This window comes from Pleurodeles waltl, chromosome 1_2, assembly GCF_031143425.1.
Source record: "Pleurodeles waltl isolate 20211129_DDA chromosome 1_2, aPleWal1.hap1.20221129, whole genome shotgun sequence".
Lineage (NCBI taxonomy): Eukaryota > Metazoa > Chordata > Amphibia > Caudata > Salamandridae > Pleurodeles > Pleurodeles waltl.
In genome coordinates, this window is record NC_090437.1 from 119,978,990 (window position 1) to 120,051,078 (window position 72,089).

Consider the following 72,089-nt stretch of genomic DNA (forward strand, 5'->3'; position numbering starts at 1 on the left):
TAGATACAAAGGTATGATGGGAATGAACAGAAGGAGACCTGTCCCTTACAGAGGGCACCCTAACAGCTTGGCTGACAGTGTAATGTGAGAGCACATCATCTGTATGATGTGACTCCACCTCAGTACCAACTATGCTAGACTGTCTTGTAATGGGAAGGCTAAGAAGTTTCTTTCCTGAACCTTTTCCTGGGGGATTCCCTGGATCAGATTGAGAACCATTAGCTACTTTTTCAACAGATGGGGCACCTTTAGCCTTATCCTGTTCTCTAAGCATATTAAGTAACAGTTCCAAGGAAGGATTCTTCCCTACACTCAAACCTCTCTCTATGCAGAGACTCCTTGCTCCTTTCCAGCTAAGGTGATCATATGCAATCTTAGACAGGTCAACATTTTGGCCTGTGCCAGACATTTTTTTAGAGATAGTTAAAGTGATAGAAAAAGAGAGAAAAGTTTGTCAGAGCTTTTAGAAAGACAGAGAAAAAAACTTTTTAAACTTTTAAGAACTTTTTGAAAGTTTAGAAGTACTTTTCAGCACTTTAGAAAAGAGTGAAAAGAGGAAATGCAAAACTTTTTAGCTATGTGTATATACACTGAACTTGTTTTGTATATTTTTCTCTTATGAAAAGTACAATGACAAGAGTGGTAAGTAGTCTCAAAGCACTTATCCCACCTCTGCACAACCAATGTAGGAGGCTGGACTGGCTTGTAGTGAGTACCAAGGGGTACTTGCACCTTGCACCAGGCCCAGTTATCCCTTATTAGTGTATAGGGTGTCTAGCAGCTTAGGCTGATAGATAATGGTAGCTTAGCAGAGCAGCTTAGGCTGAACTAGGAGATGTGTGAAGCTACTACAGTACCACAAGTGTCACTTGCACAATATCATAAGAAAACACAATACACAGTTATACTAAAAATAAAGGTACTTTATTTTTATGACAATATGCCAAAGTATCTTAGAGTGTACCCTCAGTGAGAGGATAGGAAATATACACAAGATATATATACACAATAGCAAAAATATGCAGTATAGTCTTAGAAAACAGTGCAAACAATGTATAGTTACAATAGGATGCAATGGGGACACATAGGGATAGGGGCAACACAAACCATATACTCCAAAAGTGGAATGCGAACCACGAATGGACCCCAAACCTATGTGACCTTGTAGAGGGTCGCTGGGACTATTAGAAAATAGTGAGAGTTAGAAAAATAACCCTCCCCAAGACCCTGAAAAGTGAGTGCAGAGTGCACTAAAGTTCCCCCAAGGACAAAGAAGTCGTGATAGAGGAATAATGCAGGAAAGACACAAACCAACAATGCAACAACGATGGATTTCCAATCTAGGGTACCTGTGGAACAAGGGGACCAAGTCCAAAAGTCACAAGCAAGTCGGAGATGGGCATATGCCCAGGAAATGCCAGCTGTGGATGCAAAGAAGCTTCTACTGGACAGAACGAAAAGGAGGTTTCTGCAGGAACGAAAAGGGCTAGAGACTTCCCCTTTGGTGGACGGATCCCTCTCGCCGTGGAGAGTCGTGCAAAAGTGTTTTCCCGCCGAAAGAACGCCAACAAGCCTTGCTAGCTGCAAATCGAGCGGTTAGCGTTTTTGGACGCTGCTGTGGCCCTGGAGGGACCAGGAGGTCGCAAATTGGACCAGGAGAGAGAGGGGACGTCGAGCAAGACAAGGAGCACTCTCAGCAGCAGGTAGCACCCGGAGAAGTGCCAGAAACAGGCACTACGAGGATGCGTGAAACGGTGCTCACCCGAAGTTACACAAAGGAGTCCCACGTTGCCGGAGCCCAACTTAGAAAGTCGTGCAATGCAGGTTAGAGTGCCGTGGACCCAGGCTTGGCTGTGCACGAAGGATTTCCGCCGGAAGTACACAGGGGCCGGAGTAGCTGCAAAAGTCGCGGTTCCCAGCAATGCAGTCTAGCGAGGTGAGGCAAGGACTTACCTCCACCAAACTTGGACTGAAGAGTCACTGGACTGTGGGAGTCACTTGGACAGAGTTGCTGGATTCGAGGGATCTCGCTCGTCGTGCTGAGAGGAGACCCAAGGGACTGGTAAGGCAGCTTTTTGGTGCCTGCGGTTGCAGGGGGAAGATTCCGTTGACCCACGGGAGATTTCTTCGGAGCTTCTAGTGCAGAGAGGAGGCAGACTACCCCCACAGCATGCACCACCAGGAAAACAGTCGAGAAGGCGGCAGGATCAGCGTTACAGAGTTGCAGTAGTCGTCTTAGCTACTTTGTTGCAGGTTTGCAGGCTTCCAGCGCGGTCAGCAGTCGATTCCTTGGCAGAAGGTGAAGAGAGAGATGCAGAGGAACTCGGATGAGCTCTTGCATTCGTTATCTAAAGTTTCCCCAGAGACAGAGACCCTAAATAGCCAGAAAAGAGGGTTTGGCTACTTAGGAGAGAGGATAGGCTAGCAACACCTGAAGGAGCCTATCACAAGGAGTCTCTGATGTCACCTGGTGGCACTGGCCACTCAGAGCAGTCCAGTGTGCCAGCAGCACCTCTGTTTCCAAGATGGCAGAGGTCTGGAGCACACTGGAGGAGCTCTGGACACCTCCCAGGGGAGGTGCAGGTCAGGGGAGTGGTCACTCCCCTTTCCTTTGTCCAGTTTCGCGCCAGAGCAGGGCTAAGGGGTCCCCTGAACCGGTGTAGACTGGCTTATGCAGAATTGGGCACATCTGTGCCCAAGAAAGCATTTCCAGAGGCTGGGGGAGGCTACTCCTCCCCTGCCTTCACACCATTTTCCAAAGGGAAAGGGTGTAACACCCTCTCTCAGAGGAAGTCCTTTGTTCTAACATCCTGGGACAAGCCTGGCTTGACCCCAGGAGGGCACAAACCTGTCTGAGGGGTTGGCAGCAGCAGCAGCTGCAGTGAAACCCCAGGAAAGGCAGTTTGGCAGTGCCAGGGTCTGTGCTACAGACCACTGGGATCATGGGATTGTGCCAACAATGCCAGGATGGCATAGAGGGGGCAATTCCATGATCTTAGACATGTTACATGGCCATATTCGGAGTTACCATTGTGAAGCTACATATAGGTAGTGACCTATATGTAGTGCACACGTGTAATGGTGTCCCCGCACTCACAAAGTTCAGGGAATTGGCCCTGAACAATGTGGGGGCACCTTGGCTAGTGCCAGGGTGCCCTCACACTAAGTAATTTTGCACCTAACCTTTACCAGGTAAAGGTTAGACATATAGGTGACTTATAAGTTACTTAAGTGCAGTGTAAAATGGCCGTGAAATAACGTGGACGTTATTTCACTCAGGCTGCAGTGGCAGGCCTATGTAAGAATTGTCAGAGCTCCTTATGGGTGGCAAAAGAAATGCTGCAGCCCATAGGGATCTCCTGGAACCCCAATACCCTGGGTTCCTCAGTACCATATACTAGGGAATTATAAGGGTGTTCCAGTAAGCCAATGTAAATTTGTAAAATTGGTCACTAGCCTGTTAGTGACAATTTAGAAAGAAATGAGAGAGCATAACCACTGAGGTTCTGATTAGCAGAGCCTCAGTGAAACAGTTAGTCACTACACAGGTAACACATTCAGGCACACTTATGAGCACTGGGGCCCTGGTGAACAGGGTCCCAGTGACACATTCAACTAAAACAACATATATACAGTGAAAAATGGGGGTAACATGCCAGGCAAGATGGTACTTTCCTACATCTAGTGACCAATTTCACCAATTCACATTGGCATACTGGAACACCGTTATAATTCCCTAGTATATGGTAGTGAGGTACCCAGGGTATTGGGGTTCCAGGAGATCTCTATGGGCTGCAACATTTCTTTTGCCACGCATAGGGAGCTCTGACAATTCTTACACAGGCCTGCCACTCAGCCTGAGTGAAATAACGTCCACGTTATTTCATAGCCATTTACCACTGCACTTAAGTAACTTATAAGTCACCTATATGTCTAACCTTCACCTGGTGAAGGTTGGGTGCTAAGTTACTTAGTGTGTGGGCACCCTCGCACCAGCCAAGGTGCCCCCACATCGTTCAGGGCAAATTCCCCAGACGTTGTGAGTGCGGGGACACCATTTCACGCGTGCACTATACATAGGTCACTACCTATGTATAGCGTCACAATGGTAACTCCGAACATGGCTATGTAACATGTCTAAGAACATGGAATTGTCACCCCAATGTCATTCTGGCATTGGGGAGACAATTCCATGATCCCCGAGTCTCTAGCAGAGACCAGGGTACTGGCAAACTGCCTTTTCCGGGGTTTCACTGCAGCTGCTGCTGCTGCCAACGCCTCAGACAGGTTTCTGCCCTCCTGGGGTCCAGCCAGGCTTGGCCCAGGAAGGCAGAACAAAGGACTTCCTCAGAGAGAGTGTGTTACACTGTTTCCCTTTGGAAAAAGGTGTCAGGGCTGGGGAGGAGTAGCCTCCCCCAGCCTCTGGAAATGCTTTGAATGGCACAGATGGTGCCCATCTCTGCCTAAGCCACTCTACACCGGTTCAGGGATCCCCCAGCCCTGCTCTGGCGTGAAACTGGACAAAGGAAAGGGGAGTGACCACTCCCCTGACCTGCACCTCCCAGGGGAGATGCCCAGAGCTCCTCCAGTGTGCTACAGACCTCTGCCATCTTGGAAACAGAGGTGTTGCTGGCACACTGGACTGCTCTGAGTGGCCAGTGCCAGCAGGTGACGTCAGAGACTCCTTGTAATAGGCTCTTACCTGTGTTACTAGCCTATCCTCCTTCCTAGATAGCCAAACCTCATTTTCTGGCTATTTAGGGTCTCTGCTTTGGGGAATTCTTCAGATACCGAATGCAAGAGCTCACCAGAGTTCCTCTGCATCTCTCTCTTCACCTTCTGCCAAAGGATCGACCGCTGACTGCTCAGGACGCCTGCAAAACCGCAACAAAGTAGCAAAGACGACTACTGCAACCTTGTATCGCTGATCCTGCCGCCTTCTCGACTGTTTCCTGGTGGTGCATGCTCTGGGGGTAGCCTGCCTCCTTTCTGCTCCAGGAGCTCTGAAGAAATCTCCCGTGGGACGACGGAATCTTCCCCCTGCAACCGCCCGTAACAAAAGACTACATCACAGGTCCTGTGGGTCCCCTCTCAGCACAACGAGCGTGGTCCCTGGAACTCAGCAACTCTGTCCAAGTGACTCGCACAGCTCCTACTATACCAAGAGTTTCATATGCACAATATCATAAGAAAACACAATACACAGATATACTAAAAATAAAGGTACTTTATTTTTATGACAATATGCCAAAAGTATATCAGTGAGTACCCTCAGTATGAGGATGCCAAATATACACAAGATATATGTACAGAATACCAAAAATATGCAGATAATAGCAAAAGGAAGTAAAGCATGCAATGTAAAGTTACAGTAGATTGCAATAGGAGCACATAGGTATAGGGGCAACACAAACCATATACTCCAAAGGTGGAATGCGAACCACGAATGGACCCCAAACCTATGTGAGCTTGTAGAGGGTCGCTGGAACTGTAAGAAAACCGTGAGGGTTAGAAAAATAGCCCACCCCCAAGACCCTGAGAGCAAAGAAGTCGTGATATGGGAATTCTGCAAGGAAAACAAACACCAGCAATGCAACAACAGTGGATTTCCGGACCTGAGTACCTGTAAGACAAGGGGATCAAGTCCAAGAGTCGCGACAGTGTCCCAGTGACATGCCAGGCAAGATGGTACTTTCCTACAGTCACTAAAATAAAGTAACTTTATTTTTAGCAACTCTGAGTATTGTGTTTCTTATGACATAGTGCTAAGTGATATAAGTGGTATAGTAGGAGCTTTGCATGTCTCCTAGTTCAGCCTAAGCTGCTCTGCTATAGCTACCTCTATCAGCCTAAACTGCTAGAACACTACTGATCTACTAATAAGGGATAGCTGGACCTGGCACAAGGTGTAAGTACTACACGGTACCCACTATAAGCCAGGCCAGCCTCCTACATTTATCACTTCATATTTGTGGTTCAAAGTCCAGGCACTCCAAGATTAAATATCTATGAAATACTCACTGATGAACCAACCGCTTGCTGCTCAGTGAGCTCTGTGGGGCAGGGGGCACGTCTTGACATATGGCAATCAAAATTGGGTGTGGGATCTAAAGAAAAGGGTTTCTTGTCATCCAAAGCAGGATTCACTTTTTTCACCTTTCCGAAGAGAACCTGAGTAAAAAAAGGTAGAAATTGTTGCGCTTTGAGAAAGACAATTGTTGATTTCGAAAACAGAGGTTAAAGAACAAGGTACAAGTCAAATAAGCTAACTTGAGATTGACGCAAGATCGGCTCAAATATAAGAAAATAATGTAAGCAAATATGCTTTGGCTTTAAATCCATTTTCAGGTTAATCTATCACATCGATTACTAGTTGACTTTTACTGCATAACGAATGTAACTCCTCAGATGACACATTCACGAGCTATTAAACAAAGTAGGCAATCAAATGAAGCCTTCTTTGGCACTGCTTCAAGTTCATTATGATTATGAGCAGAGTTTTAGGAGGCATTGCTGGATGTTGTAGGAAAGTACCATCTTGCTTGGCATGTTACCCCCATTTTTACTTGTGTGTCAGTTTGTTTTTGCCTGTGTCACTGGGATCCTGCTAGCCAGGACCCTAGTGCTCAAAGTTTGTGGCCTATATGCATTCCCTGTGTGGTGCCTAACTGTATCACTGAGGCTCTGCTAACCAGAACCTCAGTGTGTATGCTCTCTCTGCTTTTAAAATTGTCACTGCAGGCTAGTGACTATTTTCACCAATTCTGATTGGCACACTGGAACACCCTTATAATTCCCTAGTATATGGTACCTAGGTACCAAGGGTATCGGGGTTCCAGGAGATCCCTATGGGCTGCAGCATTTCTTTTGCCACCCATAGGGAGCTCTGAAAATTCTTACACAGGCCTGCCACTGCAGCCTGAGTGAAATAATGCCCACATTATTTCACAGCCATTTTACACTGCACATAAGTAACTTATAAGTCACCTATATGTCTAACCTTCACCTGGTGAAGGTTGGGTGCTAAGTTACTTAGTGTGGGCACCCTAGCACTAGCCAAGGTGCCCCCACATTGTTCAGGGCAATTTCCCCGCACTTTGTGAGTGCGGGGACCCCATTACACGCGTGAACTACATATAGGTCAATACCTACATGTAGCTTCACAATGGTAACTCCAAACATGGCCATGTAACATGTCTAAGATCATGGAATTATCCCCCCAAGCCAAATCCGGTATTGGGGTACCAATCTCATGCATCCCCGGGGCTCCAGCATGGAACCTGGGTACTGCCAAACTAGCTCTCTGGGGTGTTCTCTGCAACTACTGCTGCTGCCAACCCTCAGACAGGTTTCTGCCCTCCTGGGGTCTGGGCAGCCCAGTCCCAGGAAGGGAGAACAAAGGATGTCCTCTGAGAGAGGGTGTTACACCCTCTCCCTTTGGAAATAGGTGTTAAGGGCCTGAGTGGAATAGCTCTCCTGGCCTCTGGAAATGCTTTGAAGGGCACAGATGGTGCCCTCCTTCCAGAAGCCAGTCTTCACCAGTTCAGGGATCCCCCTGCTCCTGTTTTGGCGCGAAACTGGACAAAGGAAATGGGGAGAGGTGTGAGGGCACAATGGAGACCTCTGAGTGGCCAGTGCCAGCAGGTGAGGTTAGAGACCCCTCCTGATAGGCTCTTACCTGGTAGGTAGCCAATCCTTCTCTGAGGGCTATTTAGAGTCTCACATGTGGGTTCCTCTCGGGATAACGAATGCAAGAGCTCACCAGAGTTCCTCTGTGTAGGAAAGTACCATCTTGCCTGGCATGTACCCCCATATTTCACTGTATGTATGTTGTTTTACTCCTTGTGTCACTGGGACCCTGCCAGGCAGGGCCCCAGTGCTCATAGTGTGTGCCCTGTATGTGTTCCCTGTGTGGTGCCTAACTGTATCACTGAGGATCTCCTAACCAGAACCTCAGTGTTTATGCTCTCTCTGCTTTCCAAATTTGTCACTAACAGGCTAGTGACTAAATATACCAATTCAAATTGGCATAATGGTACACCCATACAATTCCCTTGTATATGGTACTGAGGAACCCAGGGTATTGGGGTTCCAGGAGATCCCTATGGGCTGCAGCATTTCTTTTTGCCACCCATAGGGAGCTCTGACAATTCTTACACAGGCTAGCCACTGCAGCCTGAGTGAAATAACGTCCACGTTATTTCACAGCCATTTACCACTCCACATAAGTAACTTATAAATCACCTATATGTCTAACCTTCACTTAGTGAAGGTTGGGTGCCAAGTTACTTAGTGTGTGGGCACCCTGGCACTAGCCAGGGTGCCCCCACATAGTTCAGGGCAAATTCCCCGGACTTTGTGAGTGAGGGGACACACTTACACGCGTGCACTATACATAGGTCACTATGTATGTTATGTATGTATGTTAACCCCATTTTTCACTGTATATATGTTGTTTTAGTTGTATGTGTCACTGGGACCCTGTTCACCAGGGCCCCAGTGCTCATAAGTGTGCCTGAATGTGTTACCTGTGTAGTGACTAACTGTCTCACTGAGGCTCTGCTAATCAGAACCTCAGTGGTTATGCTCTCTCATTTCTTTCTAAATTGTCACTAACAGGCTAGTGACCAATTTTACAAATTTACATTGGCTTACTGGAACACCCTTATAATTCCCTAGTATATGGTACTGAGGTACCCAGGGTATTGGGGTTCCAGGAGATCCCTATGGGCTGCAGCATTTCTTTTGCCACCCATAGGGAGCTCTAACAATTCTTACATAGGCCTGCCACTGCAGCCTGAGTGAAATAACGTCCACATTATTTCACAGCCATTTTACACTGCACTTAAGTAACTTATAAGTCACCTATATGTCTAACCTTTACCTGGTAAAGGTTAGGTGCAAAATTACTTAGTGTGAGGGCACCCTGGCACTAGCCAAGGTGCCCCCACATTGTTCAGGGCCAATTCCCTGAACTTAGTGAGTGCGGGGACACCATTACACGCGTGCACTACATATAGGTCACTACCTATATGTAGCTTCACAATGGTAACTCCGAACATGGCCATGTGACATGTCTAAGATCATGGAATTGTCACCCCACTACCATTCTGGTATTGGGGGGACAATTCCATGATCCCCCGGGTCTCTAGCATAGAACCCGGGTACTGCCAAACTGCCTTTCCGGGGTCTCCACTGCAGCTGCTGCTGCTGCCAACCCCTCAGACAGGTTTCTGCCCTCCTGGGGTCCAGGCAGCCCTGGTCCAGGAAGGCAGAACAAAGGATTTCCTCAGAGAGAGGGTGTTACACCCTCTCCCTTTGGAAATAGGTGTGAAGGGCTGGGGAGGAGTAGCCTCCCCCAGCCTCTGGAAATGCTTTGATGGGCACAGATGGTGCCCATCTCTGCATAAGCCAGTCTACACCGGTTCAGGGATCCCCCAGCCCTGCTCTGGTGCGAAACTGGACAAAGGAAAGGGGAGTGGCCACTCCCCTGACCAGTACCACCCAGGGGAGGTGCAAAGAGCTCCTCCAGTGTGTCCAGACCTCTGCCATCTTGGAAACAGAGGTGTTGGGGGCACACTCGACTGCTCTGAGTGGCCAGTGCCACCAGGTGACGTCGGAGACTCCTTCTGATAGGCTCCTTCAGGTGTTGCTAGCCTATCCTCTCTCCTAAGTAGCCAAACCCTCTTTTCTGGCTATTTAGGGTCTCTGCTTTGGGGAATTCCTTAGATAACGAATGCAAGAGCTCATCAGAGTTCCTCTGCATCTCTCTCTTCACCTTATACCAAGGAATCGACTGCTGACCACGCTGGAAGCCTGCAAAACTGCAACAAAGTAGCAAAGACGACTACTGCGACCTTGTAACGCTGATCCTGCCGCCATCTCGACTGTTTTCCTGGTGGTGCATGCTGTGGGGGTAGTCTGCCTCCTCTCTGCACTAGAAGCTCCGAAGAAATCTCCCGTGGGTCGACGGAATCTTCTCCCTGCAACCGCAGGCACCAAAGAACTGCATCACCGGTCCGCTGGGTCTCCTCTCAGCACGACGAGCGAGGTCCCTTGAATCCAGCAACTCTGTCCAAGTGACTCCCACAGTCCAGTGACTCTTCAGTCCAAGTTTGGTGGAGGTAAGTCCTTGCCTCCCCACGCCAGACTGCATTGCTGGGAACCGCGTCTTTTGCAGCTACTCTGGCCTCTGTGCACTTCCGGCGGAAATCCTTTGTGCACAGCCAAGCCTGGGTCCACGGCACTCTAACCTGCATTGCACGACCTCCTGAGTTGTCCTCCGGCGGCGTGGGACTCTCTTGTGCAACTTCGGGTGAGCACTGTTTCACTGCACTTTGTAGTGCCTGTTTCGGCACTTCTCCGGGTGCTGCTTGCTTCTGAGAGGGCTCCTTGTCCTGCTGGGCGCCCCCTCTGTCGCCTGACGCAATTGGCGACATCCTGGTCCCTCCTGGGCCACAGCAGCATCCAAAAACCCTAACTGCACGATTTGCAGCTAGCAAGGCTTGTTTGCGGTCTTTCTTCAGGAAAATACTTCTGCACAACTCTTCACGACGTGGGACATCCATCCTCCAAAGGGGAAGTTTCTAGCCCTTGTCGTTCTTGCAGAACACAAAGCTTCTTCCATCCGGTGGTAGCTTTCTTGCACCCTCAGCTGGCATTTCCTGGGCATCTGCCCGCTCTCGACACTGTCTCGACTCTTGGACCTTGTCCTACAGGTACTCAGGTCCGGAAATCCACTGTTGTTGCATTGCTGGTGTTGGTCTTCCTTGCAGAATCCCCCTATCACGACTTCTGTGCTCTCTGGGGGTTGTAGGTGCACTTTACACCTACTTTTCTTGGTCCCCTTGTTCCACAGGTACTCTAGTCTGGAAATCCATCGTTGTTGCATTGCTGGTGTTGGTCTTTCCTGCAGAATTCCCCTATCACAACTTCTGTGCTCTTTGGGGAACTGTAGTGCACTTTGCACTCACTTTTCAGGGTCTTGGGGTGGGCTATTTTTCTAACCCTCACTGTTTTCTTACAGTCCCAGCGACCCTCTACAAGCTCACATAGGTTTGGGGTCTATTCGTGGTTCGCATTCCACTTTTGGAGTATATGGTTTGTGTTGCCCCTATACCTATGTGCTCCTATTGCAATGTACTGTAACTTTACATTACTTGCATTACTTCCTTTTGCTATTACTGCATATTTTTGGTATTGTGTACATATATCTTGTGTATATTTGGCATCCTCAGTCTGAGGGTACTCACTGAGATAATTTTGGCATATTCCCACATCGTGAAGAAGCTTGCAGAGGAGTTCCCACGCAGAAAGACCGCAAACAAGCCTTGCTAGCTGCAAGGGTCGCGGTTAAGGTTTTTGGATGCTGCTGTGGCCCAGGAGGGACCAGGATGTCAACACTTGGATGAGGAGACAGAGGGGGCACCCAGCAAGTCAGGGAGCCCTCACAGAAGCAGGCAGCACCCACAGAAGTACCAGAACAGGCACTTGGAAGAGGAGTGACCCAGAGTCCACCTGAAGACACAAAAGGGAGTCCCACGACACCGGAGGACAACTCAGAAGGTTGTGCACTGCAGGTTAGAGTGTTTAGGACCCGGGCTTGGCTGTGCACGAAGGAAATCCTGGAAGAGTGCACAGGAGCCGGAGCAGCTGAAAATCACGCAGTACCCAGCAATGCAGTCGAGCGTGGGGAGGCAAGGACTTACCTCCACCAAACTTCGACTGAAGAGTCACTGGACTGTGGTAGTCACTTGGACAGAGTTGCTGAGTTGCAGGGACCACGCTCGTCGTGCTGAGGGGACCCAGAGGACCGGTGATGCAGTCTTTTGTTGCCTGCAGTTGCAGGGTGAAGATTCTGTCGTCCCACAGGAGATTTCTTCAGAGCTCCTGGGGCAAGAAGGAGGCAGGCTACCCCCAGAGCATGCACCACCAGGAAACAGGCGAGAAAGCCAGCAGGATGAATCGATACAAGGTTGCAGTAGTCGTCTTTGCTACTTTGTTGCGGTTTTGCAGGCGTCCTGAGCAGTCAGCGGTCGATCCTTTGGCAGAAGGTGAAGAGAGAGATGCAGAGGAACTCTGATGAGCACTTGCATTCGTTATCTGAAGAATTCCCCAAAGCAGAGACCCTAAATAGCCAGAAAAGAAGGTTTGGCTACCTAGGAAGAAGGATAGGCTAGTAAGAAAGGTAAGAGCCTATCAGAAGGAGTCTCTGACGTTACCTGATGACACTGGCCACTCAGAGCAGCCCAGTGTGCCAGCAACACCTCTGTTTCCAAGATGGCAGAGGTCTGGAGCACACTGGAGGAGCTCTGGGCACCTCCCCTGGGAGGTGCAGGTCAGGGAAGTGGTCACTCCCCTTTCCTTTGTCCAGTTTCGCGCCAGAGCAGGGCTGGGGGATCCCTGAACCAGTGTAGACTGGCTTATGCAGAGATGGGCACCATCTGTGCCCATCAAAGCATTTCCAGAGGCTGGGGGAGGCTTCTCCTCCCCAGCCCTGACACCTTTTCCAAAGGGAGAGGGTGTAACACCCTCTCTCTGAGGAAGTCCTTTGTTCTGCCTTCCTGGACCAGGCCTGGCTGGACCCCAGGAGGGTAGAAACCTGTCTGAGGGGTTGGCAGCAGCAGCAGCTGCAGTGAAACCCCGAGAAAGGTAGTTTGGCAGTACCAGTGTCTGTGCCAGAGACTCGGGGGATCATGGAATTGTCTCCCCAATGCCAGAATGGCATTGGGGTGACAATTCCATGATCTTAGACATGTTACATGGCCATGTTCGGAGTTACCATTGTGACGCTATACATAGGTAGTGACCTATGTATAATGCACGGGTGAAATGGTGTCCCCGCACTCACAAAGTCCGGGGAATTTGCCCTGAATGATGTGGGGGCACTTTGGATAGTGCTAGGGTGCCCACACACTAAGTAACTTAGCACCTAACCTTCACCAGGTGAAGGTTAGACATATAGGTGACTTATAAGTTACTTATGTGCAGTGTAAAATGGCTGTGAAATAATGTGGGCATTATTTCACTCAGGCTGCAGTGGGAGGCCTGTGTAAGAATTGTCAGAGCTCCCTATGGGTGGCAAAAGAAATGGTGCAGCCCATAGGGATCTCCTGGAACCCCAATACCCTGGGTACCTCAGTACCATATACTAGGGAATTATAAGAGTGTTCCAGTATGTCAATGTGAATTGGTAAAATTGGTCACTAGCCTGTTAGTGACAATTTGGAAAGCAGAGAGAGTATAACCACTGAGGTTCTGGTTAGCAGACCCTCAGTGAGACAGTTAGGCATCACACAGGGAACACATGCATATAGGCCACAAACTTATGAGCACTGGGGTCCTGGCTAGCAGGGTCCCAGTGACACATAACAAACATACTGAAAACATAGGGTTTTCACTATGAGCACTGGGTCCTGGCTAGCAGGATCCCAGTGAAACAGTGAAAACACCCTGACATATACTCAAAAACAGGCCAAAAGTGGGGGTAACAAGGCTAGAAAGACTTTCTCACAAAGGAAGAAACAGTTTCAGAACTTTTTAAATAACAGAGAAAAAACTTTTTCTAACTTTTAGAAAACTTTTAGAAGTTTAGAGAAACTTTTCAGAACTTTGTAAAAAGTTTTAGAGAAGAAAAGCAAAACTTTTTGGTTAGGTGTACATGCACTGAACTGTTTTGGATATGATTCTCTTAAGAAAAGTACACAATGACGAAGTGGTAAGTAGTTACAAGTACTTATCCCACCGCCACACAACCAATGTAGGAGGCTGGCCTGGCTTGTAGTGGGTACCAGAGGTACTTACACCTTGTGCCAGGTCCAGTTATCCCTTATTAGTGTAGAAGAGGTGTTTCTAGCAGCTTAGGCTGATAGAAGGTAGCTATGGCAAAGCAGCTTAGGCTGAACTAGGAGACATGTAAAGCTCCTACTATACCACAGTATCATAAGAAAACACAATACACAGAGTTACTAAAAATAAAGGTACTTTATTTTTATGACAATATGCTAAAAGTATCTCATTGAGTACCCTCAGCATGAGGATAAGTTATATACACAAGATATATGTACACAAACCAAAATTAGGTAAGTAATAGCAAGAAAAGTAATACAGTGTAGAATTACAATAGATTGCAGTAGGAGCACATAGGGATAGGGGCAACACAAACCATATACTCCAAAAGTGGAATGCGAACCACGAATGGACCCCAGACCTATGTGAGCTTGAAGAGGGTCGCTGGGAGTGTAAGAAAACAGTGAGGGTTAGAAAAATAGCCCACCCGAAGACCCTGAAAAGCAGGTGCAAAGTGTACCTACTACCCACACAGAGCACAGAAGTCGTGATAGGGGGATTCTGCAGGAAGAAGAAACACCAGCAATGCAACAACAGTGATTTCCGGACCTGAGTACCTGTAAGACAAGGGGACCAAGTCCAATAGTCGCGACAGTGTTGAGAGTGGGTAGGAGCCCAGGAAATGCCAGCTGAGGGTGCAAGGAAGCTGCCACTTATTGGAAGAAGCTTGGAGTTCTGCAAGAAAGAAAAGGACTCAGGGGGCCCTCACAGAAGCAGGCAGCACCCGCAGAAGTACCCTAACAGGCACTTGGAGCAAGAGTGAACCGGAGTCCACGCAAAGTCACAAAAGGGAGTCCCACGACGCCGGAGGACAACTCAGAAGGTTGTGCACTACAGGACGGAGTGCTGGGTACGCTGGCTAGGCTGTGCACAAAGGAATCCTTGCAAAAGTGCAGAGAAGCCGGAGCAGCTGCAAATCACGCAGTACACAGGTTTGCTGTCTGGTGTGGGGAGGCAAGGACTTACCTCCACCAAAGCTGGACTGGACGGACGGTGGGGGTCACTTGGATCCAGCTCCTGTGTTCTAGGGACCACGCTCGTCAGGATGAGAGGGGACCCAGAGGACTGGTGATGCAAACGTTTGGTGCCTGTGTTATCAGGGGGAAGACTCCATCAACCCACGGGAGATTTCTTCGGGATTTCCAGTGCACGGTGAAGGCAGACAGCCCTCAGAGCATGCACCACCAGGAAGCAGTCGAGAAAGCCGGCAGTATTAGGTGCTACAATGTTGCTGGTAGTCTACTTGCTACTTTGTTGCGGTTTTGCAGGTGTCCTGGAGCAGTCAGCGGTCGATCCTTGGCAGAAGTTGAAGAGGGAAGTGCAGAGGAACTCTGGTGAGCTCTTGCATTCGTTATCTGAGGAATATCCCAGAGGAGAGACCCTAAATAGCCAGAAAAGGAGGTTTGGCTACTAAGAAAGGAGGCTTGGCTACTGAAAGAGGTAAGCACCTATCAGGAGGGGACTCTGACGTCACCGGCTGGCACTGGCCACTCAGAGCAGTCCAGCGTGCCCCCAACACCTCTGAATCAAAGATGGCAGAGGTCTGGGACACACTTGGTAGCCAATCCTCCTAACCTGGTAGTCAAACCTCCTTTTCTGGCTATTTAGGGTCTTTGCTTTGGGGAATTCTTTAGATAACGAAAGCAAGAGCTCATCAGAGTTCCTCTGCATCTCCCTCTTCACCTTCTACCAAAGGATCGACGCTGACTGCTCAGGACGCCTGCAAAACCGCAACAAAGTAGCAAGACGACTACTAGCAACATTGTAGCGCCTAATTCTTCCATCTTTCTCGACTGTTTCCAGGTGGTGCATGCTCTGTGGGTAGCCTGCCTTCACCCTGCACCAGAAGCTCCGAAGAAATCTCCTGTGGGTCGACGGAATCTTCCCCCTGCTAACGCAGGCACCAAAAGACTGCAACACTGTTCCTCTGGGTCCCCTCTCATCCTGGCGAGCGTGGTCCCTGGAACACAGTAACTCTGTCCAAGTGACTCCCACAGTCCAGGGACTCTTCAGTCCAAGTTTGGTGGAGGTAAGTCCTTGCCTCCCCATGCTAGACTGCATTACTGTGTACCACGTGATTTGCAGCTACTCCGGCACCTGTGCACTCTTCCAGGATTTCCTTCGTGCACAGCCACGCCCGGGTCTCCGGCACTCCTTCCTGCAGTGCTCAACCCACTGAGTTGGACTCCGGCGTCGTGGAACCCTCCTTTGTGACTCTGAGTCGACCGCTGTCCCCAGATCTTCCAAGTGCCTGCTCCGGTACTTCTGCGGGTGCTGCCTGCTTCTGCAGGGGCTCTCTGAGTTGCTGAGTGCCCCCTCTCTCTCCTCCTCCTACAGGCGACATCCTGGTCCTTCCTGGGCCCCAGCAGCACCCAAAAACCTTTACTGCAACCCTTACAGCTAGCAAGACTTGTTTTCTGTATTTCTGCGTGTAAACACTTCTGCAACATCCAGCACGCCATGTGACATCTTCCGTCCAAAGGAGAAGTTCCTAGCCCTTTTCGTTGTGCAGAATCTTTGGCTTCTTCCACCCGGAGGCAGCCCTTTTGCACCTTCATCCGGAGTTTCCTGGGCTCCTGCCCCCCCGGACACTATCGCAACTCTTGGACTTGGTCTCCTTTCTTTACAGGACCTCAGGTCCAGGAATCTGTCTTCAGTGTTTTGCTAGTGCTTGTGGTTCTTGCAGAATCCCCTATCATGACTACTATGTCTTTCTGGGGTAGTAGGGTAATTTTACTCCTACTTTCTAGGGTCTTGGGGTGGGGTATTTTCAACACCCTTACTGTTTTCTCACAGTACCAGCGACCCTCTACAATCTCCCATATATCTGGGGTCCATTCGTGATTCGCATTCCACTTTTGGAGTATATGGTTTGTGTTGCCCCTAGACCTATGTTCAGCTATTGCATCCTATTGTGATTCTACATTGTTTGCACTACTTTTCTTACTCTAACTTACCTGTTTTGGGTTTGTGTACATTTAATTTGTGTATATTACTTACCTCCTAAGTGAGGGTATTCTCTGAGATACTTTTTGCATATTGCCACTAAACTAAAGTACCTTTATTTTTAGTAACTCTGATTATTGTGTTTTCTTATGATATTGTGCTATATGATATAGGTGGTATAGTAGGAGCTTTGGATGTCTCCTAGTTCAGCCTAAGCTGCTTTGCCATAGCTACTTTCTATCCACTTAAGCTGCTAGAAACACCTCTATTCTACTAATAAGGGATAACTGGACCTGGCACAGCGTGTAAGTACCACAAGGTTCCCACTATAAGCCAGGCCAGCCTCCTACAGCTACCCCCAGAGCATGCACCACCTGGAAACAGTCGAGAAAGCCGTCGGGATTAGGCTCTACATTGGTGGTGCAGCAGTGGGATAAGTACTTGTAACTGCTGTACCACTTTGTCATTTGGTGCTTTTCATAAGAAAATCATATACCAAATAAGTTCAGCATATGTACACTTAACCAAAACTGTTTACTTTTCTACTCTAAAACTTTTAACAAAGTTTCTGAAAAGTTTTTGAAAACTTCTACAAGTTTTCCCAAAGTTTGAAAATGTTTTTTCTCTGTGCTTTCTAAAGTTCTAAAACTTTTTCTCTCACTATCCTTAAACCTTTACTATTATGTCTGTAGTAGAGCCCACTCCCAAAACTATTAATGCAACATATGAGAGTTTGAAGTATAAAAGTTTGAGGGGTCTCTACCAGGATAGAGGTTTGTTTATAGGTAAGAATCCTACAAAAGAGTTTCTCTTTAACATGCTCAATGTAGATGACCAGAACCAGTCTTGCCCATCTCAGGAGAGGGTAGAAAATGGGGAACCTTCCCAGTCAGACTCAGAGGAGTTCCCTGAAGAAGCTTGGGAGGGTTCTTACAAGGTCCTGCCCCCCAGCAGGGCACCTAGTGACACTGGTAGTGTTAGAGGGTCACACATCAGTAGGACATCTTTCACTACTAGAGGCCAGGTTACTCAGGTCCAGACAGTTAGGGACAGGTCCCCCTCTGAAACTTCCCACATTCCCTCCGTGTCCAAACATTCCCAACCCACCCACTCTTAGGATAACTTAATGGAAAGGGAACTCAGAAAGCTGAGGGAAGAAGAGACCAGACTGAAGCTAAAACAGCAGCAGCTGGCCTTGGACAGGGAATCCCTGGACATAGAGAGGGAAAGACAGAGGTTGGAGTTAGTTCTCCATGGTGGCAACAGCAGCATTTCAGATAGTAATCCTGTTAGAGAGCAAGATTCCAGAAACCTGCATAAGATAGTCCCCCCTCACAAGGAGGGGGATGACAATAATAAGTGGTTTGCTGCACTTGAGAGGACCTGTATGGTACACTTGGTCCCTCAAAGGCAGTGGTCTGCTATCTTGTGGCTATCTTTCACTGGAAAGGGTAGGTATAGGCTCCTTACTGTCAGACAAAATGATGCCAATAACTACAAAGTGTTGAAGGATGCATTCTTGGATGGATTTGGCTTAACCACTGAACAATACAGGTTTAAGTTCAAAGACACCAGAAAAACGTCCTCTCAAGACAGGACAGATTTTGTTGACTGTTCAGTGAAGGCCTTGGAGGGTTGGTTACAAGGCAGTAAAGTATCTGACTATGAAAGCCTGTATAATCTGATCCTGAGAGAGCATATTCTTAACAATTGTGTGTCTGATTTGTTACACACGCTTACCTGAATCGAAGGGGAATACATATCACAGACTGCCTAGAGGCCCCAGTAGGCGGCCATCTTTGCATCACCTGCTCCCACTCTCATTCCAACGAGCACTATAAAGCGCAGGGGGCCCAACCGCAACGCGGGGCGCGCTTACCTGAATCGAAGCGGACTACATATCCCAGACTGCTTAGAGGCCCCAGGAGGCAGCCATCTTTGCATCACCTGCTCCCACTCTCATTCCAACGTGCGCTACAAAGCACAGGGTGACCAACCGCAGCGTGGGTCGCGCTTACTGGAATCGAAGGGGACTACATTTCCCAGACTGCCTAGAGGCCCCAGGAGGTGGCCATCTTTGCATCACCTGCTCCCACTCTCATTCCAATGAGCGCTATAGAGCGCATAGGGACCAACCGCAGCGTGGGACGCACTTACCGGAATCGAAGGAGACTACATATCCCAGACTGCCTAGAGCCCCCAGGAGGCGGCCATCTTTGCATCACCTGCTCCCACTCTCATTCCAACCAGCAGTATAAAGCGCAGGGGGCCCAACCGCAGCGTGGGACGCGCTTACCTGAATCGAAGCGGACTACATATCCCAGACTGCCTAGAGGCCCCAGGAGACGGCCATCTTTGCATCACCTGCTCCCACTCTCATTCCAACGTGCGCTACAAAGCACAGGGGGACCAACCGCAGCGCGGGACGCGCTTACTGGAATCGAAGGGGACTACATATCCCAGACTGCCTAGAGGCCCCAGGAAGCGGCCATATTTGCATCACCTGCTCCCACTCTTATTCCAACGAACGCTATAGAGCGCATGGGGACAAACCGCAGCGAGAGACACGCTTACCTGAATCGAAGGGGACTACATATCCCAGACTGCCTAGAGGCCCCAGGAGGTGGGCATCCTTGCATCACCTGCTCCGACTCTCATTCCAACGAGCGCTATAAAGCGCAGGGGGACCAACCGCAGCGCGGGACGTGCCTACCTGAATCAAAGGGGACTACATATCCCAGACTGCCTAGAAACCCCAGGAGGCGGCCATTTTTGCATCACCTACTGCCACTCTCATTCCAACGAGTGCTATAAAGTGCAGGGTGCCCAACCGCAGCGCGGGACGCGCTTACCTGAATTGAAGCGGACTATATATCCCAGACTGCCTAGAGGCCCCAGGAGGCGGCCATCTTTGCATCACCTGCTCCCACTCTCATTCCAACGTGCGCTACAAAGTGCAGGGGGACCAACCGCAGCACGAGACGCGCTTACCTGAATCGAAAGGGACTACATATCACAGACTTCCTAGAGGTCCCAGGAGGCGGCCATCTTTGCATCACCTGCTCCCACTCTCATTCCAACGAGCGCTATAAAGCGCAGGGAGACCAACCGCAGCGCGAGACGCGCTTACCTGAATCGAAGGGGACTAGATATCCCAGACTGCCTAGAGGCCCCAGGAGGCGGCCATTTTTGCATCACCTACTCCCACTCTCATTCCAACGAGTGCTATAAAGCGCAGGGTGCCCAACCGCAGCGCGGGACGCGCTTACCTGAATTGAAGCGGACTATATATCCCAGACTGCCTAGAGGCCCCAGGAGGCGGCCATCTTTGCATCACCTGCTCCCACTCTCATTCCAACATGCGCTACAAAGCACAGGGGGACCAACCGCAGCGTGGGACGCGCTTACCTGAATCGAAGGGGACTACATATCACAGACTGCCTAGAGGCCCCAGGAGGCGGCCATCTTTGAATCACCTGCTCCCACTCTCATTCCAACTAGCGCTACAAAGCGCAGGGGTACCAACCGCAGCACGGGACGCGCTTACCTGAATCAAAGGGGACTACATATCCCAGACTGCCTAGAGGCCCCAGGAGGCGGGCATCTTTGCATCACCTGCTCCCACTCTCATTCCAACGAGTGCTATAAAGCGCAGGGGGACCAACCGCAGCACGGGACTCACTTACCTGAATGGATTTTGACTACATATCCCAGACTGCCTAGAGGCCCCAGGAGGAGGCCATCTTTGCATCCCCTGCTCCCACTCTCATTCAAACGAGCGCTATAAAGCGCAGGGGTACCAACCGCAGCACGGGACGCGCTTACCTGAATTGAAGCGGACTATATATCCCAGACTGCCTAGAGGCCCCAGGAGGCGGCCATCTTTGCATCCCCTGCTCCCACTCTCATTCAAACGAGCGCTATAAAGCGCAGGGGGACCAACCGCAGCACAGGACGCACTTACCTGACTCGAAGGGGACTACATATCACAGACTGCCTAGAGGCCCAGGAGGCGGCCATCTTTGCATCACCTGCTCCCACTCTCATTCCAACGAGCACTATAAAGCGCAGGGGGACCAACCGCAGCGCGGGACGCACTTACCTGAATCGAAGGGGACTACATATCCCAGACTGCCTAGAGGCCTCAGGAGGCAGCCATTTTTGCATCACCTACTCCCACTCTCATTCCAACGAGCGCTATAAAGCGCAGGGGGCAGAACCGCAGCGCGGGCGCGCTTACCTGAATCGAAGGGGACTACATATCCCAGACTGCCGAGAGGCCCCAGGAGGCGGCCATCTTTGCATCACCTGCTCCCACTCTCATTCCAACGAGCGCTACAAAGCGCAGGAGGACCAACCGCAGCACGGGACGCGCTTACCTGAATCAAAGGGGACTATATATCCCTGACTGCCTAGAGGCCCCAAGAGGCGGCCATCTTTGCATCACCTGCTCCCACTCTCATTCCAACGAGCGCTACAAAGCGCAGGGGGACCAACTGCAGCACGGAACGCGCTTACCTGAATCGAAGGGGACTACATATCCCAGGCTGCCTAGAGGCCCCAGGAGGCGGCCATCTTTGCATCACCTGCTCCCACTCTCATTCCAACGAGCGCTATAAAGCGCAGGGGGACCAACCGCAGCGCAGGACGCGCTTACCTGAATCGAAGGGGACTACATATCCCAGACTGCCTAGAGGTCCCAGGAGGCGGGCATCGTTGCATCACCTGTTCCCACTCTCATTCCAACGAGCGCTATAAATCGCAGGGGGACCAACCGCAGCGTGGGACGCGTTTACCTGAATCGAATCGGACTACATATCCCAGACTGCCTAGAGGCCCCAGGAGGCGGCCATCTTTGCATCACCTGCTCCCACTCTCATTCCAACGAGTGCTACAAAGCGCATGGGGTCCAACCGCAGCACGGGACGCGCTTACCTGAATCGAAGGGGACTACATATCCCAGACTGCCTAGAGGCCCCAGGAGGCGGCCATCTTTGCATCACCTGTTCCCACTCTCATTCCAACAAGCGCTATAAAGCGCAGGGGGCCCAACCGCAGCACGGGACGCGCTTACCTGAATCGAAGGGGACTACATATCACAGACTGCCTAGAGGCCCAGGAGGCGGCCATCTTTGCATCACCTGCTCCCACTCTCATTCCAATGAGCGCTATAAAGCGCAGGGGGACCAACCGCAGCGGGGGACGCACTTACCTGAATCGAAGGGGACTACATATCCCAGACTGCCTAGAGGCCTCAGGAGGCAGCCATTTTTGCATCACCTACTCCCACTCTCATTCCAACGAGCGCTACAAAGCGCAGGGGGACCAACCGCAGCACGGGACGCGCTTACCTGAATCGAAGGGGACTACATATCCCAGGCTGCCTGGAGGCCCCAGGAGGCGGCCATCTTTGCATCACCTGCTCCAACTCTCATTCCAACGAGCGCTATAAAGCGCAGGGGGACCAACTGCAGGGCAGGACGCGCTTAACTGAATCGAAGGGGACTACATATCCCAGACTGCCTAGAGGTCGGAGGAGGCGGCCATCTTTGCATCACCTGCTCCCACTCTCATTCCAACGAGCGCTATAAATCGCAGGGGGACCAACCGCAGCGTGGGACGCGCTTACCTGAATCGAAGGGGACTATATATCCCAGACTGCCGAGAGGCCCCAGGAGGCGGCCATTTTTGCATCACCTACTACCACTCTCATTCCAACGAGCGCTATAAAGCGCAGGGGGCCCAACCGCAGCGCGGGACGCGCTTACCTGAATCGAAGCGGACTACATATCCCAGACTGCCTAGAGGCCCCAGGAGGCGGCCATCTTTGCATCACCTGCTCCCACTCTCATTCCAACGAGTGCTACAAAGCGCAGGGGGACCAACCGCAGCACGGGACGCGCTTACCTGAATCGAAGGGGACTACATATCGCAGACTGCCTAGAGGCCCCAGGAGGCGGCCATCTTTGCATCACCTGCTCCCACTCTCATTCCAATGAGTGCTACAAAGCGCAGGGGGACCAACCGCAGCAAGGGACGCGCTTACCTGAATCGAAGGGGACTACATATCCCAGACTGCCTAGAGGCCCCAGGAGGCGGCCATCTTTGCATCACCTGTTCCCACTCTCATTCCAACGAGCGCTATAAAGCGCAGGGGGCCCAACCGCAGCAGGGGACGCGCTTACCTGAATCGAAGGGGACTACATATCACAGACTGCCTAGAGGCCCAGGAGGCGGCAATCTTTGCATCACCTGTTCCCACTCTCATTCCAACGAGCGCTATAAAGCGCAGGGGGACCAACCGCAGCGGGGGACGCACTTACCTGAATCGAAGGGGACTACATATCCCAGACTGCCTAGAGGCCTCAGGAGGCAGCCATTTTTGCATCACCTACTCCCACTCTCATTCCAACGAGCGCTACAAAGCGCAGGGGGACCAACCGCAGCACGGGACGCGCTTACCTGAATCGAAGGGGACTACATATCCCAGGCTGCCTGGAGGCCCCAGGAGGCGGCCATCTTTGCATCACCTGCTCCAACTCTCATTCCAATGAGCGCTATAAAGCGCAGGGGGACCAACTGCAGCGCAGGACGCGCTTACCTGAATCGAAGGGGACTACATATCCCAGACTGCCTAGAGGTCCCAGGAGGCGGCCATCTTTGCATCACCTGCTCCCACTCTCATTCCAACGAGCGCTATGAACCGCAGGGGGACCAACCGCAGCGTGGGACGCGCTTACCTGAATCGAAGGGGACTATATATCCCAGACTGCCGAGAGGACCCAGGAGGCGGCCATTTTTGCATCACCTACTCCCACTCTCATTCCAACGAGCGCTATAAAGCGCAGGGGGACCAACCGCAGCACGGGACGCCCTTACCTGAATCGAAGGGGACTACATATCCCAGACTGCCTAGAGGCCCCAGGAGGCGGCCATCTTTGCATCACCTGCTCCCACTCTCATTCCAACGAGCGCTATAAAGCGCCGGGGGCCCAACTGCAGCAAGGGACGCGCTTACCTGAATCGAAGGGGACTACATATCCCAGACTGCCTACAGACTCCAGGAGGAGGCCATATTTGGATCACCTGCTCCCACTCTCACTCCAACGACCGCTATAAAGTGCAGGGGGACCAACCGCAGTGAGGGACGTGCTTAACTGAATCGAAGGGGACTACATATCCCAGACTGCCTAGAGGCTCCTGGAGGCGGCCATCTTTGCATCACCTGCTCCCACTCTCATTCCAACGAGCGCTATAAAGCGCAAGGGGACCAACCGCAGCACGGGACGCGCTTACCTAAATCGAAGGGGACTACATATCCCACACTGCCTAGAGGCCCCAGGAGGCGGCCATCTTTGCATCACCTGCTCCCACTCTCATTCCAACGAGCGCTATAAAGTGCAGGGGGACCAACCGCAGCGGGGGATGCGGTTACCTGAATCGAAGGGAACTACATATCCCAGACTGCCTAGAGGCCCCAGGAGGCGGCCATCTTTGTATCACCTCCTCCCACTCTCATTCCAACGAGCGCTATAAAGCGCAGGGGGACCAACCGCAGCGCGGGACACGTTTACCTGAATCGAAGGGGACTACATATCCCAGACTGCCTAGAGGACCCACAAGGCGGCCATCTTTGCATCACCTGCTCCCACTCTCATTCCAACGAGCGCTACAAAGCGCAGGGGGACCAACCACAGAGCGGAACGCGCTTACCTGAATCAAAGGAGACTAAATATCCCAGACTGCCTAGAGGCCCCAGGAGGCGGCCATCTTTGCATCACCTGCTCCCACTCTCATGCCAACGAGCGCTATAAAGCACAGGGGGCTCAACCGCAGCACGGGACGCGCTTACCTGAATGGAAAAGGACTACATATCCCAGACTGCCTACAGGCTCCAGGAGGCGGCCATATTTGCATCACCTGCTCCCACTCTCATTCCAACGAGCGCTATAAAACGCAGGGGGACCAACCGCAGTGCGGGACGCGGTTACCTGAATCGAAGGGGACTACATATCCCAGACTGCCTAGAGGCCCCAGAAGGCGGCCATCGTTGCATCACCTGCTCCCACTCTCATTCCAACGAGCGCTATAAAGTGCAGGAGGACCAACCGCAGCGCGTGACGCGCTTACCTGAATCGAAGAGGACTACATATCCCAGACTGCCTAGAGACTCCAGGAGGCGGCCATCTTTGCATCACCTGCTCCCGCTCTCATTCCAACGAGCGCTATAAAGCGCAGGGGGACCAACCGCAGCGCAGGACACGCTTACCTGAATCGAAGCGGACTACATATCCCAGACGGCCTACAGGCCCCAGGAGGCGGCCATCTTTGCATCACCTGCTCCAACTCTCATTCCAACGAGTGCTATAAAGCGTAGGGGGACCAACCGCAGCACGGGACGCGCTTACCTGAATCGAAGGGGACTACATATCCCAGACTGCCTAGAGACCCCAGGAGGCGGCCATCTTTGCATCACCTGCTCCCACTCTCATTCCAACGAGCGCTATAAAGCGCAGGGGGACCAACCGCAGCGCGGGATGCGCTTACCTGAATCGAAGGGGACTACATATCCCAGACTGCCGAGAGGCCCCAGGAGGCGGCCATCTTTGCATCACCTGCTCCCACTCTCCTTCCAACGAGCGCTATAAAGCGCAGGGGGACCAACCGCAGCGCAAGACGCGTTTACCTGAATCGAAGGGGACTACATATCCCAGACTGCCTAGAGGCCCCAGAAGGCAGCCATCTTTGCATCACCCGCTCCCACTCTCATTCCAACGAGCGCTACAAAGCGCAGGGGAACCAACCGCAGCGAGGGACGCGCTTACCGGAATCAAAGGGGACTAAATATCCCAGACTGCCTAGAGGCCCCAGGAGGCGGCCATCTTTGCATCACCTGCTCCCGCTCTCATTCCAACGAGCGCTATAAAGCGCAGGGGGACCAACCGCAGCGCAGGACGCGCTTACCTGAATCGAAGGGGACTACATATCCCAGAATGCCTACAGGCCCCAGGAGGCGGCCATCTTTGCATCACCTGCTCCAACTCTCATTCCAACGAGTGCTATACAGCGCAGTGGGACCAACCGCAGCACGGGACGCGCTTACCTGAATCGAAGGGGACTACATATCCCAGACTGCCGAGAAGCCCCAGGAGGCGGCCATCTTTGCATCACCTGCTCCCACTCTCATTCCAACGAGCGCTACAAAGCGCAGGGGGACCAACCGCAGCACGAGACGCGCTTACCTGAATCGAAAGGGACTACATATCCCAGACTTCCTAGAGGTCCCAGGAGGCGGCCATCTTTGCATCACCTGCTCCCACTCTCATTCCAACGAGCGCTATAAAGCGCAGGGAGACCAACCGCAGCGCGAGACGCGCTTACCTGAATCGAACGGGACTACATATCCCAGACTGCCTAGAGGCCCCAGGAGGCGGCCATTTTTGCATCACCTACTCCCACTCTCATTTCCACGAGTGCTATAAAGCGCAGGGTGCCCAACCGCAGCGCGGGTCGCGCTTACCTGAATTGAAGCGGACTATATATCCCAGACTGCCTAGAGGCCCCAGGAGGCGGCCATCTTTGCATCACCTGCTCCCACTCTCATTCCAACGAGCGCTACAAAGCGCAGGGGGACCAACCACAGAGCGGAACGCGCTTACCTGAATCAAAGGAGACTAAATATCCCAGACTGCCTAGAGGCCCCAGGAGGCGGCCATCTTTGCATCACCTGCTCCCACTCTCATGCCAACGAGCGCTATAAAGCACAGGGGGCTCAACCGCAGCACGGGACGCGCTTACCTGAATGGAAAAGGACTACATATCCCAGACTGCCTACAGGCTCCAGGAGGCGGCCATATTTGCATCACCTGCTCCCACTCTCATTCCAACGAGCGCTATAAAACGCAGGGGGACCAACCGCAGTGCGGGACGCGGTTACCTGAATCGAAGGGGACTACATATCCCAGACTGCCTAGAGGCCCCAGAAGGCGGCCATCGTTGCATCACCTGCTCCCACTCTCATTCCAACGAGCGCTATAAAGTGCAGGAGGACCAACCGCAGCGCGTGACGCGCTTACCTGAATCGAAGAGTACTACATATCCCAGACTGCCTAGAGACTCCAGGAGGCGGCCATCTTTGCATCACCTGCTCCCGCTCTCATTCCAACGAGCGCTATAAAGCGGAGGGGGACCAACCGCAGCGCAGGACACGCTTACCTGAATCGAAGCGGACTACATATCCCAGACGGCCTACAGGCCCCAGGAGGCGGCCATCTTTGCATCACCTGCTCCAACTCTCATTCCAACGAGTGCTATAAAGCGTAGGGGGACCAACCGCAGCACGGGACGCGCTTACCTGAATCGAAGGGGACTACATATCCCAGACTGCCTAGAGACCCCAGGAGGCGGCCATCTTTGCATCACCTGCTCCCACTCTCATTCCAACGAGCGCTATAAAGCGCAGGGGGACCAACCGCAGCGCGGGATGCGCTTACCTGAATCGAAGGGGACTACATATCCCAGACTGCCGAGAGGCCCCAGGAGGCGGCCATCTTTGCATCACCTGCTCCCACTCTCCTTCCAACGAGCGCTATAAAGCGCAGGGGGACCAACCGCAGCGCAAGACACGTTTACCTGAAATGAAGGGGACTACATATCCCAGACTGCCTAGAGGCCGCAGAAGGCGGCCATCTTTGCATCACCCGCTCCCACTCTCATTCCAACGAGCGCTACAAAGCGCAGGGGAACCAACCGCAGCGCGGGACGCGCTTACCGGAATCAAAGGGGACTAAATATCCCAGACTGCCTAGAGGCCCCAGGAGGCGGCCATCTTTGCATCACCTGCTCCCGCTCTCATTCCAACGAGCGCTATAAAGCGCAGGGGGACCAACCGCAGCGCAGGACGCGCTTACCTGAATCGAAGGGGACTACATATCCCAGAATGCCTACAGGCCCCAGGAGGCGGCCATCTTTGCATCACCTGCTCCAACTCTCATTCCAACGAGTGCTATACAGCGCAGTGGGACCAACCGCAGCACGGGACGCGCTTACCTGAATCGAAGGGGACTACATATCCCAGACTGCCGAGAAGCCCCAGGAGGCGGCCATCTTTGCATCACCTGCTCCCACTCTCATTCCAACGAGCGCTACAAAGCACAGGGGGACCAACCGCAGCACGAGACGCGCTTACCTGAATCGAAAGGGACTACATATCCCAGACTTCCTAGAGGTCCCAGGAGGCGGCCATCTTTGCATCACCTGCTCCCACTCTCATTCCAACGAGCGCTATAAAGCGCAGGGAGACCAACCGCAGCGCGAGACGCGCTTACCTGAATCGAACGGGACTACATATCCCAGACTGCCTAGAGGCCCCAGGAGGCGGCCATTTTTGCATCACCTACTCCCACTCTCATTTCCACGAGTGCTATAAAGCGCAGGGTGCCCAACCGCAGCGCGGGACGCGCTTACCTGAATTGAAGCGGACTATATATCCCAGACTGCCTAGAGGCCCCAGGAGGCGGCCATCTTTGCATCACCTGCTCCCACTCTCATTCCAATGAGCGCTATAAAGCGCAGGGGGACCAACCGCAGCGGGGGACGCACTTACCTGAATCGAAGGGGACTACATATCCCAGACTGCCTAGAGGCCTCAGGAGGCAGCCATTTTTGCATCACCTACTCCCACTCTCATTCCAACGAGCGCTACAAAGCGCAGGGGGACCAACCGCAGCACGGGACGCGCTTACCTGAATCGAAGGGGACTACATATCCCAGGCTGCCTGGAGGCCCCAGGAGGCGGCCATCTTTGCATCACCTGCTCCAACTCTCATTCCAACGAGCGCTATGAAGCGCAGGGGGACCAACTGCAGCGCAGGACGCGCTTAACTGAATCGAAGGGGACTACATATCCCAGACTGCCTAGAGGTCGGAGGAGGCGGCCATCATTGCATCACCTGCTCCCACTCTCATTCCAACGAGCGCTATAAATCGCAGGGGGACCAACCGCAGCGTGGGACGCGCTTACCTGAATCGAAGGGGACTATATATCCCAGACTGCCGAGAGGCCCCAGGAGGCGGCCATTTTTGCATCACCTACTACCACTCTCATTCCAACGACCGCTATAAAGCGCAGGGGGCCCAACCGCAGCGCGGGACGCGCTTACCTGAATCGAAGCGGACTACATATCCCAGACTGCCTAGAGGCCCCAGGAGGCAGCCATCTTTGCATCACCTGTTCCCACTCTCATTCCAACGAGTGCTACAAAGCGCAGGGGGACCAACCGCAGCACGGGACGCGCTTACCTGAATCGAAGGGGACTACATATCGCAGACTGCCTAGAGGCCCCAGGAGGCGGCCATCTTTGCATCACCTGCTCCCACTCTCATTCCAACGAGTGCTACAAAGCGCAGGGGGACCAACCGCAGCAAGGGACGCGCTTACCTGAATCGAAGGGGACTACATATCCCAGACTGCCTAGAGGCCCCAGGAGGCGGCCATCTTTGCATCACCTGTTCCCACTCTCATTCCAACGAGCGCTATAAAGCGCAGGGGGCCCAACCGCAGCAGGGGACGCGCTTACCTGAATCGAAGGGGACTACATATCACAGACTGCCTAGAGGCCCAGGAGGCGGCAATCTTTGCATCACCTGCTCCCACTCTCATTCCAACGAGCGCTATAAAGCGCAGGGGGACCAACCGCAGCGGGGGACGCACTTACCTGAATCGAAGGGGACTACATATCCCAGACTGCCTAGAGGCCTCAGGAGGCAGCCATTTTTGCATCACCTACTCCCACTCTCATTCCAACGAGCGCTACAAAGCGCAGGGGGACCAACCGCAGCACGGGACGCGCTTACCTGAATCGAAGGGGACTACATATCCCAGGCTGCCTGGAGGCCCCAGGAGGCGGCCATCTTTGCATCACCTGCTCCAACTCTCATTCCAATGAGCGCTATAAAGCGCAGGGGGACCAACTGCAGCGCAGGACGCGCTTACCTGAATCGAAGGGGACTACATATCCCAGACTGCCTAGAGGTCCCAGGAGGCGGCCATCTTTGCATCACCTGCTCCCACTCTCATTCCAACGAGCGCTATAAACCGCAGGGGGACCAACCGCAGCGTGGGACGCGCTTACCTGAATCGAAGGGGACTATATATCCCAGACTGCCGAGAGGACCCAGGAGGCGGCCATTTTTGCATCACCTACTCCCACTCTCATTCCAACGAGCGCTATAAAGCGCAAGGGGGCCCAACGGCAGCAAGGGACGCGCTTACCTGAATCGAAGGGGACTACATATCCCAGACTGCCTACAGACTCCAGGAGGAGGCCATATTTGGATCACCTGCTCCCACTCTCACTCCAACGACCGCTATAAAGTGCAGGGGGACCAACCGCAGTGCGGGACGTGCTTAACTGAATCGAAGGGGACTACATATCCCAGACTGCCTAGAGGCTCCTGGAGGCGGCCATCTTTGCATCACCTGCTCCCACTCTCATTCCAACGAGCGCTATAAAGAGCAGGGGGACCAACTGCAGCGCAGGACGCGCTTACCTGAATCGAAGGGGACTACATATCCCAGACTGCCTAGAGGCCCCAGGAGGCGGCCATCTTTGCATCACCTGCTCCCACTCTCATTCCAACGAGTGCTACAAAGCGCAGGGGGACCAACCGCAGCACGGGACGCACTTACCTGAATCGAAGGGGACTACATATCCCAGACTGCCTAGAGGCCCCAGGAGGCGGCCATCTTTGCATCACCTGCTCCCACTCTCATTCCAACGAGCGATATAAAGCGCAGGGGGCCCAACTGCAGCAAGGGACGCGCTTACCTGAATCGAAGGGGACTACATATCCCAGACTGCCTACAGACTCCAGGAGGAGGCCATATTTGGATCACCTGCTCCCACTCTCACTCCAACGACCGCTATAAAGTGCAGGGGGACCAACCGCAGTGCGGGACGTGCTTAACTGAATCGAAGGGGACTACATATCCCAGACTGCCTAGAGGCTCCTGGAGGCGGCCATCTTTGCATCACCTGCTCCCACTCTCATTCCAACGAGCGCTATAAAGCGCAAGGGGACCAACCGCAGCGCGGGACGCGCTTACCTAAATCGAAGGGGACTACATATCCCACACTGCCTAGAGGCCCCAGGAGGCGGCCATCTTTGCATCACCTGCTCCCACTCTCATTCCAACGAGCGCTATAAAGTGCAGGGGGACCAACCGCAGCGGGGGATGCGGTTACCTGAATCGAAGGGAACTACATATCCCAGACTGCCTAGAGGCCCCAGGAGGTGGCCATCTTTGTATCACCTCCTCCCACTCTCATTCCAACGAGCGCTATAAAGCGCAGGGGGACCAACCGCAGCGCGGGACAAGTTTACCTGAATCGAAGGGGACTACATATCCCAGACTGCCTAGAGGACGCAGAAGGCGGCCATCTTTGCATCACCTGGTCCCACTCTCATTCCAACGAGCGCTACAAAGCGCAGGGGGACCAACCACAGAGCGGAACGCGCTTACCTGAATCAAAGGAGACTAAATATCCCAGACTGCCTAGAGGCCCCAGGAGGCGGCCATCTTTGCATCACCTGCTCCCATTCTCATGCCAACGAGCGCTATAAAGCGCAGGGGGCTCAACCGCAGCACGGGACGCGCTGACCTGAATGGAAAAGGACTACATATCCCAGACTGCCTACAGGCTCCAGGAGGCGGCCATATTTGCATCACCTGCTCCCACTCTCATTCCAACGAGCACTATAAAACGCAGGGGGACCAACCGCAGCGCGGGACGCGGTTACCTGAATCGAAGGGGACTACATATCCCAGACTGCCTAGAGGCCCCAGAAGGCGGCCATCGTTGCATCACCTGCTCCCACTCTCATTCCAACGAGCGCTATAAAGTGCAGGAGGACCAACCGCAGCGTGTGACGCGCTTACCTGAATCGAAGGAGACTACATATCCCAGACTGCCTAGAGGCCCCAGGAGGCGGCCATTTTTGCATCACCTACTCCCACTCTCATTTCCACGAGTGCTATAAAGCGCAGGGTGCCCAACCGCAGCGCGGGACGCGCTTACCTGAATTGAAGCGGACTATATATCCCAGACTGCCTAGAGGCCCCAGGAGGCGGCCATCTTTGCATCACCTGCTCCCACTCTCATTCCAATGAGCGCTATAAAGCGCAGGGGGACCAACCGCAGCGGGGGACGCACTTACCTGAATCGAAGGGGACTACATATCCCAGACTGCCTAGAGGCCTCAGGAGGCAGCCATTTTTGCATCACCTACTCCCACTCTCATTCCAACGAGCGCTACAAAGCGCAGGGGGACCAACCGCAGCACGGGACGCGCTTACCTGAATCGAAGGGGACTACATATCCCAGGCTGCCTGGAGGCCCCAGGAGGCGGCCATCTTTGCATCACCTGCTCCAACTCTCATTCCAACGAGCGCTATGAAGCGCAGGGGGACCAACTGCAGCGCAGGACGCGCTTAACTGAATCGAAGGGGACTACATATCCCAGACTGCCTAGAGGTCGGAGGAGGCGGCCATCATTGCATCACCTGCTCCCACTCTCATTCCAACGAGCGCTATAAATCGCAGGGGGACCAACCGCAGCGTGGGACGCGCTTACCTGAATCGAAGGGGACTATATATCCCAGACTGCCGAGAGGCCCCAGGAGGCGGCCATTTTTGCATCACCTACTACCACTCTCATTCCAACGACCGCTATAAAGCGCAGGGGGCCCAACCGCAGCGCGGGACGCGCTTACCTGAATCGAAGCGGACTACATATCCCAGACTGCCTAGAGGCCCCAGGAGGCAGCCATCTTTGCATCACCTGTTCCCACTCTCATTCCAACGAGTGCTACAAAGCGCAGGGGGACCAACCGCAGCACGGGACGCGCTTACCTGAATCGAAGGGGACTACATATCGCAGACTGCCTAGAGGCCCCAGGAGGCGGCCATCTTTGCATCACCTGCTCCCACTCTCATTCCAACGAGTGCTACAAAGCGCAGGGGGACCAACCGCAGCAAGGGACGCGCTTACCTGAATCGAAGGGGACTACATATCCCAGACTGCCTAGAGGCCCCAGGAGGCGGCCATCTTTGCATCACCTGTTCCCACTCTCATTCCAACGAGCGCTATAAAGCGCAGGGGGCCCAACCGCAGCAGGGGACGCGCTTACCTGAATCGAAGGGGACTACATATCACAGACTGCCTAGAGGCCCAGGAGGCGGCAATCTTTGCATCACCTGCTCCCACTCTCATTCCAACGAGCGCTATAAAGCGCAGGGGGACCAACCGCAGCGGGGGACGCACTTACCTGAATCGAAGGGGACTACATATCCCAGACTGCCTAGAGGCCTCAGGAGGCAGCCATTTTTGCATCACCTACTCCCACTCTCATTCCAACGAGCGCTACAAAGCGCAGGGGGACCAACCGCAGCACGGGACGCGCTTACCTGAATCGAAGGGGACTACATATCCCAGGCTGCCTGGAGGCCCCAGGAGGCGGCCATCTTTGCATCACCTGCTCCAACTCTCATTCCAATGAGCGCTATAAAGCGCAGGGGGACCAACTGCAGCGCAGGACGCGCTTACCTGAATCGAAGGGGACTACATATCCCAGACTGCCTAGAGGTCCCAGGAGGCGGCCATCTTTGCATCACCTGCTCCCACTCTCATTCCAACGAGCGCTATAAACCGCAGGGGGACCAACCGCAGCGTGGGACGCGCTTACCTGAATCGAAGGGGACTATATATCCCAGACTGCCGAGAGGACCCAGGAGGCGGCCATTTTTGCATCACCTACTCCCACTCTCATTCCAACGAGCGCTATAAAGCGCAAGGGGGCCCAACGGCAGCAAGGGACGCGCTTACCTGAATCGAAGGGGACTACATATCCCAGACTGCCTACAGACTCCAGGAGGAGGCCATATTTGGATCACCTGCTCCCACTCTCACTCCAACGACCGCTATAAAGTGCAGGGGGACCAACCGCAGTGCGGGACGTGCTTAACTGAATCGAAGGGGACTACATATCCCAGACTGCCTAGAGGCTCCTGGAGGCGGCCATCTTTGCATCACCTGCTCCCACTCTCATTCCAACGAGCGCTATAAAGAGCAGGGGGACCAACTGCAGCGCAGGACGCGCTTACCTGAATCGAAGGGGACTACATATCCCAGACTGCCTAGAGGCCCCAGGAGGCGGCCATCTTTGCATCACCTGCTCCCACTCTCATTCCAACGAGTGCTACAAAGCGCAGGGGGACCAACCGCAGCACGGGACGCACTTACCTGAATCGAAGGGGACTACATATCCCAGACTGCCTAGAGGCCCCAGGAGGCGGCCATCTTTGCATCACCTGCTCCCACTCTCATTCCAACGAGCGATATAAAGCGCAGGGGGCCCAACTGCAGCAAGGGACGCGCTTACCTGAATCGAAGGGGACTACATATCCCAGACTGCCTACAGACTCCAGGAGGAGGCCATATTTGGATCACCTGCTCCCACTCTCACTCCAACGACCGCTATAAAGTGCAGGGGGACCAACCGCAGTGCGGGACGTGCTTAACTGAATCGAAGGGGACTACATATCCCAGACTGCCTAGAGGCTCCTGGAGGCGGCCATCTTTGCATCACCTGCTCCCACTCTCATTCCAACGAGCGCTATAAAGCGCAAGGGGACCAACCGCAGCGCGGGACGCGCTTACCTAAATCGAAGGGGACTACATATCCCACACTGCCTAGAGGCCCCAGGAGGCGGCCATCTTTGCATCACCTGCTCCCACTCTCATTCCAACGAGCGCTATAAAGTGCAGGGGGACCAACCGCAGCGGGGGATGCGGTTACCTGAATCGAAGGGAACTACATATCCCAGACTGCCTAGAGGCCCCAGGAGGTGGCCATCTTTGTATCACCTCCTCCCACTCTCATTCCAACGAGCGCTATAAAGCGCAGGGGGACCAACCGCAGCGCGGGACAAGTTTACCTGAATCGAAGGGGACTACATATCCCAGACTGCCTAGAGGACGCAGAAGGCGGCCATCTTTGCATCACCTGGTCCCACTCTCATTCCAACGAGCGCTACAAAGCGCAGGGGGACCAACCACAGAGCGGAACGCGCTTACCTGAATCAAAGGAGACTAAATATCCCAGACTGCCTAGAGGCCCCAGGAGGCGGCCATCTTTGCATCACCTGCTCCCATTCTCATGCCAACGAGCGCTATAAAGCGCAGGGGGCTCAACCGCAGCACGGGACGCGCTGACCTGAATGGAAAAGGACTACATATCCCAGACTGCCTACAGGCTCCAGGAGGCGGCCATATTTGCATCACCTGCTCCCACTCTCATTCCAACGAGCACTATAAAACGCAGGGGGACCAACCGCAGCGCGGGACGCGGTTACCTGAATCGAAGGGGACTACATATCCCAGACTGCCTAGAGGCCCCAGAAGGCGGCCATCGTTGCATCACCTGCTCCCACTCTCATTCCAACGAGCGCTATAAAGTGCAGGAGGACCAACCGCAGCGTGTGACGCGCTTACCTGAATCGAAGGAGACTACATATCCCAGACTGCCTAGAGGCTCCAGGAGGCGGCCATCTTTGCATCACCTGCTCCCGCTCTCATTCCAACGAGCGCTATAAAGCGCAGGGGGACCAACCGCAGCGCAGGACGCGCTTACCTGAATCGAAGCGGACTACATATCCCAGACGGCCTACAGGCCCCAGGAGGCGGCCATCTTTGCATCACCTGCTTCAACTCTCATTCCAACGAGTGCTATAAAGCGTAGGGGGACCAACCGCAGCACGGGACGCGCTTCCCTGAATCGAAGGGGACTACATATCCCAGACTGCCTAGAGACCCCAGGAGGCGGCCATCTTTGCATCACCTGCTCCCACTCTCATTCCAACGAGCGCTATAAAGCGCAGGGGGACCAACCGCAGCGCGGGACGCGCTTACCTGAATCGAAGGGGACTACATATCCCAGACTGCCGAGAGGCCCCAAGAGGCGGCCATCTTTGCATCACCTGCTCCCACTCTCCTTCCAACGAGCGCTATAAAGCGCAGGGGGACCAACCGCAGCGCAAGACGCGTTTACCTGAATCGAAGGGGACTACATATCCCAGACTGCCTAGAGGCCCCAGAAGGCAGCCATCTTTGCATCACCCGCTCCCACTCATTCCAACGAGCGCTACAAAGCGCAGGGGAACCAACCGCAGCGCGGGACGCGCTTACCGGAATCAAAGGGGACTAAATATCCCAGACTGCCTAGAGGCCCTAGGAGGCGGCCATCTTTGCATCACCTGCTCCCGCTCTCATTCCAACGAGCGCTATAAAGCGCAGGGGGTCCAACCGCAGCGCAGGACGCGCTTACCTGAATCGAAGGGGACTACATATCGCAGAATGCCTACAGGCCCCAGGAGGCGGCCATCTTTGCATCACCTGCTCCAACTCTCATTCCAACGAGTGCTATACAGCGCAGTGGGACCAACCGCAGCACGGGACGCGCTTACCTGAATCGAAGGGGACTACATATCCCAGACTGCCGAGAGGCCCCAGGAGGCGGCCATCTTTGCATCACCTGCTCCCACTCTCATTCCAACGAGCGCTACAAAGCGCAGGGGAACCAACCGCAGCACGAGACGCGCTTACCTGAATCAAAAGGGACTACATATCCCAGACTTCCTAGAGGTCCCAGGAGGCGGCCATCATTGCATCACCTGCTCCCACTCTCATTCCAACGAGCGCTATAAAGCGCAGGGAGACCAACCGCAGCGCGAGACGCGGTTACCTGAATCGAAGGGGACTACATATCCCAGACTGCCTAGAGGCCCCAGGAGGCGGCCATTTTTGCATCACCTACTCCCACTCTCATTCCAACGAGTGCTATAAAGCGCAGGGTGCCCAACCGCACCGCGGGACGCGCTTACCTGAATTGAAGCGGACTATATATCCCAGACTGCCTAGAGGCCCCAGGAGGGGGCCATCTTTGCATCACCTGCTCCCACTCTCATTCCAACGTGCGCTACAAAGCACAGGGGGACCAACCGCAGCGTGGGACGCGCTTACCTGAATCGAAGGGGACTACATATCACAGACTGCCTAGAGGCCCCAGGAGGCGGCCATCTTTGCATCACCTGCTCCCACTCTCATTCCAACAAGCGCTATAGAGCACATGGGGACCAACAGCAGCGCGGGACGCGATTACCTGAATCGAAGGGGACTACATATCCCAGACTGCCGAGAGGCCCCAGGAGGCGGCCATCTTTGAATCACCTGCTCCCACTCTCATTCCAACTAGCGCTACAAAGCGCAGGGGTACCAACCGCAGCACGGGACGCGCTTACCTGAATCAAAGGGGACTACATATCCCAGACTGCCTAGAGGCCCCAGGAGGCGGGCATCTTTGCATCACCTGCTCCCACTCTCATTCCAACGAGCGCTATAAAGCGCAGGGGGACCAACCGCAGCACGGGACGCACTTACCTGAATGGATTTTGACTACATATCCCAGACTGCCTAGAGGCCCCAGGAGGCGGCCATGTTTGCATCCCCTGCTCCCACTCTCATTCAAACGACCGCTATAAAGCGCAGGGGGACCAACCGCAGCGTGGGACGCGCTTACCTGAATCGAAGGGGACTACATATCCCAGACTGCCTAGAGACCCCAGGAGGCGGCCATCTTTGCATCACCTGCTCCAACTCTCATTCAAACGAGCGCTATAAAGCGCAGGGGGACCAACCGCAGCGCGTGACGCGCTTACCTGAATCGAAGGGGACTACATATCCCAGACTGCCTAGAGGCTCCAGGAGACGGCCATCTTTGCATCACCTGCTCCCGCTCTCATTCCAACGAGCGCTATAAAGCGCAGGGGGACCAACCGCAGCGCAGGACGCGCTTACCTGAATCGAAGCAGACTACATATCCCAGACCGCCTACAGGCCCCAGGAGGGGGCCATCTTTGCATCACCTGCTCCAACTCTCATTCCAACGAGTGCTATAAAGCGTAGGGGGACCAACCGCAGCACGATACGCGCTTACCTGAATCGAAGGGGACTACATATCCCAGACTGCCTAGAGACCCCAGGAGGCGGCCATCTTTGCATCACCTGCTCCCACTCTCATTCCAACGAGCGTTATAAAGCGCAGGGGGACCAACCGCATCGCGGGACGCGCTTACCTGAATCGAAGGGGACTACATATCCCAGACTGCCGAGAGGCCCCAGGAGGCGGCCATCTTTGCATCACCTGCTCCCACTCTCCTTCCAACGAGCGCTATAAAGCGCAGGGGGACCAACCGCAGCGCAAGACGCGTTTACCTGAATCGAAGGGGACTACATATCCCAGACTGCCTAGAGGCCCCAGAAGGCGGCCATCTTTGCATCACCCGCTCCCACTCTCATTCCAACGAGCGCTACAAAGCGCAGGGGAACCAACCGCAGCGCGGGACGCGCTTACCGGAATCAAAGGGGACTAAATATCCCAGACTGCCTAGAGGCCCTAGGAGACGGCCATCTTTGCATCACCTGCTCCCGCTCTCATTCCAACGAGCGCTATAAAGCGCAGGGGGACCAACCGCAGCGCAGGACACGCTTACCTGAATCGAAGGGGACTACATATCCCAGAATGCCTACAGGCCCCAGGAGGCGGCCATCTTTGCATCACCTGCTCCAACTCTCATTCCAACGAGTGCTATACAGCGCAGTGGGACCAACCGCAGCACGGGACGCGCTTACCTGAATCGAAGGGGACTACATATCCCAGACTGCCGAGAGGCCCCAGGAGGCGGCCATCTTTGCATCACCTGCTTCCACTCTCATTCCAACGAGCGCTACAAAGCGCAGGGGGACCAACCGCAGCACGAGACGCGCTTACCTGAATCGAAAGGGACTACATATCCCAGACTTCCTAGAGGTCCCAGGAGGCGGCCATCGTTGCATCACCTGCTCCCACTCTCATTCCAACGAGCGCTATAAAGTGCAGGAGGACCAACCGCAGCGCGTGACGCGCTTACCTGAATCGAAGAGTACTACATATCCCAGACTGCCTAGAGACTCCAGGAGGCGGCCATCTTTGCATCACCTGCTCCCGCTCTCATTCCAACAAGCGCTATAAAGCGCAGGGGGACCAACCGCAGCGCAGGACACGCTTACCTGAATCGAAGCGGACTACATATCCCAGACGGCCTACAGGCCCCAGGAGGCGGCCATCTTTGCATCACCTGCTCCAACTCTCATTCCAACGAGTGCTATAAAGCGTAGGGGGACCAACCGCAGCACGGGACGCGCTTACCTGAATCGAAGGGGACTACATATCCCAGACTGCCTAGAGACCCCAGGAGGCGGCCATCTTTGCATCACCTGCTCCCACTCTCATTCCAACGAGCGCTATAAAGCGCAGGGGGACCAACCGCAGCGCGGGATGCGCTTACCTGAATCGAAGGGGACTACATATCCCAGACTGCCGAGAGGCCCCAGGAGGCGGCCATCTTTGCATCACCTGCTCCCACTCTCCTTCCAACGAGCGCTATAAAGCGCAGGGGGACCAACCGCAGCGCAAGACGCGTTTACCTGAATCGAAGGGGACTACATATCCCAGACTGCCTAGAGGCCGCAGAAGGCGGCCATCTTTGCATCACCCGCTCCCACTCTCATTCCAACGAGCGCTACAAAGCGCAGGGGAACCAACCGCAGCGCGGGACGCGCTTACCGGAATCAAAGGGGACTAAATATCCCAGACTGCCTAGAGGCCCCAGGAGGCGGCCATCTTTGCATCACCTGCTCCCGCTCTCATTCCAACGAGCGCTATAAAGCGCAGGGGGACCAACCGCAGCGCAGGACGCGCTTACCTGAATCGAAGGGGACTACATATCCCAGAATGCCTACAGGCCCCAGGAGGCGGCCATCTTTGCATCACCTGCTCCAACTCTCATTCCAACGAGTGCTATACAGCGCAGTGGGACCAACCGCAGCACGGGACGCGCTTACCTGAATCGAAGGGGACTACATATCCCAGACTGCCGAGAAGCCCCAGGAGGCGGCCATCTTTGCATCACCTGCTCCCACTCTCATTCCAACGAGCGCTACAAAGCGCAGGGGGACCAACCGCAGCACGAGACGCGCTTACCTGAATCGAAAGGGACTACATATCCCAGACTTCCTAGAGGTCCCAGGAGGCGGCCATCTTTGCATCACCTGCTCCCACTCTCATTCCAACGAGCGCTATAAAGCGCAGGGAGACCAACCGCAGCGCGAGACGCGCTTACCTGAATCGAACGGGACTACATATCCCAGACTGCCTAGAGGCCCCAGGAGGCGGCCATTTTTGCATCACCTACTCCCACTCTCATTTCCACGAGTGCTATAAAGCGCAGGGTGCCCAACCGCAGCGCGGGACGCGCTTACCTGAATTGAAGCGGACTATATATCCCAGACTGCCTAGAGGCCCCAGGAGGCGGCCATCTTTGCATCACCTGCTCCCACTCTCATTCCAATGAGCGCTATAAAGCGCAGGGGGACCAACCGCAGCGGGGGACGTACTTACCTGAATCGAAGGGGACTACATATCCCAGACTGCCTAGAGGCCTCAGGAGGCAGCCATTTTTGCATCACCTACTCCCACTCTCATTCCAACGAGCGCTACAAAGCGCAGGGGGACCAACCGCAGCACGGGACGCGCTTACCTGAATCGAAGGGGACTACATATCCCAGGCTGCCTGGAGGCCCCAGGAGGCGGCCATCTTTGCATCACCTGCTCCAACTCTCATTCCAACGAGCGCTATGAAGCGCAGGGGGACCAACTGCAGCGCAGGACGCGCTTAACTGAATCGAAGGGGACTACATATCCCAGACTGCCTAGAGGTCGGAGGAGGCGGCCATCATTGCATCACCTGCTCCCACTCTCATTCCAACGAGCGCTATAAATCGCAGGGGGACCAACCGCAGCGTGGGACGCGCTTACCTGAATCGAAGGGGACTATATATCCCAGACTGCCGAGAGGCCCCAGGAGGCGGCCATTTTTGCATCACCTACTACCACTCTCATTCCAACGACCGCTATAAAGCGCAGGGGGCCCAACCGCAGCGCGGGACGCGCTTACCTGAATCGAAGCGGACTACATATCCCAGACTGCCTAGAGGCCCCAGGAGGCGGCCATCTTTGCATCACCTGTTCCCACTCTCATTCCAACGAGTGCTACAAAGCGCAGGGGGACCAACCGCAGCACGGGACGCGCTTACCTGAATCGAAGGGGACTACATATCGCAGACTGCCTAGAGGCCCCAGGAGGCGGCCATCTTTGCATCACCTGCTCCCACTCTCATTCCAACGAGTGCTACAAAGCGCAGGGGGACCAACCGCAGCAAGGGACGCGCTTACCTGAATCGAAGGGGACTACATATCCCAGACTGCCTAGAGGCCCCAGGAGGCGGCCATCTTTGCATCACCTGTTCCCACTCTCATTCCAACGAGCGCTATAAAGCGCAGGGGGCCCAACCGCAGCAGGGGACGCGCTTACCTGAATCGAAGGGGACTACATATCACAGACTGCCTAGAGGCCCAGGAGGCGGCAATCTTTGCATCACCTGCTCCCACTCTCATTCCAACGAGCGCTATAAAGCGCAGGGGGACCAACCGCAGCGGGGGACGCACTTACCTGAATCGAAGGGGACTACATATCCCAGACTGCCTAGAGGCCTCAGGAGGCAGCCATTTTTGCATCACCTACTCCCACTCTCATTCCAACGAGCGCTACAAAGCGCAGGGGGACCAACCGCAGCACGGGACGCGCTTACCTGAATCGAAGGGGACTACATATCCCAGGCTGCCTGGAGGCCCCAGGAGGCGGCCATCTTTGCATCACCTGCTCCAACTCTCATTCCAATGAGCGCTATAAAGCGCAGGGGGACCAACTGCAGCGCAGGACGCGCTTACCTGAATCGAAGGGGACTACATATCCCAGACTGCCTAGAGGTCCCAGGAGGCGGCCATCTTTGCATCACCTGCTCCCACTCTCATTCCAACGAGCGCTATAAACCGCAGGGGGACCAACCGCAGCGTGGGACGCGCTTACCTGAATCGAAGGGGACTATATATCCCAGACTGCCGAGAGGACCCAGGAGGCGGCCATTTTTGCATCACCTACTCCCACTCTCATTCCAACGAGCGCTATAAAGCGCAAGGGGGCCCAACGGCAGCAAGGGACGCGCTTACCTGAATCGAAGGGGACTACATATCCCAGACTGCCTACAGACTCCAGGAGGAGGCCATATTTGGATCACCTGCTCCCACTCTCACTCCAACGACCGCTATAAAGTGCAGGGGGACCAACCGCAGTGCGGGACGTGCTTAACTGAATCGAAGGGGACTACATATCCCAGACTGCCTAGAGGCTCCTGGAGGCGGCCATCTTTGCATCACCTGCTCCCACTCTCATTCCAACGAGCGCTATAAAGCGCAGGGGGACCAACTGCAGCGCAGGACGCGCTTACCTGAATCGAAGGGGACTACATATCCCAGACTGCCTAGAGGCCCCAGGAGGCGGCCATCTTTGCATCACCTGCTCCCACTCTCATTCCAACGAGTGCTACAAAGCGCAGGGGGACCAACCGCAGCACGGGACGCACTTACCTGAATCGAAGGGGACTACATATCCCAGACTGCCTAGAGGCCCCAGGAGGCGGCCATCTTTGCATCACCTGCTCCCACTCTCATTCCAACGAGCGATATAAAGCGCAGGGGGCCCAACTGCAGCAAGGGACGCGCTTACCTGAATCGAAGGGGACTACATATCCCAGACTGCCTACAGACTCCAGGAGGAGGCCATATTTGGATCACCTGCTCCCACTCTCACTCCAACGACCGCTATAAAGTGCAGGGGGACCAACCGCAGTGCGGGACGTGCTTACCTGAATCGAAGGGGACTACATATCCCAGACTGCCGAGAGGCCCCAGGAGGCGGCCATCTTTGCATCACCTGCTTCCACTCTCATTCCAACGAGCGCTACAAAGCGCAGGGGGACCAACCGCAGCACGAGACGCGCTTACCTGAATCGAAAGGGACTACATATCCCAGACTTCCTAGAGGTCCCAGGAGGCGGCCATCTTTGCATCACCTGCTCCCACTCTCATTCCAACGAGCGCTATAAAGCGCAGGGAGACCAACCGGAGCGCGAGACGCGCTTAACTGAATCGAAGGGGAGTACATATCCCAGACTTCCTAGAGGCCCCAGGAGGCGGCCATTTTTGCATCACCTACTCCCACTCTCATTCCAACGAGTGCTATAAAGCGCAGGGTGCCCAACCGCAGCGCGGGACGCGCTTACCTGAATTGAAGCGGACTATATATCCCAGACTGCCTAGAGGCCCCAGGAGGCGGCCATCTTTGCATCACCTGCTCCCACTCTCATTCCAACGTGCGCTACAAAGCACAGGGGGACCAACCGCAGCGTGGGACGCGCTTACCTGAATCGAAGGGGACTACATATCACAGACTGCCTAAAGGCCCCAGGAGGCGGCCATCTTTGCATCACCTGCTCCCACTCTCATTCCAACAAGCGCTATAGAGCACATGGGGACCAACAGCAGCGCGGGACGCGATTACCTGAATCGAAGGGGACTACATATCCCAGACTGCCGAGAGGCCCCAGGAGGCGGCCATCCTTGAATCACCTGCTCCCACTCTCATTCCAACTAGCGCTACAAAGCGCAGGGGTACCAACCGCAGCACGGGACGCACTTACCTGAATCAAAGGGGACTACATATCCCAGACTGCCTAGAGGCCCCAGGAGGCGGGCATCTTTGCATCACCTGCTCCCACTCTCATTCCAACGAGCGCTATAAAGCGCAGGGGGACCAACCGCAGCACGGGACGCACTTACCTGAATGGATTTTGACTACATATCCCAGACTGCCTAGAGGCCCCAGGAGGCGCCCATCTTTGCATCCCCTGCTCCCACTCTCATTCAAACGAGCGCTATAAAGCGCAGGGGGACCAACCGCAGCGCGGGACGCGCTTACCTGAATCGAAGGGGACTACATATCCCAGACTGCCTAGAGGCCCCAGGAGGCGGCCATCTTTGCATCACCTGCTCCCACTCTCATTCCAACGTGCGCTACAAAGCACAGGGGGACCAACCGCAGCGTGGGACGCGCTTACCTGAATCGAAGGGGACTACATATCACAGACTGCCTAAAGGCCCCAGGAGGCGGCCATCTTTGCATCACCTGCTCCCACTCTCATTCCAACAAGCGCTATAGAGCACATGGGGACCAACAGCAGCGCGGGACGCGATTACCTGAATCGAAGGGGACTACATATCCCAGACTGCCGAGAGGCCCCAGGAGGCGGCCATCCTTGAATCACCTGCTCCCACTCTCATTCCAACTAGCGCTACAAAGCGCAGGGGTACCAACCGCAGCACGGGACGCACTTACCTGAATCAAAGGGGACTACATATCCCAGACTGCCTAGAGGCCCCAGGAGGCGGGCATCTTTGCATCACCTGCTCCCACTCTCATTCCAACGAGCGCTATAAAGCGCAGGGGGACCAACCGCAGCACGGGACGCACTTACCTGAATGGATTTTGACTACATATCCCAGACTGCCTAGAGGCCCCAGGAGGCGGCCATCTTTGCATCCCCTGCTCCCACTCTCATTCAAACGAGCGCTATAAAGCGCAGGGGGACCAACCGCAGCGCGGGACGCGCTTACCTGAATCGAAGGGGACTACATATCCCAGACTGCCTAGAGGCCCCAGGAGGCGGCCATCTTTGCATCACCTGCTCCCACTCTCTTTCCAACGAGCGCTATAAAGCGCAGGGGGACCAACCGCAGCACAGGACGCACTTACCTGACTCGAAGGGGACTACATATCCCAGACTGCCTAGAGGCCTCAGGAGGCAGCCATTTTTGCATCACCTACTCCCACTCTCATTCCAACGAGCGCTATAAAGCGCAGGGGGCAGAACCGCAGCGCGGGGCGCGCTTACCTGAATCGAAGGGGACTACATATCCCAGACTGCCGAGAGGCCCCAGGAGGCGGCCATTTTTGCATCACCTGCTCCCACTCTCATTCCAACGAGCGCTACAAAGCGCAGGGGGACCAAGCGCAGCACCGGACGCGCTTACCTGAATCAAAGGGGACTACATATCCCTGACTGCCTAGAGGCCCCAGGAGGCGGCCATCTTTGCATCACCTGCTCCCACTCTCATTCCAACGAGCGCTACAAAGCGCAGGGGGACCAACCGCAGCACGGGACGCGCTTACCTGAATCGAAGGGGACTACATATCCCAGGCTGCCTAGAGGCCCCAGGAGGCGGCCATCTTTGCATCACCTGCTCCCACTCTCATTCCAAAGAGCGCTATAAAGCGCAGGGGGACCAACCGCAGCGCAGGACGCGCTTACCCGAATCGAAGGGGACTACATATCCCAGACTGCCTAGAGGTCCCAGGAGGCGGCCATCGTTGCATCACCTGCTCCCACTCTCATTCCAACGAGCGCTATAAATCGCAGGGGGACCAACCGCAGCGTGGGACGCGCTTACCTGAATCGAAGGGGACTACATATCCCAGACTGCCGAGAGGCCCCAGGAGGCGGCCATTTTTCCATCACCTACTCCCAGTCTTATTCCAACGAGCGCTATAAAGCGCAGGGGGCCCAACCGCAGCGCGGGACGTGCTTACCTGAATCGAATCGGACTACATATCCCAGACTGCCTAGAGGCGCCAGGAGGCGGCCATCTTTGCATCACCTGCTCCCACTCTCATTCCAACGAGTGCTGCAAAGCGCATGGGGACCAACCGCAGCACGGGACGCGCTTACCTGAATCGAAGAGGACTATATATCACAGACTGCCTAGAGGCCCAGGAGGCGGCCATCTTTGCATCACCTGCTCCCACTCTCATTCCAATGAGCGCTATAAAGCACAGGGGGACCAACCGCAGCGGGGGACGCACTTACCTGAATCGAAGGGGACTACATATCCCAGACTGCCTAGAGGCCTCAGGAGGCAGTCATTTTTGCATCACCTACTCCCACTCTCATTCCAACGAGCGCTACAAAGCGCAGGGGGACCAACCGCAGCACGGGACGCGCTTACCTGAATCGAAGGGGACTACATATCCCAGGCTGCCTGGAGGCCCCAGGAGGCGGCCATCTTTGCATCACCTGCTCCCACTCTCATTCCAACGAGTGCTACAAAGCGCAGGGGGACCAACCGCAGCACGGGACGCGCTTACCTGAATCGAAGGGGACTACATATCCCAGACTGCCTAGAGGCCCAAGGAGGCGGCCATCTTTGCATCACCTGCTCCCACTCTCATTCCAACGAGTGCTACAAAGCGCAGGGGGACCAACCGCAGCACGGGACGCGCTTACCTGAATCGAAGGGAACTACATATCCCAGACTGCCTAGAGGCCCCAGGAGGCGGCCATCTTTGCATCACCTGTTCCCACTCTCATTCCAACGAGCACTATAAAGCGCAGGGGGCCCAACCGCAGCACGGGATGCGCTTACATGAATCGAAGGGGACTACATATCACAGACTGCCTAGAGGCCCAGGAGGCGGCAATCTTTGCATCACCTGCTCCCACTCTCATTCCAACGAGCGCTATAAAGCGCAGGGGGACCAACCGCAGCGGGGGACGCCCTTACCTGAATCGAAGGGGACTACATATCCCAGACTGCCTACAGACTCCAGGAGGAGGCCATATTTGGATCACCTGCTCCCACTCTCACTCCAACGACCGCTATAAAGTGCAGGGGGACCAACCGCAGTGCGGGACGTGCTTAACTGAATCGAAGGGGACTACATATCCCAGACTGCCTAGAGGCTCCTGGAGGCGGCCATCTTTGCATCACCTGCTCCCACTCTCATTCCAACGAGTGCTATACAGCGCAGTGGGACCAACCGCAGCACGGGACGCGCTTACCTGAATCGAAGGGGACTACATATCCCAGACTGCCGAGAGGCCCCAGGAGGCGGCCATCTTTGCATCACCTGCTCCCACTCTCATTCCAACGAGCGCTACAAAGCGCAGGGGAACCAACCGCAGCACGAGACGCGCTTACCTGAATCAAAAGGGACTACATATCCCAGACTTCCTAGAGGTCCCAGGAGGCGGCCATCTTTGCATCACCTGCTCCCACTCTCATTCCAACGAGCGCTATAAAGCGCAGGGAGACCAACCGCAGCGCGAGACGCAGTTACCTGAATCGAAGGGGACTACATATCCCAGACTGCCTAGAGGCCCCAGGAGGCGGCCATTTTTGCATCACCTACTCCCACTCTCATTCCAACGAGTGCTATAAAGCGCAGGGTGCCCAACCGCACCGCGGGACGCGCTTACCTGAATTGAAGCGGACTATATATCCCAGACTGCCTAGAGGCCCCAGGAGGGGGCCATCTTTGCATCACCTGCTCCCACTCTCATTCCAACGTGCGCTACAAAGCACAGGGGGACCAACCGCAGCGTGGGACGCGCTTACCTGAATCGAAGGGGACTACATATCACAGACTGCCTAGAGGCCCCAGGAGGCGGCCATCTTTGCATCACCTGCTCCCACTCTCATTCCAACAAGCGCTATAGAGCACATGGGGACCAACAGCAGCGCGGGACGCGATTACCTGAATCGAAGGGGACTACATATCCCAGACTGCCGAGAGGCCCCAGGAGGCGGCCATCTTTGAATCACCTGCTCCCACTCTCATTCCAACTAGCGCTACAAAGCGCAGGGGTACCAACCGCAGCACGGGACGCGCTTACCTGAATCAAAGGGGACTACATATCCCAGACTGCCTAGAGGCCCCAGGAGGCGGGCATCTTTGCATCACCTGCTCCCACTCTCATTCCAACGAGCGCTATAAAGCGCAGGGGGACCAATCGCAGCACGGGACGCACTTACCTGAATGGATTTTGACTACATATCCCAGACGGCCTAGAGGCCCCAGGAGGCGGCCATGTTTGCATCCCCTGCTCCCACTCTCATTCAAACGACCGCTATAAAGCGCAGGGGGACCAACCGCAGCGTGGGACGCGCTTACCTGAATCGAAGGGGACTACATATCCCAGACTGCCTAGAGACCCCAGGAGGCGGCCATCTTTGCATCACCTGCTCCAACTCTCATTCAAACGAGCGCTATAAAGCGCAGGGGGACCAACCGCAGCGCGTGACGCGCTTACCTGAATCGAAGGGGACTACATATCCCAGACTGCCTAGAGGCTCCAGGAGACGGCCATCTTTGCATCACCTGCTCCCGCTCTCATTCCAACGAGCGCTATAAAGCGCAGGGGGACCAACCGCAGCGCAGGACGCGCTTACCTGAATCGAAGCAGACTACATATCCCAGACCGCCTACAGGCCCCAGGAGGGGGCCATCTTTGCATCACCTGCTCCAACTCTCATTCCAACGAGTGCTATAAAGCGTAGGGGGACCAACCGCAGCACGATACGCGCTTACCTGAATCGAAGGGGACTACATATCCCAGACTGCCTAGAGACCCCAGGAGGCGGCCATCTTTGCATCACCTGCTCCCACTCTCATTCCAACGAGCGTTATAAAGCGCAGGGGGACCAACCGCAGCGCGGGACGCGCTTACCTGAATCGAAGGGGACTACATATCCCAGACTGCCGAGAGGCCCCAGGAGGCGGCCATCTTTGCATCACCTGCTCCCACTCTCCTTCCAACGAGCGCTATAAAGCGCAGGGGGACCAACCGCAGCGCAAGACGCGTTTACCTGAATCGAAGGGGACTACATATCCCAGACTGCCTAGAGGCCCCAGAAGGCGGCCATCTTTGCATCACCCGCTCCCACTCTCATTCCAACGAGCGCTACAAAGCGCAGGGGAACCAACCGCAGCGCGGGACGCGCTTACCGGAATCAAAGGGGACTAAATATCCCAGACTGCCTAGAGGCCCTAGGAGACGGCCATCTTTGCATCACCTGCTCCCGCTCTCATTCCAACGAGCGCTATACAGCGCAGGGGGACCAACCGCAGCGCAGGACACGCTTACCTGAATCGAAGGGGACTACATATCCCAGAATGCCTACAGGCCCCAGGAGGCGGCCATCTTTGCATCACCTGCTCCAACTCTCATTCCAACGAGTGCTATACAGCGCAGTGGGACCAACCGCAGCACGGGACGCGCTTACCTGAATCGAAGGGGACTACATATCCCAGACTGCCGAGAGGCCCCAGGAGGCGGCCATCTTTGCATCACCTGCTTCCACTCTCATTCCAACGAGCGCTACAAAGCGCAGGGGGACCAACCGCAGCACGAGACGCGCTTACCTGAATCGAAAGGGACTACATATCCCAGACTTCCTAGAGGTCCCAGGAGGCGGCCATCTTTGCATCACCTGCTCCCACTCTCATTCCAACGAGCGCTATAAAGCGCAGGGAGACCAACCGGAGCGCGAGACGCGCTTAACTGAATCGAAGGGGAGTACATATCCCAGACTTCCTAGAGGCCCCAGGAGGCGGCCATTTTTGCATCACCTACTCCCACTCTCATTCCAACGAGTGCTATAAAGCGCAGGGTGCCCAACCGCAGCGCGGGACGCGCTTACCTGAATTGAAGCGGACTATATATCCCAGACTGCCTAGAGGCCCCAGGAGGCGGCCATCTTTGCATCACCTGCTCCCACTCTCATTCCAACGTGCGCTACAAAGCATAGGGGGACCAACCGCAGCGTGGGACGCGCTTACCTGAATCGAAGGGGACTACGTATCACAGACTGCCTAAAGGCCCCAGGAGGCGGCCATCTTTGCATCACCTGCTCCCACTCTCATTCCAACAAGCGCTATAGAGCACATGGGGACCAACAGCAGCGCGGGACGCGATTACCTGAATCGAAGGGGACTACATATCCCAGACTGCCGAGAGGCCCCAGGAGGCGGCCATCCTTGAATCACCTGCTCCCACTCTCATTCCAACTAGCGCTACAAAGCGCAGGGGTACCAACCGCAGCACGGGACGCACTTACCTGAATCAAAGGGGACTACATATCCCAGACTGCCTAGAGGCCCCAGGAGGCGGGCATCTTTGCATCACCTGCTCCCACTCTCATTCCAACGAGCGCTATAAAGCGCAGGGGGACCAACCGCAGCACGGGACGCACTTACCTGAATGGATTTTGACTACATATCCCAGACTGCCTAGAGGCCCCAGGAGGCGGCCATCTTTGCATCCCCTGCTCCCACTCTCATTCAAACGAGCGCTATAAAGCGCAGGGGGACCAACCGCAGCGCGGGACGCGCTTACCTGAATCGAAGGGGACTACATATCCCAGACTGCCTAGAGGCCCCAGGAGGCGGCCATCTTTGCATCACCTGCTCCCACTCTCTTTCCAACGAGCGCTATAAAGCGCAGGGGGACCAACCGCAGCACAGGACGCACTTACCTGACTCGAAGGGGACTACATATCCCAGACTGCCTAGAGGCCTCAGGAGGCAGCCATTTTTGCATCACCTACTCCCACTCTCATTCCAACGAGCGCTATAAAGCGCAGGGGGCAGAACCGCAGCGCGGGGCGCGCTTACCTGAATCGAAGGGGACTACATATCCCAGACTGCCGAGAGGCCCCAGGAGGCGGCCATTTTTGCATCACCTGCTCCCACTCTCATTCCAACGAGCGCTACAAAGCGCAGGGGGACCAAGCGCAGCACCGGACGCGCTTACCTGAATCAAAGGGGACTACATATCCCTGACTGCCTAGAGGCCCAAGGAGGCGGCCATCTTTGCATCACCTGCTCCCACTCTCATTCCAACGAGCGCTACAAAGCAAGGGGGATCAACCGCAGCACGGGACGCGCTTACCTGAATCGAAGGGGACTACATATCCCAGGCTGCCTAGAGGCCCCAGGAGGCGGCCATCTTTGCATCACCTGCTCCCACTCTCATTCCAAAGAGCGCTATAAAGCGCAGGGGGACCAACCGCAGCGCAGGACGCGCTTACCCGAATCGAAGGGGACTACATATCCCAGACTGCCTAGAGGTCCCAGGAGGCGGCCATCGTTGCATCACCTGCTCCCACTCTCATTCCAACGAGCACTATAAATCGCAGGGGGACCAACCGCAGCGTGGGACGCGCTTACCTGAATCGAAGGGGACTACATATCCCAGACTGCCGAGAGGCCCCAGGAGGCGGCCATTTTTCCATCACCTACTCCCACTCTCATTCCAACGAGCGCTATAAAGCGCAGGGGGCCCAACCGCAGCGCGGGACGTGCTTACCTGAATCGAATCGGACTACATATCCCAGACTGCCTAGAGGCCCCAGGAGGCGGCCATCTTTGCATCACCTGCTCCCACTCTCATTCCAACGAGTGCTACAAAGCGCATGGGGACCAACCGCAGCACGGGACGCGCTTACCTGAATCGAAGAGGACTACATATCACAGACTGCCTAGAGGCCCAGGAGGCGGCCATCTTTGCATCACCTGCTCCCACTCTCATTCCAATGAGCGCTATAAAGCGCAGGGGGACCAACCGCAGCGGGGGACGCACTTACCTGAATCGAAGGGGACTACATATCCCAGACTGCCTAGAGGCCTCAGGAGGCAGCCATTTTTGCATCACCTACTCCCAATCTCATTCCAACGAGCGCTACAAAGCGCAGGGGGACCAACCGCAGCATGGGACGCGCTTACCTGAATCGAAGGGGACTACATATCCCAGGCTGCCTGGAGGCCCCAGGAGGCGGCCATCTTTGCATCACCTGCTCCCACTCTCATTCCAACGAGTGCTACAAAGCGCAGGGGGACCAACCGCAGCACGGGACGCGCTTACCTGAATCGAAGGGGACTACATATCCCAGACTGCCTAGAGGCCCAAGGAGGCGGCCATCTTTGCATCACCTGCTCCCACTCTCATTCCAACGAGTGCTACAAAGCGCAGGGGGACCAACCGCAGCACGGGACGCGCTTACCTGAATCGAAGGGGACTACATATCCCAGACTGCCTAGAGGCCCCAGGAGGCGGCCATCTTTGCATCACCTGTTCCCACTCTCATTCCAACGAGCACTATAAAGCGCAGGGGGCCCAACCGCAGCACGGGATGCGCTTACATGAATCGAAGGGGACTACATATCACAGACTGCCTAGAGGCCCAGGAGGCGGCAATCTTTGCATCACCTGCTCCCACTCTCATTCCAACGAGCGCTATAAAGCGCAGGGGGACCAACCGCAGCGGGGGACGCCCTTACCTGAATCGAAGGGGACTACATATCCCAGACTGCCTACAGACTCCAGGAGGAGGCCATATTTGGATCACCTGCTCCCACTCTCACTCCAACGACCGCTAAAAAGTGCAGGGGGACCAACCGCAGTGCGGGACGTGCTTAACTGAATCGAAGGGGACTACATATCCCAGACTGCCTAGAGGCTCCTGGAGGCGGCCATCTTTGCATCACCTGCTCCCACTCTCATTCCAACGAGCGCTATAAAGCGCAAGGGGACCAACCGCAGCGCGGGAAGCGCTTACCTAAATCGAAGGGGACTACATATCCCACACTGCCTAGAGGCCCCAGGAGGCGGCCATCTTTGCATCACCTGCTCCCACTCTCATTCCAACGAGTGCTATAAAGTGCAGGGGGACCAACCGCAGCGGGGGATGCGGTTAACTGAATCGAAGGGAACTATATATCCCAGACTGCCTAGAGGCCCCAGGAGGCGGCCATCTTTGTATCACCTCCTCCCACTCTCATTCCAACTAGCGCTATAAAGCGCAGGGGGACCAACCGCAGCGCGGGACACGTTTACCTGAATCGAAGGGGACTACATATCCCAGACTGCCTAGAGGACCCAGAAGGCGGCCATCTTTGCATCACCTGGTCCCACTCTCATTCCAACGAGCGCTACAAAGCGCAGGGGGACCAACCACAGAGCGGAACGCGCTTACCTGAATCAAAGGAGACTAAATATCCCAGACTGCCTAGAGGCCCCAGGAGGCGGCCATCTTTGCATCACCTGCTCCCATTCTCATGCCAACGAGCGCTATAAAGCGCAGGGGGCTCAACCGCAGCACGGGACGCGCTGACCTGAATGGAAAAGGACTACATATCCCAGACTGCCTACAGGCTCCAGGAGGCGGCCATATTTGCATCACCTGCTCCCACTCTCATTCCAACGAGCGCTATAAAACGCAGGGGGACCAACCGCAGCGCGGGACGCGGTTACCTGAATCGAAGGGGACTACATATCCCAGACTGCCTAGAGGCCCCAGAAGGCGGCCATCGTTGCATCACCTGCTTCCACTCTCATTCCAACGAGCGCTATTAAGTGCAGGAGGACCAACCGCAGCGTGTGACGCGCTTACCTGAATCGAAGGAGACTACATATCCCAGACTGCCTAGAGGCTCCAGGAGGCGGCCATCTTTGCATCACCTGCTCCCGCTCTCATTCCAACGAGGGCTATAAAGCGCAGGGGGACCAACCGCAGCGCAGGACGCGCTTACCTGAATCGAAGCAGACTACATATCCCAGACGGCCTACAGGCCCCAGGAGGCGGCCATCTTTGCATCACCTGCTTCAACTCTCATTCCAACGAGTGCTATAAAGCGTAGGGGGACCAACCGCAGCACGGGACGCGCTTCCCTGAATCGAAGGGGACTACATATCCCAGACTGCCTAGAGACCCCAGGAGGCGGCCATCTTTGCATCACCTGCTCCCACTCTCATTCCAACGAGCGCTATAAAGCGCAGGGGGACCAACCGCAGCGCGGACGCGCTTACCTGAATCGAAGGGGACTACATATCCCAGACTGCCGAGAGGCCCCAGGAGGCGGCCATCTTTGCATCACCTGCTCCCACTCTCCTTCCAACGAGCGCTATAAAGCGCAGGGGGACCAACCGCAGCGCAAGACGCGTTTACCTGAATCGAAGGGGACTACATATCCCAGACTGCCTAGAGGCCCCAGAAGGCAGCCATCTTTGCATCACCCGCTCCCACTCTCATTCCAACGAGCGCTACAAAGCGCAGGGGAACCAACCGCAGCGCGGGACGCGCTTACCGGAATCAAAGCGGACTAAATATCCCAGACTGCCTAGAGGCCCTAGGAGGCGGCCATCTTTGCATCACCTGCTCCCGCTCTCATTCCAACGAGCGCTATAAAGCGCAGGGGGACCAACCGCAGCGCAGGACGCGCTTACCTGAATCGAAGGGGACTACATATCCCAGACTGCCGAGAGGCCCCAGGAGGCGGCCATCTTTGCATCACCTGCTCCCACTCTCATTCCAACGAGCGCTACAAAGCGCAGGGGGACCAACCGCAGCACGAGACGCGCTTACCTGAATCGAAAGGGACTACATATCCCAGACTTCCTAGAGGTCCCAGGAGGCGGCCATCTTTGCATCACCTGCTCCCACTCTCATTCCAACGAGCGCTATAAAGCGCAGGGAGACCAACCGCAGCGCGAGACGCGGTTACCTGAATCGAAGGGGACTACATATCCCAGACTGCCTAGAGGCCCCAGGAGGCGGCCATTTTTGCATCACCTACTCCCACTTTCATTCCAACGAGTGCTATAAAGCGCAGGGTGCCCAACCGCACCGCGGGACGCGCTTACCTGAATTGAAGCGGACTATATATCCCAGACTGCCTAGAGGCCCCAGGAGGGGGCCATCTTTGCATCACCTGCTCCCACTTTCATTCCAACGTGCGCTACAAAGCACAGGGGGACCAACCGCAGCGTGGGACGCGCTTACCTGAATCGAAGGGGACTACATATCACAGACTGCCTAGAGGCCCCAGGAGGCGGCCATCTTTGCATCACCTGCTCCCACTCTCATTCCAACTAGCGCTACAAAGCGCAGGGGTACCAACCGCAGCACGGGACGCGCTTACCTGAGAGACCAAAAAGGAGTCTTCACAAGACTGGGTTGATTTCATTGACCATTCAGTGAAGGCCTTGGAGGGGTGGTTACATGGCAGTAAAGTTGCTGATTATGACAGCCTGTATAACTTGATCCTGAGAGAGCATATTCTTAATAATTGTGTGTCTGATTTGTTGCACCAGTACTTGGTGGACTCTGATCTGACCTCTCCCCAAGAATTGGGAAAGAAGGCAGACAAATGGGTCAGAACAAGGGTGAACAGAAAAGTTCATACAGGGGGTGACAAAGATGGCAACAAAAAGAAGGATGGTAAGTCTTCTGACAAGGGTGGGGACAAATCTAAAAATGACTCTTCATCAGGCCCACAAAAACACTCTGGTGGGCCCAAATCCTCTTTTAATCAGAACAAGGAAAAGAAACCATGGTGCTATTTATGTAAAATAAAAGGCCATTGGACAACAGATCCCAGTTGTCCAAAGAAAGGCACCAAGCCTCCTACCACTACAACCCCTACTGCTACACCTAGTGTCCCTACTAATAGCAGTGGTGGTGGGAGCAAACCTACTAATAGCCAATCCAAGGGAGTAGCTGGGCTCACTATTGGTAACTTAGTTGGGGTTGGCCTTGTTAGGGAGGCCACAGAGGCTGTGTTAGTCTCTGAGGGGGCTATTGATTTAGCCACCTTAGTTGCTTGTCTCCTTAATATGGACAAAGCAGAGACCCTAAATAGCCAGAAAAGGAGGTTTGGCTACTTAGGAGAGAGGATAGAGCGGAACGCGCTTACCTGAATCAAAGGAGACTAAATATCCCAGACTGCCTAGAGGCCCCAGGAGGCGGCCATCTTTGCATCACCTGCTCCCACTCTCATGCCAACGAGCGCTATAAAGCGCAGGGGGCTCAACCGCAGCACGGGACGCGCTTACCTGAATGGAAAAGGACTACATATCCCAGACTGCCTAGAGGCCCCAGAAGTAAGCCATCGTTGCATCACCTGCTCCCACTCTCATTCCAATGAGCGCTATAAAGCGCAGGGGGACCAACCGCAGCGGGGGACGCACTTACCTGAATCGAAGGGGACTACATATCCCAGACTGCCTAGAGGCCTCAGGAGGCAGCCATTTTTGCATCACCTACTCCCACTCTCATTCCAACGAGCGCTACAAAGCGCAGGGGGACCAACCGCAGCACGGGACGCGCTTACCTGAATCGAAGTGGACTACATATCCCAGGCTGCCTGGAGGCCCCAGGAGGCGGCCATCTTTGCATCACCTGCTCCCACTCTCATTCCAACGAGTGCTACAAAGCGCAGGGGGACCAACCGCAGCACGGGACGCGCTTACCTGAATCGAAGGGGACTACATATCCCAGACTGCCTAGAGGCCCCAGGAGGCGCCCATCTTTGCATCACCTGCTCCCACTCTCATTCCAACGAGTGCTACAAAGCGCAGGGGGACCAACCGCAGCACGGGACGCGCTTACCTGAATCGAAGGGGACTACATATCCCAGACTGCCTAGAGGCCCCAGGAGGCGGCCATCTTTGCATCACCTGTTCCCACTCTCATTCCAACGAGCGCTATAAAGCGCAGGGGGCCCAACCGCAGCACGGGACGCGCTTACCTGAATCGAAGGGGACTACATATCACAGACTGCCTAGAGGCCCAGGAGGCGGCAATCTTTGCATCACCTGCTCCCACTCTCATTCCAACGAGCGCTATAAAGCGCAGGGGGACCAACCGCAGCGGGGGACGCACTTACCTGAATCGAAGGGGACTACATATCCCAGACTGCCTAGAGGCCTCAGGAGGCAGCCATTTTTGCATCACCTACTCCCACTCTCATTCCAACGAGCGATACAAAGCGCAGGGGGACCAACCGCAGCACGTGACGCGCTTACCTGAATCGAAGGGGACTACATATCCCAGGCTGCCTGGAGGCCCCAGGAGGCGGCCATCTTTGCATCACCAGCTCCAACTCTCATTCCAATGAGCGCTATAAAGTGCAGGGGGACCAACTGCAGCGCAGGACGCGCTTACCTGAATCGAAGGGGACTACATATCCCAGACTGCCTAGAGGTCGGAGGAGGCGGCCATCTTTGCATCACCTGCTCCCACTCTCATTCCAACGAGCGCTATAAACCGCAGGGGGACCAACCGCAGCGTGGGACGCGCTTACCGGAATCGAAGGGGACTATATATCCCAGACTGCCGAGAGGCCCCAGGAGGCGGCCATTTTTGCATCACCTACTCCCACTCTCATTCCAACGAGCGCTATAAAGCGCAGGGGGACCAACCGCAGCGCAAGACGCGTTTACCTTGCTGGGCGCCCCCTCTGTCCCCTCACGCAATTGGCGACATCCTGGTCACTCCTGGGCCACAGCAGCATCCAAAAACCCTAACCGCGAGCTTTGCAGGTAGCCTCCCCCAGCCTCTGGAAATGCTTTCATGGGCACAGATGGTGCCCATTTCTGCATAAGCCAGTCTATACCGGTTCAGGGATCCCCCAGCCCTGCTCTGGCGTGAAACTGGCCAAAGGAAAGGGGAGTGACCACTCCCCTGACCTGCACCTCCCCTCGGAGGTGCCCAGAGCTCCTCCAGTGTGCTCCAGATCTCTGCCATCTTGGAAACAGAGGTGCTGCTGGCACACTGGACTGCTCTGAGTGGCCAGTGCCAGCAGGTGACGTCAGAGACTCCTTCTGATAGGCAGTGTGGGATATGTAGTCCCCTTCGATTTAGGTAAGCGCTTCCCGCGCTGCGGTTGGTCCCCTTGCGCTTTATAGCGCTCGTTGGAATGAGAGTGGGAGCAGGTGATGCAAAGATGGCCGCCTCCAGGAGCCTCTAGGCAGTCTGGGATATGTAGTCCCCTTCGATTCAGTTAAGCACGTCCCGCACTGCGGTTGGTCCCCCTGCACTTTTTAGCGGTCGTTGGAGTGAGAGTGGGAGCAGGTGATCCAAATATGGCCTCCTCCTGGAGTCTGTAGGCAGTCTGGGATATGTAGTCCCCTTCGATTCAGGTAAGGGCGTCCCCCGCTGCGGTTGGTCCCCCTGCGCTTTATAGCGCTCGTTGGAATGAGAGTGGGAGCAGGTGATGCAAAGATTGCCGCCTCCTGGGCCTCTAGGCAGTCTGTGATATGTAGTCCCCTTCGATTCATGTAAGCGCATCCCGTGCTGCGGTTGGGCCCCCTGCGCTTTATAGTGCTCGTTGGAATGAGAGTGGGAACAGGTGATGCAAAGATGGCCGCCTCCTGGGGCCTCTAGGCAGTCTGGGATATGTAGTCCCCTTCGATTCAGGTAAGCGCGTCCCGTGCTGCGGTTGGTCCCCCTGCGCTTTGTAGCACTCGTTGGAATGAGAGTGGGAGCAGGTGATGCAAAGATGGCCGCCTCCTTGGGCCTCTAGGCAGTCTGGGATATGTAGTCCCCTTCGATTCAGGTAAGCGCGTCCCGTGCTGCGGTTGGTCCCCCTGCGCTTTGTAGCACTCGTTGGAATGAGAGTGGGAGCAGGTGATGCAAAGATGGCCGCCTCCTGGGGCCTCCAGGCAGCCTGGGATATGTAGTCCCCTTCGATTCAGGTAAGCGCGTCCCGTGCTGCGGTTGGTCCCCCTGCGCTTTGTAGCGCTCGTTGGAATGAGATTGGGAGTAGGTGATGCAAAAATGGCTGCCTCCTGAGGCCTCTAGGCAGTCTGGGATATGTAGTCCCCTTCGATTCAGGTAAGTGCGTCCCCCGCTGCGGTTGGTCCCCCTGCGCTTTATAGCGCTCATTGGAATGAGAGTGGGAGCAGGTGATGCAAAGATGGCCGCCTCCTGGGCCTCTAGGCAGTCTGTGATATGTAGTCCTCTTCGATTCAGGTAAGCGCGTCCCGTGCTGCGGTTGGTCCCCATGCGCTTTGTAGCACTCGTTGGAATGAGAGTGGGAGCAGGTGATGCAAAGATGGCCGCCTCCTGGGGCCTCTAGGCAGTCTGGGATATGTAGTCCGATTCGATTCAGGTAAGCACGTCCCGCGCTGCGGTTGGGCCCCCTGCGCTTTATAGCGCTCGTTGGAATGAGAGTGGGAGTAGGTGATGGAAAAATGGCCGCCTCCTGGGGCCTCTCGGCAGTCTGGGATATGTAGTCCCCTTCGATTCAGGTAAGCGCGTCCCACGCTGCGGTTGGTCCCCCTGCGATTTATAGTGCTCGTTGGAATGAGAGTGGGAGCAGGTTTCTATCAGCCTAAGCTGCTAGACACCCCTCTACACTAATAAGGGATACCTGGGCCTGGTGCAAGGTGTAAGTACCCCTTGGTACCAACTACAAGCCAGTCCAGCCTCCTACATTGGTTGTGCAGCGGTGGGATAAGTCCTTTGCAGCTACTTCCCCACTTTTGTCATTGTACTTTTCATAAGAGAAAAATGTACAAAACAAGTTCAGTGTATGTACACCTAACCAAAAAGTTTTGCTTTTCTTATCTCACTTCTTTACTAAGTGGTGAAAAGTACCTCTAAACTTTCTAAAAAGTTCTTAAAAAGTTTAAAAAGTATTTTTTTCTGTCTTTCAAAAAGTTCTGAAAAAGTTTTTTCTCACTTTTTCTATCCCTTAAACACTGTCTAAAATGTCTGGTACTGGCCAAACTCTTGATCTGTCCAACATAGCTTATGATAACCTTAGCTGGAAGGAAGCAAGGAGTCTCTGCATGGGGATGACATTAACAAGTGGTTTGCTGCACTTGAGAGGGCCTGTGTTGTACAAGATGTCCCTCAAAGGCAGTGGGCTGCTATCCTATGGCTATCTTTCAGTGGAAAGGGCAGGGATAGGCTCCTTACTGTAAAAGAAAGTGATGCCAATAATTTCACAGTTCTTAAGAATGCACTCCTAGATGGTTGTGGCTTAACCACTGAACAGTACAGGATGAAGTTCAGAGAAACCAAAAAGGAGTCTTCACAAGACTGGGTAGACTTTGTTGACCATTCAGTGAAGGCCTTGGAGGGGTGGTTACATGGCAGTAAAGTTACTGATTATGAAAGCCTGTATAACTTAATCCTGAGAGAGCATATTCTTGATAATTGTGTGTCTGCTTTGTTGCACCAGTACCTGGTGGACTCTGATCTGACATCTCCCCAAGAATTGGGAAAGAAGGCAGACAAATGGGGCAGAACAAGGGTGGACAGAAAATGTCATACAGGGGGTGACAAAGATGGCAACAAGAAGAAGGATGGTAAGTCTTCTGACAAGGGTGGGGACAAATCTAAAAATGAGTCTTCATCAGGCCCACAAAAACACTCTGGTGGGGATGGTGGGCCCAAATCCTCTTCAAATCAAAACAAAGAAAAGAAACCATGGTGCTATTTATGTAAAATAAAAGGCCATTGGACAACAGATCCCAGTTGTCCAAAGAAAAGCACCAAGCCTCCTACCACTACAACCCCTGCTGCTACACCTAGTGCCCCTAGTAATAGCAGTGGTGGTGGGAGCAAACCTACTAATAGCCAATCCAAGGGAGTAGCTGGTCTCACTTTTGGTAACTTAGTTGGGGTTGGTCTGATTAGGGAGACCACAGAGGCTGTGCTAGTCTCTGAGGGGGCTATTGAGTTAGCCACCTTGGTTGCTTGTCCCCTTAACATGGATAAGTACAAGCAACTACCCCTAATAAATGGTGTTGAGGTTCAGGCCTACAGGGACACAGGTGCCAGTGTTACAATGGTAATAGAGAAACTGGTCCACCCTGAACAACACCTACTTGGTCACCAGTACCAAGTAACTGATGCTCATAACAACACTCTTAGCCACCCCATGGCTGTTGTGAATCTCAACTGGGGGGGGGGTTACTGGCCCAAAGAAAGTTGTGGTTGCCTCAGATTTACCTGTAGACTGTCTATTAGGGAATGATTTAGAGACATCAGCTTGGGCAGATGTGGAGTTGGAGGCTCATGCAGCAATGCTGGGCCTTCCAGGGCATATTTTTGCTTTGACCAGGGCTCAGGCCAAAAAGCAAAAAAGGACAGGGTGACTTGGATCCTGGAAGAATGGACCAAGTGCTCCCTAAAGCTAGGGTTAGTAAAGGTAAAACACAACCTACTATCCCTCCCTCTACAGTGGATTCTAATTCTGAGGAAGAAGAATTTCCACCCTGTGCAGAACCTACACCAGAGGAGCTGGAAGCAGACACTGCTGAGCTTTTGGGTGAAGGGGGGCCTGCCAGGGAGGAGCTGAGTGTGGCACAGCCTACGTGTCCCACACTAGAGGGTCTAAGGCAGCAAGCTGTCAAACAAGCAAATGGGGATGTCAGTGACTCTCACAGAATTTACTGGGAGGACAACCTCTTGTACACTGAAGCAAGGGATCCAAAACCTGGAGCTGCCAGGAGATTGGTGATTCCTCAGGAGTACAGGAAGTTCCTCCTAACTCTAGCCCACAACATTCCATTAGCTGGACATTTGGGGCAAATGAAAACTTGGGACAGGCTTGTTCCCTTGTTTCATTGGCCTAGAATGTCAGAGGACACAAAGGAATTTTGTAAGTCCTGTGAAACCTGTCAAGCCAGTGGCAACACAGGTGGAACTCCAAAGGCACCCCTTATTCCACTGCCTGTGGTTGGGGTCGCCTTTGAAAGGGTAGGAGTTGACATAGTTGGCCCCCTTGACCCTCCTACTGCTTCAGGCAATAGGTTTATCTTGTGGTAGTTGACCATGCCACCAGATATCCTGAAGCAATTCCTCTAAGGACCACTACAGCTCCTGCAGTGGCAAAGGCCCTCCTGGGAATCTTTTCCAGGGTGGGCTTCCCAAAAAAGGTAGTATCAGACAGAGGAAGCAATTTCATGTCTGCTTACTTAAAGGCCATGTGGAAGGAATGTGGTGTGACATACAAGTTCACCACACCCTATCATCCACAAACAAATGGACTGGTGGAGAGATTTAACAAAACTCTCAAAGGTATGATAATGGGACTCTCTGAAAAACTCCGCAGGAGATGGGATACCCTGTTTTTGCCTCTTTTTGGTTACAGGGAGGTACCCCAAAAAGGAGTGGCCTTCAGCCACTTTGAACTCCTATTTGGTCACCCTGTGAGAGGTCCTCTAACACTTGTTAAGGAGGGTTGGGAACAACCTTTAAAAGCTCCTAAGCAGGATATTGTGGATTATGTACTTGGCCTCAGATCAAGGATGGCTGAGTACATGAAAAAGGCCAGTAAAAACCTTCAGGCCAGCCAAGAACTCCAAAAGCAATGGCATGACCAGAAGGCTGTTTTGGTTCAGTACCAACCAGGGCAGAAAGTGTGGGTCTTGGAGCCTGTGGCCCTAAGAGCGCTGCAAGACAAATGGAGTGGACCCACATAATTGTTGAAAAGAAGGGTGAAGTCACCTACTTAGTTGACTTAGGCACTGCCAGGAGTCCCCTTAGGGTGCTCCATGTCAATCGCCTGAAACCCTACTATGACAGGGATGATCTCACCCTGCTCATGGCAACTGATGAGGGACAGGAAGAAGAGAGTGACCCTCTCCCTGATCTCTTCTCTTCCACAGAACAAGATGCTCTGGTGGAAGGTGTAGTACTGGCAGATTGTCTTACTGCTGAGCAGAAAGACCACTGCATAAATCTCCTGGGTCAGTTTTCTGAACTCTTCTCTACTGTGCCAGGTACCACTTCTTGGTGTGAGCACACTATAGATACTGGAGACAGCTTGCCTGTCAAAAGTAAAATCTATAGGCAGCCTGACCATGTCAGAGACTGCATAAAGCAAGAAGTGCAGAAAATGCTTGAACTGGGAGTGGTTGAGCACTCTGAAAGTCCATGGGCCTCTCCTGTGGTACTTGTACCAAAACCTCATTACAAGGATGGAAAGAAGGAAATGCAGTTTTGTGTAGACTACAGAAATCTCAACCAGGTAACCAAAACTGATGCTCACCCTATACCAAGGGCAGATGAGCTAATAGATACACTGGCATCTGCCAAGTATCTAAGCACTTTTGATTTGACTGCAGGGTATTGACAGATCAAATTATCAGAAGATGCAAAAGCAAAAACTGCATTTTCAACCATTGGAGGCCATTACCAATTCACAGTAATGCCTTTTGGATTGAAAAATGCACCTGCCACTTTTCAGAGGTTGGTGAACACAGTCCTGCAAGGGCTGAAAGCTTTTAGTGCACCATATCTAGATGATATAGCTGCCTTTAGCTCCAGCTGGGATGATCACCTGGTCCACCTATGGAAAGTTTTGGAGGCCCTGCAAAAGGCAGGCCTCACTATCAAGGCTTCAAAGTCCCAGATAGGGCAGGGGAAGGTGGTTTATCTGGGACACGTGGTAGGTGGAGAACAGATTGCACCACTTCAGGGGAAAATCCAAACTATTATAGATTGGGTTCCCCCTACAACTCAGACTCAGGTGAGAGCCTTTTTAGGCCTCACTGGGTACTATAGGAGGTTCATAAAGAACTATGGCTCCATTGCAGCCCCTCTTAATGACATCACATGTAAGAAAACGCCTAAGAAGGTATTATGGACAGCAAATTGTCAAAAAGCTTTTGAGGAGCTGAAGCAGGCCATGTGCTCTGCACCTGTCCTGAAAAGCCCCTGTTACTCCAAAAAAATCATTGTCCAAACTGATGCATCTGAATTAGGGGTAGGGGCAGTCTTATCACAACTTAATTCTGAGGGCCAGGATCAACCTGTTGCTTTTATCAGCAGGAGGTTGACCCCTAGAGAAAAGCGTTGGTCTGCCATAGAGAGGGAGGCCTTTGCTGTGGTCTGGGCACTGAAGAAGTTGAGGCCATACCTGTTTAGCACTCACTTCATTGTTCAGACAGACCACAAACCTCTACTTTGGCTAAAACAAATGAAAGGTGAAAACCCCAAATTATTGAGGTGGTCCATATCCCTACAGGGGATGGACTATACAGTGGAACATAGACCTGGGAGTACCCATTCCAATGCAGATGGACTCTCCAGATATTTCCACTTAGATAATGAAGACTCATCAGGTCATGGCTAGTCTTATTGTCCTTCGTTTGGGGGGGGGGGGTTGTGTAGGAAAGTACCATCTTGCCTGGCATGTTACCCCCATATTTCACTGTATATATGTTGTTTTAGTTGTATGTGTCACTGGGACCCTGACAGCCAGGGCCCCAGTGCTCATAAGTGTGCCCTGTATGTGTTACCTGTGTCATGACTAACTGTCTCACTGAGGCTCTGCTATTTAGAACCTCAGTGGTTATGCTCTCTCATTTTCTTTCCAAATTGTCACTAACAGTCTAGTGACCAATTTCACCAATTCACATTGGCATACTGGAACACCCTTATAATTCCCTAGTATATGGTACTGAGGTACCCAGGGTATTGGGGTTCCAGGAGATCCCTATGGGCTGCAGCATTTCTTTTGCCACCCATAGGGAGCTCTGACAATTCTTACACAGGCCTGCCACTGCAGCCTGAGTGAAATAACATCCACGTTATTTCATAGCCATTTACCACTGCACTTAAGTAACTTATAAGTCACCTATATGTCTAACCTTTACCTGGTAAAGGTTGGGTGCTAAGTTACTTAGTGTGTGGCACCCTGGCACTAGCCAAGGTGCTCCCACATTGTTCAGGGCAAATTCCCTGGACTTTGTGAGTGCGGGGACACCATTACACGCGTGCACTACACATAGGTCACTACCTATGTGTAGCTTCACAATGGTAACTCCGAACATGGCCCTGTAACATGTCTAAGATCATGGAATTGCCCCCCCCCCAATGCCATCCTGGTATTGGGGAGACAATCCCATGATTCCCCGGGTCTCTAGCACAGACCCGGGTACTGCCAAACTGCCTTTTCAGGGGTTTCACTGCAGCTGCTGCTGCTGCCAACCCCTCAGACAGGTTTCTGCCCTCCTGGGGTCCAGCCAGGCTTGGTCCAGGAAGGCAGAACAAAGGACTTCCTCAGAGAGAGGGTGTTACTCTCTCTCCCTTTGGAAAAAGGTGTTAAGGCAGGGGAGGAGGAGCCTCCCCCAGCCTCTGGAAATGCTTTCATGGGCACAGATGGTGCCCATTTCTGCATAAGCCAGTCTACACCGGTTCAGGGACCCCTCAGCCCTGCTCTGGCGCGAAACTGGACAAAGGAAAGGGGAGTGAGCACTCCCCTGACCTGCACCTCCCCTGGGAGGTGCCCAGAGCTCCTCCAGTGTACTCCAGACCTCTGCCATCTTGGAAACAGAGGTGCTGCAGGCACACTGGACTGCTCTGAGTGGCCAGTGCCAGCAGGTGACATCAGAGACTCCTTCTGATAGGCTCCTTCAGGTGTTGCTAGCCTATCCTCTCTCCTAGGTAGCCAAACCCTCTTTTCTGGCTTTTTAGGGTCTCTGCTTTGGGGAATTCCTTAGATAACGAATGCAAGAGCTCATCAGAGTTCCTCTGCATCTCTCTCTTCACCTTCTGCCAAGGAATCGACTGCTGACCGCGCTGGAAGCCTGCAAAACTGCAACAAAGTAGCAAAGACGACTACTGCGACCTTGTAACGCTGATCCTGCCGCCTTCTCGACTGTTTTCCTGGTGGTGCATGCTGTGGGGGTAGTCTGCCTCCTCTCTGCACTAGAAGCTCTGAAGAAATCTCCCGTGGGTCGACGGAATCTTCCCCCTGCAACCGCAGGCACTAAAGAACTGCATCACCGGTCCTCTGGGTCTCCTCTCAGCCCGACGAGCGAGGTCCCTTGAACTCAGCAACTCTGTCCAAGTGAATCCCACAGTCCAGTGACTCTTCAGTCCAAGTTTGGTGGAGATAAGTCCTTGCCTCCCCACGCTAGACTGCATTGCTGGGAACTGCGTGTTTTGCAGCTACTCCGGATCCTGTGCACTCCACGAAGATTTCCTTTGTGTACAGCCAAGTCTGGGTCCACGGCACTCTAACCTGCATTGCACAACCTCCTGAGTTGTCCTCCGACGGCATGGGACTCTCTTGTGCAACTTCGGGTGAGCACCGTTTCACTCCACTTTGTAGTGCCTGTTCCGGCACTTCTGCGGGTGCTGCTTGCTTCTGAGAGGGCTCCTTGTCTTGCTGGGCGCCCCCTCTGTCCCCTCACGCAATTGGCGACATCCTGGTCACTCCTGGGCCACAGCAGCATCCAAAAACCCTAACCGCGAGCTTTGCAGGTAGCAAGCCTTGTTTGCGGTCTTTCTGCGGGAAAACACTTCTGTGCGACTCTTCACGACGTGAGACATCCATCCTCCAAAGGGGAAGTTTCTAGCCCTTGTCGTTCTTGCAGAATCCTCAGCTTCTACCATCCGGTGGCAGCTTCTTTGCACCCACAGCTGGCATTTCCTGGGCATCTGCCCACTCCCTACTTGATCGTGACTTTTGGACTTGGTCCCCTTGTTCCACAGGTACTCTCGTCTGGAAATCCATCGTTATTGTATTGCTGGCGTTGGTCTTCCTTGCAGAATTCCCCTATCACGAGTTCTGTGCTCTTTGGGGAACTTAGGTGCACTTTGCACCCACTTTTCAGGGTCTTGGGGTAGGCTATTTTTCTAACCCTCACTGTTTTCTTAAAGTCCCAGCGACCCTCTACGAGGTCACATAGGTTTGGGGTCCATTCGTGGTTCGCATTCCACTTCTAGAGCATATGGTTTGTGTTGCCCCTATCCCTATGTGCCCCCATTGCATTCTATTGTGACTATACATTGTTTGCACTGTTTTCTATTGCTATTGCTGCATATTTTGGTATTGTGTACATATATCTTGTGTATATTTGCTATCCTCATACTGAGGGTACTCACTGAGATACTTTTGGCATATTGTCATAAAAATAAAGAAACTTTATTTTTAGTATATCTGTGTATTGTGTTTTCTTATGATATTGTGCATATGACACTAGTGGTACTGTAGGAGCTTCACTCGTCTGCTAGTTCAGCCTAAGCTGCTCTTCTAAGCTACCTTTTCTATCAGCCTAAGCTGCTAGACACCCCTCTACACTAATAAGGGATACCTGGGCCTGGTGCAAGGTGTAAGTACCCCTTGGTACTCACTACAAGCCAGTCCAGCCTCCTACAGGAGTGACCACTCCCCTGACCTGCACCTCCCAGGGGAGGTGCCCAGAACTCCTCCAGTGTGCTCCAGACCTCTGCCATCTTGGAAACAGAGGTGTTGCTGGCACACTGGACTGCTCTGAGTGGCCAGTACCATCAGGTGACGTCAGAGACTCTTTCTGAAAGGCTCTTACCTGTGTTACTAGCCTATCCTCCTTCCTAGGTAGCCAAACCTCCTTTTCTGGCTATTTAGGGTCTATGCTTTGGGGAATTCTTCAGATAACGAATGCAAGTGCTCATCCGAGTTCCTCTGCATCTCTCTCTTCACCTTCTGCCAAAGGATCGACCGCTGACTGCTCAGGACGCCTGCAAAACCGCAACAAAGTAGCAAAGACGACTATTGCAACCTTGTATCGCTGATCCTGCCGCCTTCTCAACTGTTTCCTGGTGGTGCAAGCTCTGGGGGTAGCCTGCCTCCTTTCTGCACCAGGAGCTCTGAAGAAATCTCCAGTGGGACGACGGAATCCTCCCCCTGCAACCGCAGGCAACAAAAGACTGCATCACCGGTCCTCCGGGTCCCCTCTCAGCACGACGAGCGTGGTCCCTGGAACTCAGCAACTCTGTCCAAGTGACTCCCACAGTCCAGTGACTCTTCAGTCCAAGTTTGGTGGAGGTAAGTCCTTGCCTCCCCACGCTAGACTGCATTGCTGGGTATCGCATGATTTGCAGCTGCTCCGGCTCCTGTGCACTCTTCCAGGATTTCCTTTGTGCACAGCCAAGCCTGGGTCCCCGACACTCTAAACTGCAGTGCACAACCTTCTGAGTTGTCCTCCGGCGTCGTGGGACTCCCTTTTGTGTCTTTGGGTGGACTCCGGTTCACTCCTCTTCCAAGTGCCTGTTCCGGTACTTCTGCGGGTGCTGCCTGCTTCTGTGAGGGCTCCCTGACTTGCTGGGCGCCACCTCTGTCTCCTCATCCAAGTGGCGACATCCTGGTCCCTCCTGGGCCACAGCAGCATCCAAAAGACCTAACCGTGACCCTTGCAGCTAGCAAGGCTTGTTTGCAGTCTTTCTGCGTGGGAACACCTCTGCAAGATTCCTCACAACGTGGGACATCCGCCCTCCAAAGGGGAAGTTTCTAGCCCTCTTCGTTCTTGCAGAATCCACAGCTTCTACCATCCAGTGGCAGCTTCTTTGCACCCTCAGCTGGCATTTCCTGGGCATCTGCCCACTCTCGACATTGTTGCAACTCTTGGACTTGGTCCCCTTGTTCCACAGGTACTCTAGTCCGGAAATCCACTTTGGTTGCTTTGCTGGTGTTGGTCTTCCTTGCAGAAACCCCCTAGCACGACTTCTGTGCTCTCTGGGGGTTATAGGTGCACTTTACACCTACTTTTCAGGGTCTTGGTGTGGGCTATTTTTCTAAGCCTCATTGTTTTCTTACAGTCCCAGCGACCCTCTACAAGCTCACATAGGTTTGGGGTCCATTTGTGGTTCGCATTCCACTTTCTGAGTATATTGTTTGTGTTGCCCCTATACCTATGTGCTCCTATTGCAATCTACTGTAACTTTACATTGCTTGCATTACTTCCTTTTGCTATTACTGCATATTTTTGGTATTGTGTACATATATCTTGTGTATATTTGGCATCCTCATACTGAGGGTACTCACTGAGATACTTTTGGCATATTGTCATAAAAATAAAGTACCTTTATTTTTAGTATATCTGTGTATTGTGTTTTCTTATGATATTGTGCATATGACACCAGTGGTATAGTAGGAGCTTTGCATGTCTCCTAGTTCAGCCTAAGCTGCTCTGCTATAGCTACCTTCTATCAGCCTAAGCTGCTAGAAACACCTCTTCTACACTAATAAGGGATAACTGGACCTGGTACAGAGTGTAAGTACCCCTTGGTACCAACTACAAGCCAGCCCAGCCTCCTACAATAGGTCACTACCTATGTATAGCGTCACAATGGTAACTCCAAACATGGCCATGTAACATGTCTAAGATCATGGAATTGTCACCCCAATGCCAGATCCCCCGGGTCTCTAGCACAGAACCCGGGTACTGCCAAACTGCCTTTCTGGGGCTTCCACTGCAGCTGCTGCTGCTGCTGCCAACCCCTCAGACAGGATTCTGCCATCCTGGGGTCCAGGCAGCCCTGGCCCAGGAAGGCAGAACAAAGGATTTCCTCTGAGAGAGGGTGTTACACCCTCTCCCTTTGGAAATATGTGTGAAGGGCTGGGGAGGAGTAGCCTCCCCCAGCCTCTGGAAATGCTTTGAAGGGCACAAATGGTGGCCATCTCAGCATAAGCCAGTCTACACCGGTTCAGGGATCCCCCAGCCCTGGTCTGGCGCGAAACAGGACTAAGGAAAGGGGAGTGACCACTCCCCTGACCAGTACCTCCCAGGGGAGGTGCCCAGAGCTCCTCCAGTGTGTCCCAGACCTCTGCCATCTCGGAAACAGAGGTGTTGGGGGCACACTGGACTGCTCTGAGTGGCCAGTGCCAGCAGGTGATGTCAGAGACCTCTTCTGATAGGCTCTTACCTTTCTTGGTAGCCAATCCTCCTTTTGTGGCAGCCAAACCTCCTTTTCTAGCTATTTATGGTGTCTGCTTTGGGGAATTCTTTTGAATGCAAGAGCTCACCAGAGTTCCTCTGCAGCTCCCTCTTCGACTTCTACCAAGGATCGACCGCTGACTGCTCCAGGACACCTGCAAAACCGCAACAAAGTAGCAAGACGACTACCAGCAACATTGTAGCACCTAATCCTGCCGGCTTTCTATACTGTTTCCTGGTGATGCATGCTCTGGGGGTCGCCTGCCTTCAACCTGCACCAGAAGCACAGAAGAAATCTCCTGTGGGTCGACGGAATCTTCCCCCTGCTAACGCAGGCAACAAAAGACTACATCACCAGTCCTCTGGGTCCCCTCTCATCCTGACGAGCGTGGTCCCTGGAGCACACCAACTCTGTCCCAGTGCCTCCTACTGTCCAGTGACTCTTCAGTACAAGTTTGGTGGAGGTAAGTCCTTGCCTCCCTGTAGGAGGCTGGACTGGCTTGTAGTGAGTACCAAGGGGTACTTGCACCTTGCACCAGGCCCAGTTATCCCTTATTAGTGTATAGGGTGTCTAGCAGCTTAGGCTGATAGATAATGGTAGCTTAGCAGAGCAGCTCAGGCTGAACTAGGAGACGTGTGAAGCTACTACAGTACCACCTAGTGTCATATGCACAATATCATAAGAAAACACAATACACAGTTATACTAAAAATAAAGGTACTTTATTTTTATGACAATATGCCAAAGTATCTTAGAGTGTACCCTCAGTGAGAGGATAGGAAATATACACAAGATATATATACACAATAGCAAAAATATGCAGTATAGTCTTAGAAAACAGTGCAAACAATGTATAGTTACAATAGGATGCAATGGGGAAACATAGGGATAGGGGCAACACAAACCATATACTCCAAAAGTGGAATGTGAACCACGAATGGACCCCAAACCTATGTGACCTTGTAGAGGGTCGCTGGGACTATCAGAAAATAGTGAGAGTTAGAAAAATAACCCTCCCCAAGACCCTGAAAAGTGAGTGCAAAGTGCACCAAAGTTCCCCTAAGGACAAAATAGTCGTGTTAGAGGGAAAATGCAAGGAAAACACAAATCAGCAATGCAACAACGATGGATTCCTGACTGAGGGTACCTGTGGAACAAGGGGACCAAGTCCAAAAGTTACAAGCAGCTCGGAGATGGGCAGATGCCCAAGAAATGCCAGCGGTTGGTGCAAAGAAGCTCTTACTAGGCTGAAGAACTGTGAATACTGCAGGAACGACAAGGGCTAGAGACTTCCCCTTTGGAGGATGGATCCCCCACGCCTTGTAGAGTCGTGCAGAAGTGTTTTCCCGCCGGATGGACGCCAACAAGCCTTGCTACACGCAAATCGTGCGTTTGGCGTTTTTGGACGCTGCTGGGGCCCAGGAGGGACCAGGAGGTCGCAAATTGGACCTGCAGAGAGAGGGGACGTCGAGCAAGACAAAGAGCCCTCACTGAAGCAGGTAGCACCCGGAGAAGTGCCAGAAAGAGGCACTACGAGGATGCGTGAAACGGTGCTCGCCGAAGTTGCACAAAGGAGTCCCACGTCGCCGGAGACCAACTTAGAAAGTCGTGCAATGCAGGTTAGAGTGCCGTGGACCCAGGCTTGGCTGTGCACGAAGGATTTCCGCCGGAAGTGCACAGGGGCCGGAGTAGCTTGCAAAGTCGCGGTTCCCAGCAATGCAGCCCAGCGAGGTGAGGCAAGGACTTACCTCCACCAAACTCGGGCTGAAGAGTCACTGGACTGTGGGAGTCACTTGGACGGTGTCGCTGGATTCGAGGGACCTCGCTCGTCGTGCTGAGAGGAGACCCAAGGGACCGGAGATGCAGCTTTTTGGTGCCTGCGGTTGCAGGGGGAAGATTCCGTCGACCCACGGGAGATTTCTTCGGAGCTTCTGGTGCAGAGAGGAGGCAGACTACCCCCACAGCATGCACAAGCAGGAAAACAGTCGAGAAGGCGGCAGGATCAGCGTTACAGAGTTGCAGTAGTCGTCTTTGCTACTATGTTGCAGGTTTGCAGGCTTCCAGCGCGGTCAGCGGTCGATTCCTTATCAGAAGGTGAAGAGGGAGATGCAGAGGAACTCGGCTGAGCTCATGCATTCGTTATCTAAAGTTTCCCCAGAGACAGAGACCCTAAATAGCCAGAAAAGAGGGTTTGGCTACCTAGGAGAGAGGAAAGGCTACTAACACCTGAAGGAGCCTATCACAAGGAGTCTCTGACGTCACCTGGTGGCACTGGCCACTCAGAGCAGTCCAGTGTGCCAGCAGCACCTCTGTTTCCAAGATGGCAGAGGTCTGGAGCACACTGGAGGAGCTCTGGACACCTCCCAGGGGAGGTGCAGGTCAGGGGAGTGGTCACTCCCCTTTCCTTTGTCCAGTTTCGCGCCAGAGCAGGGGCTAAGGGGTCCCTGAACCGGTGTAGACTGGCTTATGCAGAATTGGGCACATCTGTGCCCAACAAAGCATTTCCAGAGGCTGGGGGAGGCTACTCCTCCCCTGCCTTCACACCATTTTCCAAAGGGAGAGGGTGTCACACCCTCTCTCAGAGGAAGTTCTTTGTTCTGCCATCCTGGGCCAGGCCTGGCTGGACCCCAGGAGGGCAGCTGCCTGTCTGAGGGGTTGGCAGCAGCAGCAGCTGCAGAGAAACCCCAGGAAGGGCAGTCTGGCAGTACCAGGGTCTGTGCTACAGACCACTGGGATCATGGAATTGTACCAACAATGCCAGGATGGCATAGAGGGGGCAATTCCATGATCATAGACATGTTACATGGCCATATTCGGAGTTACCATGGTGAAGCTACATATAGGTAGTGACCTATATGTAGTGCACGCGTGTAATGGTGTCCCCGCACTCACAAAGTTCAGTGAAT